This window comes from Nicotiana tabacum, chromosome 11 (assembly GCF_000715075.1).
Source record: "Nicotiana tabacum cultivar K326 chromosome 11, ASM71507v2, whole genome shotgun sequence".
NCBI lineage: Eukaryota > Viridiplantae > Streptophyta > Magnoliopsida > Solanales > Solanaceae > Nicotiana > Nicotiana tabacum.
This window is the reverse complement of record NC_134090.1, coordinates 142,601,958-142,674,046: the sequence shown is the minus strand read 5'-3', so window position 1 is coordinate 142,674,046 and position 72,089 is coordinate 142,601,958. Positions and strand designations below refer to the sequence as shown.

Below are 72,089 nucleotides of genomic sequence, written 5' to 3'. Positions count from 1 at the left end.
GTACTCGACTCCAAATGACCCAAATCTATTCAATTCAATTGCATAATGTAAATAACACTTCAAGTAATTGATTCTACAAATAAATTCTAAGCTTATACGCGAAATTAGGTAAAAATGACCAAAATGTCCCTTGAGCCCACGTCTCGAAATCGGGTAAAATTTATGTTTTCAGAATCCTCATCCTCTTACGAGTTCATGCATACCAAAATTATCCAAATTCATGGTCAAATTTCCAGTCAAAATTCGAATTCTAGGTCTAAGAACTTTCTTCCATTTTTTCCCCAATTTTCATTTCCAATCCGAAATTAAATGGCAAAACTAACAATAGATTAATGGAATACAACTAGAAAGGGTTAAGGAATTGTTACCCACTGATTTCCTCTTCAAATTCCTCCCAAATCACCCTCTCCCGAGTTCCAAATCAATTTCTAACTTTTGAAACTAAACCCTCGAATTCTGATTATTCTGCCCAGCAAAGTCGCATCTGCGGCTCAACTTTCGCATCTGCGATACCGCTTCTGCAGTCAAGAGAACCGCTTCTGCGGTTCTCGCTTAAAATTCCTCTCCTCACCTGTGACCCATACGCCGTATCTGCGGTCACGCAGGTGCGGTAACACATCCGCTTCTGCAATTCCTGCTCACTTTCCTCTTGGCCGCTTCTGCGGTTTGGTTCCACATCTGCTGGAGTCGCATCTGCGGCCTCTCAACCGCAGATGCGGTTATGACAATAGCCCAAAGACTTCAGCTGCAAACTCCAGCTTTTCAACTTTCCATTAACCACCCGAAATCATCCCGAGGCCTCCGAGACCTCAACCAAAAGCACAAACAAGTCATATACCACTATCCAAACTTATACAAATTTTACAAACACCTCAAACAACATCGAATCAACCAATTCGCATCGGATTCAAGCCTAAGAACTTTAAAAACTCCCAAATATGCTTTCGATCAAAAAGTCAATCAAACCTCGTCCGAATGACCTGAAATTTCGCACACACGTCACATCCAACACTAAGGAGCTACTCCAACTTTCGGAATTCCATTCCGGCCCTCGGATCAAAATCTCACTATCTAACCGGAAACTTCAAAAATTCAACTCTTGGCATTTCAAGCCTAAATTAGCTACGGACCTCCAAAACACAATCCGAACACGCTCCTAAATCCGAAATCACCCAACGGAGCTAACGGAACCATCAGAATTCCATTCCGAGGTCGTCTTCATACCTCCTAAAGTTATTAGTGTTTTATTATTTTAATTATTTTTCTCAATTTTTGTGACTTTAATTGCATATTTCCTATCATAAAATACTAAAAAAAAAATATAGTTCTTTCTTCATTTGTGCATTTTAAGAATTAACTAGCTGTTCAGTTGGTGAATTAATCTAGTTAATTGATCATTAGAATAAGTTATTTAATTAATTTATTTGTGTAAAATTAGTTTAATAAGTAGGATTAAAGAAGAAATTTGGCCAAATTTGAAAGAAAAAGTGTCCAAGAGTGCAAGATAAAGGGCTGCCATTGAAAGGGTCTGAAACTACGTAGTTTTGCCTCAAAACTACGTCGTTTCACTAAGTGAAACAAGATCAAATCATACCCATTCATTCCATCTTGATCCAATGGATCTCATTCACTCTTGGCCTAGGTATTTAAAGCCTCAAAAATCTGAAAATTATCCTCATTTTCACCCATAATTCTTTTCTCCTTCTTCTCTCTTCACTCTCTCTACGCCGCCCCAGCTCCGCCCACCGCCGCCGACCGGAAATCGCCGCCGGCGGCGGACCACCTCCAAACACCTCCAAATTCACACCATGTAATCTCCACAACTTCCTCCTTCCATATATCCAAACCAAATCCTTCAAAAATCCCTCAAACTCCTTGAATCTTAGATCTAGGAAACTGTTCCGTCACTTTTTTGCCCAAATTCTTGAAGCTCCAACCGCTACCACCCCACAATACTTATATCAATGGATAGAGTTCCTCAAGACCTAGCTATTGATGCCAATTTCACCATGAAAATCCTGCGATCAAAATCCGGCCAAATTTCGGCGACCTCCCCGAACACCCTCTTTTGACATACCACCATTTTTTCGGCCACTTGAATTATAAAATGGTAAAAATTCTATTATTTTTCGTGGCTGATTTTTTATTTTATTTTTATTTTTTCAGATCTTATTTTTGTCTATTATTAATTATTTTAGCATTAGTTTTTGAAGTTTGAAATGTCAAATTTTCTGTTTTTGCACTTGTTGAAGTAGTAAAATAGTTTTGTGTTGATAAAAGTGAGGTAGTGAAAAATACTTAAGAGTATATGGTACTTGTTTGATTGTTTATTTACTACTTCAAGACTCTTTGAGTACAACACTCAAAAGTCAAATTGTTTGGTAAGAAAATGTAGACCTTTGGACAGTGTTTAAATAAAAGTTTGTCTTTGAATAGTGGAGAGCAGATTTTGTTTGAAATACTTGACAAGATTTGAACCAGAAAGTCTGGCATTTTGAATTTAAGAGCAGATTTTGTAGAAAATTTTATCAAAAAGATTGATTTTTAATTTTTTTTGAAATAGCTGATTGTTTTGATATAAAAGGAGGACACTCCATCTTACTGAGGGAGCTAGACACACAAAAAAAGTGAAAAAACCAGTAGCTATAATATCCCTTAGCAGCTTTTATGAGTTTATTCTTAAGTGAAAAACTTGTTTAAGGAAAATAGAGTAGTCTTGAAAGATTTTTCTGGAATTACATAATTATACTGTTTTACTGGGGTATTTCTAGTTTATTTTCTTGGATTTGAATCTGCCGGTTGTCGCTGTCTTTTGCTGTTGTTGCTGCCCGTTTAATTGTTTTGTTGTTGATTTTGGAAAGAGCTGACTCTGATGTATTTGTTCTTCTTTCTGCTGTCCAGGTAATTTTCGGACCATGTAAACTCATAAAATCGAGTTGGAATGAAAGATAATGACGCTAGAAAATATTAGTAGCTTTATCCTTCTATTGTAATTCATTTTTATATGCTCTTGAATGTTTGATAATGTTATAACGATATGTTAGTTAATTAAATTGTGTTAAGCATCTTTAATTATTTTTATTTTTGCAAAGCATTAGATATAATTCCAGTGAAATTTGGTTGTTTGAAAGGAACATATATATTAAAATTTGAACCCTTGTAGCCATGTTTGTCCCTTTGTTATCACCAAGCTAAGTTTTTATTATTATTATTATTATTATTATTATTATTATTATTATTATAATAATAATATTTTAGAGTCCCAATAATCTTTTTTTATCTCTTAAAAAATACTTATTTAGTAAGGTAGTTAAGTTGTAGATTAGAAAGACAATCTGTAAACTTATTTTTGTAAATAGTTGGCTACGGATTGCAAATAGCAAGATATGGCCAAATCTGTAACATAGCTTTAAAAGGCCATATCTGCAGATTTAAAGTCCAAAAGCATATGAGCTTTTGGATTTTGTCTTGGACATGAGCCCATTTGACTCCATCAACCCAATAGTGGGCTGCCTCATTCAATGTCAAGACAAGCCCACATCTTACTAGTTTTAAGCAATGTCAATTGATAATTTTCTCTCATTACTCTCATCTTTTAAATTAGTATTCATAACAATAATTTTCTCTCATTAGTTAAGTTGTAGATTATTATTCAAATCTTTTCTTTAATTTTTTTTAAAATAAATAAAAACGGACATAAGAAAAGCATAAAAATCAAATAAACCACAGTTTATCCAAGTTTAATTCAAGCCAAATGTAGTCAATAAAGTGACCGTGCTAGAACCACGGGACTCAGGGAATGCCTTATACCTTCTCCCCCGTCAACAAAATTCCTTACCCGAACTTTGTTTTCGCAGACCAATAATAATAGAGTCAAACCTTCCTTTGAATAGGGATTCAAATAAAAGGTGACTTGGAACACCAGTAAAAATTAATTCCAAGTGGCGACTCTGTAAATAAAATAATCCATACTTCAAATTTGTCACTTTAATTGGAAAAGCTCTTTAACCCACAATTTGTTACATTTTGCACACTTATCTCTTGGAGGGGTAAAAAGGGGTGACACTCATTCGACTCTGCTGGGGAAAACCAGAATTCGAGCTTGTACATGTTGACTTTTATTTGGTTTTATTAATTTTGTATATACTGTGATTTATTTGGATATAATGTGCTACTTGTTTGCTTTTTACCGCTTTGATATTTTTGAACGGTACATATAAACTATCTTCTCACGCACCCCCTCCGAGTCTTCTTGAATTAAAATTGGGCATTTGCTTGACATAGCCCACTTTCTTTGAGATAGCCGAGTTGTTTGTTACCCGGTGAAGGATTTTAGTCACACCTATTTTAGGCGGGGAGCACCACCAGTTAAGCCGGAAAGCAATGTTATCGGTACACTGATCCTCCTCGGCTCGAGTTGTCCGCTCGAGTAAGCCAGTCTAGATACCTATTCCACCAAGATTTAAACCTAGGAGAACACCTCATACCAGATTTTCCTAGTAGGTTAGCTCTATGTGCATCACATGCATTTAACTTAGCGAAACTCGACACAAGGGTCGGATCTGTATAAGACAGGTATCCTATTTGAGTCCATCATGTTCACGTATGTGCTACTTGATACATCATTTGGAAGGCTTACTTGCATTGTCGACCGGCTTTAGAAAATTAGTGTAGCAGAATTATTAAAAAAAAGGTACCCAGTTTTACCGAACTACGCAGGTCTGATTCTCATCGGATGTGAGATACGTAGGCAAACCTAATCGGTTCCGGCCCCCAATTTTCAAAAAAAAAAAAATCAAATATATTTCCCTTTACTTCCTTCTTTAAAAAATAATTTCTAAGAGACCCCAATTTTTGAAAAAAAATTCAAAAATATTTTTTGCTTTTTTATTTTATAAGTCTTTCTTCTACAAAAAAAAAATCAAAATCAGATTTTTTTTCCTCAAATATCACAAAAAATAAATAAATGAAAAAGAAAAAAAAAATCGAAAATTCCAAAAAAAAAATTGTTGAATTCCAAAATATTTTTTTTTCTACTTCAGAAGTTTTTTTTTTTCAAAAATTGAAAAACAAATATTTGAAATTCAAAAATAATTTATTTCTTCTTTAGAAGTGTTTATTTCAAAAAATTCAAAAAAAAGAAACTTTAAAAAAAAAAAATCAATTTTTTTTTAATTCTTTCTTTCAACAATTCCAAAAACAAAATGAAAAAAAAATCGAATTTCAAAAAAAAAATAGCTCTTCTTTAGAAGTCTCACTTACAATTCAATAAAAAAATTGAAATCTAAAAAAAAAATTCTTTCTTCTTTTGAATCCTTTCTTTCTACCAAAAAAAAATCCAAAATTATTTTCCTTGTTAGGAGCTTTCGTGGAGTTATTTGTATATGAGTAAAAAACGAGAGTTAGTTTGTGTACTCTATTCCTGATTTTTTCTGAACTACGTAATGATCTGATTCATACGGCGTCATGATACGTAGGCAATCCCCATCGGATTCGATCATAACCATAGAATTAATTGGGGGGAAAATAAACTAAAAAAAAGAAAGAAAAGAAAAAAAAAAAGAAACAAAAAAGAGAGAGAAAAAAAGAGAGTGACAAAAAATAAAAGAGTGACCAAAAAAAAAGAAGAAAGGAGAATGCCAAAAAAATAAAAAGCGACAGAGACGAAAAATAATCAAGAGTGATTAAATAAAGGTAGAAATAAAAGAAAAGAGGTACATACTTAAAGGGTTAGTTAAGGCCGGGATGAAATATGCAACCGTTCAAACGCATGGTAGAAATGTTTAACTATTAGGTGCATTGCATCCCCAACGTGCGATTTCCTATGTGTTAAATGTCTCAAAACTAACGAGGTTGTGGTGTGAGCAAATTAGTCAGGTTCTGTTCAGGTGGTTGGTTTTGTTGGTATACAGTGATGAACACGCAACCTTGCACGCGGCCACAACATTATACACAAAACCGAGCTCCACCTCCCAGAAATGCACATCCTTACCCAGCTCCATATAATCCTCAACCAAATGATCTCCGATACAATCCTCGCCCAAGAGAGCCTTTCAGAAAGAATCAGTTTACCCCTATTGGTGAATCGTATTCAAGCTTGTTCCAAAAGCTAATCAGGCTAGATCTATTGCAGCCAGTGGCCCCGAAATGGCCGAACCCCGAGTCCCCCTCGCACCGAGCTGATGCTAGATGTGAATATCACTCTCAAGCAGTGGGACACAGTACATAGGACCGTTGGACCCTCAAAAGGGTAGTTGAAGATTTGATTGAAACTGAAAGAATCATTTTTCGGGATGAAGAAGCTTCTGATGTGATGAACAATCTGTTGCCTGCCCACAACATTGGGCCAATGGTCAGAATGATTTGTGAAGCTGAGGAATTTGATCCGGCACCGAAAGCCGTTGCAGCCTTTGCCGAGATAGAAGAAAAGCCAAAAATGATCGCCAAGCATGAAAGTTCTCCATCAAACGGGAGTCTTAGTGGCCAGTCTTGCTATCCTTTCTGCATCCGGATTATCTTAGGGTGTGATCTGGATATTTTACCTTATTGTCTTACTTTCTGATGCAAACCCTTCTATCTTCAAAAATTGAAAAAAAAATCAAATAAAAAAATCAAAAATTAAAAATTCAAATGAAATTAATATTTCATTTTCCAGGAATATCTCTTTTCTTAATCTTGTCATTTTTCTTTCTTATTCTCTTTTTAGTTTTGTTAAATGCAGATTTCAATAACATGACATGCTTGCGTACTTCATGCCCAGATCCTGAAAGCTGTCAGGCCTCGAAATAATGAATCAAGGATTAGATCGAAATGAAGATAAAGTTTAAGGAAATAAAACAAAGAGTTGGAACAACTGAAGCAAAATTGGTTCCCAGATTTGAAAAGTCCATACATTACAACAAGAGTACTGCCAAAAGAGTGTGTTGCACTTGGGACACATCGAAAGAAATGTCCCTGAAATAACTGTCAATGAAAATGCAGTCAAAAGGTACTATGTTGGATCCTCCATATAGTACTAATATTCTCCAATTGGGATGACAAAGTCTTTCATTCTCGCTAACCAAACACTATCAACCCTTTGCAAACCCTTTGAGCCAGCTCCCATTCTTTGATCAGCCTCTTTGGAACCTGAAAGTGTTATTGAAAAATGAAATGAAAAAAAAAAGAAAAAGAAAAAGAAAAAAATGTACAAAAAAAAAGAGGAAGAAAAGACAAAGAAAAAGAAAAACAAAAGAGGAAAAGGAAAGGAAAAAGAAATAGCAAACAAAACAAAACAGAAAAACGAAAGAAAAAAAAGTTCCCTGAACTACGTTCGACTTGATTCCGAAAGGATACGTAGACAACCTCTCTCTGGGGTTCAGTCACACCAAAATAAAAATTCAAATTGTCACACCCCAACCTTGGGAGGTGTGGCTGGCACCCGATGCCCGAAGGCCCGAGCGAACCAACCATGAGATATGATCTGAAATATAATAACCTGCAGGCAGAAGAGCCCAACACGACATAATGTGTGTGTGTATATATATATATAGAAGAGCCCAACACGACATATATATATATATATAAACTAGGCCAACAAGGCTGCAACAACAGTATAACAGCTATCCAGAAGGCCGATAGGGCGATACGAAAAATATATATATATACAATGACCGCTAGTCTGCAAGCCTCTAAGAGTGTAAGACAATCTCAACAGGGCGGGACAAAGCCCCCGACATGCCCAAAACCACACATATACATCTGTAATAGTACCTATGGACTCAAAGTCAGCAACTCCGAAGAAGTGGAGTGCGAAACCCAACGCTGATCATAGGGGTCCTACTGAGGAGGCACACCGCTCTGTCTATCCGAACCTGTGGGCATGAACACAACGCATAAAAATGCGTCAGTACGAAATATGTACTGAATATGTAGGGCAACAAGTGTAACATGAAAAATGTAATTAACAAGAGAAGAGATATAAAGACAATTTGAATTCTGAAACTAGCCTCGATAGGAAACTAAAATTCAACCTGGATATAAATGTATGCTCGTGAAATCGTCGTTCACTATCACTACTTATAATATATCACATTATATAATAATAAATCCTTCTGTGGGGGCTATAATATCCATAACATACCCAGCCATAATAAAGGCTCGGTAGAATCGTACCCGGCCACGTGAAGCTCTGTAATCCCAACTGATTAGTGATTACACAATATGTGTCATACCCGGCCGTCTATAGTGCGGCTCGGTAATAAAAGTAAATACATACATATACTAAATCATGAATTATATAGGTGCAATGCGAAACCAACCTTAAAAGACGTATTCTAAGAAGAGTCAAAGTGGCCTACCATCATTATTCCTCGACTATCATGGTTGTTGCTAAAATATTTAATTTTCAACTACGAGCCAACAAGTACTAAGAACATGAGAGTTATGTATTATGAATACCTTTGAAGTAAGTGTTCCTTATTCATGATTTATATGAATGTCGAAATGAGAACGAGTAAAAAGGCTCTAGTTCTTTTTAAACAAGGAACAAGGAAAACCGAGAATTCATAGATATTCTCTGAAGTAAGCACTCTATGAGAAAGGATCAGGTCTAAGCATCTTTATAAGTTGAAGGTGAAATAACTCGAATCCGATGAAACAATTCGATAAACATTTATTCGAATTCTAGTCATGCCGAAAAGTATAGCGAAAGCCCTACATACCTTGTCGATGGAGTTATATACTGTTTCCGAGACCTCGAAAGCCTTAGGAATGATTTCCTACATAATACGAACCATTCAAAATCAAATTCAAGCTCATAGCTTATATAATTCTTCATTTAGACATTTACGCGAACAACTTGTGGCCATGAATTTGTAGACTCTTTTGTAGATTAATTTCCCCCCAACACACCACCAAATTTTACTTTACTACATCTCCTCATCGACAGGATTCCACCCATGTCTTCACAGATCCAAACAACACAATAAAACCATATAGAACAGCCCCAACAATCAAGCCATATTAAGAGAGGTTTCTTAACAAAATAAAGAACATTTCTATAGAGGTTTCAACTATTTCTTAAGAATTCTTATGGTAGAAGTTTACAAAGATCAAAGAGGAAGTTAAATCATACCTTATGTGACTAGAATTACTCAAAATTCGAAATTACTTCAAGGCGGAGTCTTGATATGAAAAGTGAAACACCGAAGAATTCACGATTCCGAAGCTACCATGGTGTTCTCCATCTTGAGGATGACTAAATTATTGTTATGCTTGGCTATATGGATGGGAGGAGTTTGAGAGGAAATCCCTAGGTTTTTGGTTCTGTTTTGGAGAGGATAAAACGCAGAGGTTCTATTTTAAAAATTGACTTAAATAAAGAAATTTTAACAAACCCGACTAGGCACACTGTTCCCGTAACAGTGTGCACCCCTGTACGAAAATGTTAATATCTCTCTACTTCGAAGTTGTATTAATGAACGGTTTGTTGCGTTGGAAACTAGACTCATAGACCTTCGATTCGGTAGGTAGAACACACCATAGCTCCCAGTATATTGAGATAAAATCTCATCAACATTTTATCCAAATTTCAGTGAAATTTAAACCCGTAACTTGCGCGCGATCTTTGTCGAATTTTTTTTAATCACAACTCAAATGACTTCCAATCTTGAGGTATAACTATCACATCATTTAAATATCTCATAGAAATTATCTTCCTATCGAATTAGCCCCTTTATAACATGATAACGTCGAATACACAAGGTGTAACATTCTCCCTTCTTTAAGAACATTCGTCCTCGAATGTTTGCAGTTAACTTAACTTCTGAACTTTTTTTTAAAAAAAAAATTTCGCCAGAGTTTCCCCTATAAATAGGAATATCCAAAACCTGTCATCAGCCTAAACATACATATCTAAGGCCACACAGGGCTACACATCATAATAATAACATCAACTTGGCCTCACACGACCATTTACTTATACAATAATGATAATAAGAAGGTTAGCCATAACTTAATTACCTCAACTGTCACTGGTTGATATATGTGCAACACCTATCATATTTGTCTCAAGCATATCACCTGAAGACTCAAATAAATGAGGGTACCTGGACTTCATATCCTCCTCGTCCTCCCATGTCATTTCCTCTACATTATTGCTCCTCCAAACTACTTTTACTGAGGCTAACTCTTTAGTCCGTAGCTTACGGATTTGACGGTCAAGAATGGCAACAAGCATTTCTTCATATGAAAAGTTCTCGAAAATTTCAATATCCTCAATAGGGCTGATGCAAGAAGGATCACCTAAGAATTTCCGAAGCATGGAAATGTGAAATACCGGATGGATTGCTTCTAATTCTGGTGGCAGGTCAAGTTTGTAGGCTACTCGCCCAATTCTCTGAACAATCTGATATAGCCCAACATATCTAGGGCTGAGTTTTCCTTTCTTACCAAATCTCATTACACCCTTCATAGGCGACACTTTCAAGAATACCCAGTCTCCCACAGCAAATTCCAAGTCTCGACATCGGTTATCTGAATATAATTTCTTTCGGCTTTGAGCTGTACGCAACCTTTCCTGGATCAACTTTACCTTTTCTACAGCTTGCTGTACCAATTCAGGTCCTAGCAACTTTGTCTCGCCAACATCGAACCAGCCAATAGGAGATCTGCATTTCCTCCCATATAGTGCCTTATAAGGTGCCATCTGAATACCGTCGTGATAACTGTTATTGTAGGCAAACTCAATAAGCGGTAAATGATCTTCCCAACTTCCCTTGAAGTCTAAGACACAAGCTCGCAACATATCTTCGAGTGTCTGAATAGTGCGTTCGGCTTGTCCGCCAGTCTGCGGATGAAATGTTGTACTAAGGTTAACAAGAGTACCCAAACCTTCTTGAAAAGACCTCCATAAATTAGCTGTAAATTGGTCACCTCTGTTAGATATAATAGAAAACGGAACTCCATGTAGCCGAACTATTTCCTTGATATACAGGCTCGCATAGTCTTCAGCTGAATAGGTGGTCCTAACTGGGAGAAAGTGAGCTGATTTCGTCAGCCTATCCACAATGACCCAAATAGAATTGAACTTACGGCGAGAATTGGGCAATCCTGTAATGAAATCCATATTAATCGATTCCCATTTCCAAGCTGGAATCTCAATATTTTGAAGTAGCCCTCCAGGTTTTTGGTGTTCAGCTTTAACCTGCTGGCAGTTGGGACACTGAGCCACAAATGTGGCTATATCTTTCTTCATGTCGTTCCACCAGTATAGCTGATGAAGATCATGATACATTTTGGTTGAACCAGGATGAACTGAGTACCGAGACTGGTGCATCTCTGTCATAATTTGCTTACGAGGCTCCCCAACATAGGTACACACCATCGACCTTTATATTTTAGAATTCCATTATCAGATTGCTCGAACAACTACTTCTTCTGGAAAGGGATGCTCTCTTTAATATTAACTAGCTCTGGATCCTCAAATTGATGCATTTCCACCTCAGCTACCAGTGATGACCCCGCAATATTTTGTACTACTACACCCTGGTCACCTGTATCATGTAGCCGCACACTCAGGTTAGCCAATCGATATATCTCCTTAGTCATTTCTAATTTCCCAACTTCTACATGCTTCAAGCTGCCCATGGATTTGCGACTCAATGCATCAGCTACCACATTCGCTTTGCCCGGATGGTACAAAATATCCACATCATAGTCCTTCAGCAATTCAAGCCATCTCCTTTGTCTCAAGTTCAAGTCTTTCTGCTTAAATATATATTGTAAACTTTTGTGATCTGTATAGATATCCACATGAACACCATAAAGATAATGACACCATATTTTCAAGGCAAATATAACGACGGCTGCTAACTCAATATCATGAGTCGGATAATTATGTTCGTGCTTCCGCAACTGCCTCGAAGCATATGCAATAACTTTTCCATGCTGCATTAGAACACATCCCAATCTAACCCTGGATGCATCACAATATACCACATAACCTTCAGATCCTTCAGGAAGTGCTAGAACAGGTGCTGATGTTAAGCGTTTCTTCAACTCATGAAAGCTCATTTCACATGCATCAGACCATTGGAACTTAACGGCTTTGTGTGTCAATTTTGTCATGGGAGCAGCAATAGAAGAGAAGTTCTCAACAACTCTCCGATAATAACCAGCTAAGCCCAAGAAACTACGAACTTCCGTAGGAGTTGTGGGTCTAGGATAGTTTTGTACTGCTTCAATTTTCTGACCATCTACCTTAATACCTTCATCGGAAACGATATGCCCAAGGAAAGCCACTGAATTCAACCAAAATTCACATTTGGAGAATTTAGCATATAATTTCTGATTTTTCAAAGTTTGCAACACCACACGCAAATGATCCTCATGTTCTGCTTCTGATCGAGAATATACCAGAATATCATCAATGAAAACAATTACAAATATATCTAGAAATGGCTTGAAAACCCGATTCATTAAATCCATAAAAGCTGCTGGCGCATTAGTAAGACCAAAAGACATCACAAGAAATTCATAATGGCCATATCTAGTCAGGAAAGCCGTTTTTGGAATATCTCTCTCCTTAACTCGCAATTGGTGATAGCCAGATCAAAGGTCAATCTTTGAGAAATATTTGGCACCTTGCAACTGATCAAACAAAGCATCAATTCTGGGTAGGGGTACTTGTTCTTGATAGTCACTTTGTTGAGCTGGCGATAGTCAATACACATTCTTAACGAACCATCCTTTTTACGAACAAACAACACTGGTGCACCCCAGGGAGATGTGTTGGGTCTGATAAAGCCCTTATTCAGAAGATCCTTCAACTGGGCTTTCAATTCTTTTAACTCAGCAGGAGCCATTATGTATGGAGGAATAGATATTGGTTGAGTATCTGGAAGCATATCAATAGCAAAGTCGATTTCTTTTTCTGGAGGAAGACCAGGAAGTTCATCAGGAAATACATTAGGAAATTCATTCACGACGGGAACCGATTGAAGAGTTGGAGATTTCACCTCCATATCATGCACTCGTACCAAATGATAGATGTACCCTTTCAAAATCATCCTTCGAGCTTTAAGGTAAGAAATAAACTTTCCCTTAGGCGCTACAGCATCACCTTTCCATTCAATAATAGGCTCACCTGGAAAATTAAAATGAACAATCTTTGTCCAGCAATCTACATTGGCATAACAAGAAGCCAACCATCCATACCCATAATGATATCAAAATCAACCATTTCTAGCTCATGCAAATCAGCTAACGTATGGCGGTTATGAATCTTCACGTCACAACTTCGATATACCCGTCTAACTACAATAGACTCACCCATTGGCGTAGATACCTCAAAGGACTTATGCAACAATTCAGGCTCTCTATCCCATTTACTAGCAACGAAGGGGGAGATATATGACAATGTAGAACCAGGATCTATCAAGGCATACATATCGATAGAAAAGACGGATAGTATACCTGTAACCACGTCCGGAGATGACTCTAAATCCTGACGACTCGATAAAGCATATATGCAATTCTGGTGACCTCCTGAACCAGAAGCTCCAAATCTTCCCCTACCCCTGCCAGCTGATGTCTGCATACTCTACCTAGGAGGACGTATCGAAGAAGAAGAAGAAGCCCATGCAGATGCCGTCGGCTGAGCCATACCCCATCCACCTGTCATCGGACAATATCTCATAATATGACCTGGCTGTCCACATGTATAACATGCATCAGAACCCTGGAGACATGGTCCAAAATGATTTCGGCCACATCGATCACATCTAGGAAATTGAGGCCTCATATGACTGAACTCGCCTCTAAACTGTGGACCTGGGGTCCGTGAACTATGACCTGGACAGAATAAGTGGTCCGATCCTGTCGATGTCCCTGAAACTGTGGTGGTGCACTGGCTGCCGGATAAGACTGACGCCGGGGAAACTGTGGCCTAAATCCACCTCGAAACTCTCCTGTGTTACCTGCGAACCACGCCCTCTTCTGCTGCCCTCTATCATGCTCTCGATTGGCTCGTTGTTGCCTCTTGTGATCCTCTAGACCCTGTGCATATGCTTGAATACGGGCAATATCCATTCCTTGGTTTAGAGAAGCTGTAGTGCACTCATTTATCAAGTGTGCTCCCAAACCACTAACAAACTGGTGTACCCGATCACTCATATAAGCAACAATCGTAGGAGCATACCTAGCCAAAGAGTTGAACTGCATACTATATTCTCGAATGCTCATATTACCCTGTTCTAAGTATAAGAACCTATCTCGTCGGGCTCTTCGAAGCTCGATTGGCAAATATTGCTCTAAAAATGCCTCAGAGAATCCTTCCATGTCACTGGTGGCACATTAGGCCCCCGAGTCTGCTTCCAAGTCTCATACCATGTCACAGCAACATCACGTAGTCTATAAGAAGTAAACTCCACTGACTCAACATCTGTGGCATGTATAATTTGTAAGGTTTGTTGCATATGATCCAGAAAATCCTATGGGTCAGCATTAGGATCAACCCCTGTAAATACTGGAGGATCCAAGTTGATAAAGTCCCGAACTCTCGCACTCACGGACCTATCAGCAATACCGAGGGTCTGGTGTTGGGCCTGGGAGGCCACTATTCGAGTCAGCAATTGTACAACACTCCGCATGTCTAGGTCCTAATAAGGAACAACTGGGAGAGGTACTGGAGGTATGTTAGCTCCTCTGCGCCCTTCCGGGGGTGGTAGGGGTACTGCCCCGGAAGCTTGAGAATCAGCCTCATTCTATGGCTCATGTTGATCTACATTAGCAGGTGGCATCTGACTTGTGCCCTCTCCCGCCTCCTCATCCAACCTCTGAATAAATTTCATAACCACTTGTCGTCTCCTAGTGTTAGGCATCACTGAAAAGGTAAACAAAAAGAGAATTAGGAATGAACACTTATGATTAGGCTCTATTGCACGATCAAGATCAAGAAGAAAGTAATAATCCTAAATGCCCAATAGCCTCAGGTTTATAAGTGTGGTGCACAACACACCATAAACAAGACTCTACTAGACACGGCTTGTAGACTCCCTAGGACTGACCTGCCTGATACCAAGTTTGTCACACCCCAACCTTGGGAGGTGTGGCTGGCACCCGATGCCCGAAGGCCCGAGCGAACCAACCATGAGATATGATCTGAAATATAATAACCTGTAGGCAGAAGAGCCCAACACGACATATATATATATATATAAACTAGGCCAACAAGGCTGCAACAACAGTATAACAGCTATCCAGAAGGCCGATAGGGCGATACAAAAAATATATATATACAATGACCGCTAGTCTGCAAGCCTCTAAGAGTGTAAGACAATCTCAACAGGGCGGGAAAAAGCCCCCGACATGACCAAAACCACACATATACATCTGTAATAGTACCTATGGACTCAAAGTCAGCAACTCCGAAGAAGTGGAATGCGAAACCCAACGCTGATCCTGGGGGTCCTACTGAGGAGGCACGTCGCTCTGTCTATCCGAACCTGTGGGCATGAACACAGTGCATAAAAATGCGTCAGTACTAAATATGTACTGAATATGTAGGGCGACAAGTGTAACATGAAAAATGTAATTAACAAGAGAAGAGATATAAAGACAATTTGAATTCTGAAACTAGCCTCGGTAGGAAACTAAAATTCAACCTGGATATAAATGTATGCTCGTGAAATCGTCGTTCACTATCGCTACTTATAATATATCACATTATATAATAATAAATCCCTCTGTGGGGCTATAATATCCATAACATACCCAGCCATAATAAAGGCTCAGTAGAATCGTACCCGCCCACGTGAAGCTCGGTAATCCCAACTGATCAGTGGTTACACAATATGTGTCATACCCGGTCGTCTATAGTGCGGCTCGGTAATGAAAGTAAATACATACATATACTAAATCATGAATTATATAGGGGCAATGCGAAACCAACCTTAAAAGACATATTCTAAGAAGAGTCAAAGTGGCATACCATCATTATTCCTCGACTATCATGGTTGTTGCTAAAATATTTAATTTTCAACTACGAGCCAACAAGTACTAAGAACATGAAAGTTATGTATTATGAATACTTTTGAAGTAAGTGTTCCTTATTCATGATTTATATGAATGTCGAAATGAGAACGAGTAAAAAGGCTCTAGTTCTTTTTAAACAAGGAACAAGGAAAATAGAGAATTCATAGATATTCTCTGAAGTAAGCACTCTATGAGAAATGATCAGGTCTAAGCATCTTTATAAGTTGAAGGTGAAATAACTCGAATCCGATGAAACAATTCGATAAACATTTATTCGAATTCTAGTCATGCCGAAAAGTATAGCGAAAGCCCTACATACCTTGTCGATGGAGTTATATACTGTTTCCGAGACCTCGAAAGCCTTAGGAATGATTTCCTACATAATACGAACCATTCAAAATCAAATTCAAGCTCATAGCTTATATAATTCTTCATTTAGACATTTACGCGAACAACTTGTGGCCATGAATTTGTAGACTCTTTTGTAGATTAATTTCCCCCCAACACACCACCAAATTTTACTTTACTACATCTCCTCATCGACAGGATTCCATCCATGTCTTCACAAATCCAAACAACACAATAAAACCATATAGAACAGCCCCAACAATCAAGCCATATTAAGAGAGGCTTCTTAACAAAATTAAGAACATTTCTATAGAGGTTTCAACTATTTCTTAAGAATTCTTATGGTAGAAGTTTACAAAGATCAAAGAGGAAGTTAAATCATACCTTATGTGACCAGAATTACTCAAAATTCGAAATTACTTCAAGGCGGAGTCTTGCTATGAAAAGTGAAACACCGAAGAATTCACGATTCCGAAGCTACCATGGTGTTCTCCATCTTGAGGATGACTAAATTGTTGTTATGCTTGGCTAGATGGATGGGAGGAGTTTGAGAGGAAATCCCTAGGTTTTTGGTTCTGTTTTTGAGAGGATAAAACGCAGGGGTTCTGTTTTAAAAATTGACTTAAATAAAGAAATTTTGAACTAAACCCGACTAGGCACACTGTTCCCGTAACAATGTGCACCCCTGTACGAAAAGGTTAATATCTCTCTACTCCGAAGTCTTATTAACGAACGGTTTATTGCGTTGGAAACTAGACTCATAGACCTTCGATTCGGTAGGTAGAACACACCATAACTCCCAGTATATTGAGAGAAAAGCTCATCAATATTTTATCCAAATTCCAGTGAAATTTAAACCCGTAACTTGCGCGCGATCTTTGTCGAATTTTTTTAATCACAACTCAAATGACTTCCAATCTTAACGTATAACTATCGCATCATTTAAATATCTCATAGAAATTATCTTCCTATTGAATTAGCCCCTTTACAACATGATAACGCTGAATACACAAGGTGTAACACAAATTCCCCCAAAAGTGAAACTGGGGCAGATGTTGTAATGGTCCGGCGATGATCCCGCCTGAATGGTTCCAAAGTTGTAATTCGATCCAAATCATTTTTACCCAAATCCTTTCAAGTCCTTCCGATCAATCGGTGAGAATGTTCAAGGATCAGAGAATACAACTACTTGGATCCGATGCAATAAAAATGAGAGAAATAAAATGAGAGAGTCTTATTGGTGAAAACTCACACGGGTATCATGAGGCGATGGTAAGAAGAGAAATGAAAAATAAGAGAGTCTTGTTAGTGAAAACTCGTAAAGAGCACTATAAGGCGAGAAGAAAAATGAGAGAGTTCAGCTTGTGAAAACCCGCAAAGGGCGCCCCTGATCGAAAAGGGGATCCTCACAGCCATCGGCACCGACAGAGTCCTGGCAAGGTTTCTCGATTTTGAGGAAAATATTGTGATGCATTTCTGAGAGTCGGACGGTTTACACAGATTAGGCATCCAGTCCAAAAGGCATGTCATGTTCATTAAAGTCCGCATGTACTCCAGATAAGTCCTTCTTTCCTTTCCCCGAAAGGGACACTTCTTGTTTTAAACTCATTCTCCATTCCATTGTTTGTTTTCTTTGAATCCCTTTCGGTCTAACACTGTTCCGAAACTAAGACAAAGAAAGGATGGCAAGACTGATTTATAGGGTTCTCATTTGGCGCGAGCTAATGTGCAGAAAGGCACCCAGCCTCGTACGGGCATCAAGTCGACCCCGACTAGCCATGGCGGCCGATGCTTCGAAATCAAAATTGTTGGAAAGAGAAAATCAAATGGAGTGCCTATAAAGGCAAATAAAGTTAAAAAGGTTGAGTCCCACGTGGCTAACCGTCTCGGCAAAGAGTTGAAAAAAGCCAAGCCATCCCAAATGCTCTGAATTTGAAGTTGGGAGAAAGAAGTCAGAAAAGAAATGGCAACGAAGGCGAAATAAAATTGGAAAAGGTTAAGTCCCACGCGACTAGCCGTTGCAGCAAAGTTTGAGGAACCGAAAGTTCCCCAATGCTCCGAAGAAAAGAAAAGAAAAAAAATGATGAAAAAAAAGAATATAAAAAAATAAGAAAAAAAAGAGAAATCAGAAGGAAAAGGCCTACGAAGGCAAGATAAAGTCGAAAAGGTTGAGTTCCACCAACCAATCATCATGACAAAGTCTAGATAAGCTAGAGTTTCTCCAGAGTCAAAAAGGCAATCGGTATTCAGGAAGCAACCAGTTTCAGTTGAAAGGGCTGAGATCAAGTGATCAAAACAATCAAGGCCACAAAACCAACCACCACTTTGAAAACTCACAAATTATTCTTTTTGAAGCAGGAATAAAACATGCAGAATGGTGATTCTAAAAGAAGGAATGTCACCAAACGTAAGCTCCTTAAAATCTCCATTTTTCTTTTACTTTCGGCATACATCTCTATTGTTCACACCTCCTATTTTTATGTAGCTTAACCCAGGTAGAACCGTTTTGCCTAGGGGGATCTAGCTCTTAGTTTCCGAGTAGAAGTACTCTCCGCTCAGGTTATTTTTACGTAGCTTAACCCAGGTAGAACCTTTTTCTCCTAGGGGGATCCAACTCATAGTTCCGGGTAGAAGTACTCTTCCCTCAGGTTATTTTTACGTAGCTTAACCCAGTTAGAACCTTTTTCTCCTAGGGGATCCAGCTCATAGTCCCGGGTAGAAGTATTCTTCGCTCTGGTTGTTTTACATAGCTTAACCCAGGTAGAACCTTTTCACCTAGGGGGATCCAGCTCATAGTTCCGGGTAGAAGTACTCTTCGCTCCGGTTGTTTTTACGCAGCTTAACCCAGGTAGAACCTTTTCACCTAGGGGGATCCAGCTCATAGTTCCGGGTAGAAGTACTCTTTGCTCAGGTTGTTTTACATAGCTTAACCCAGGTAGAACCTTTTCACGTAGGGGGATCCAGCTCATATTCCGAGTAGAAGTACTCTTCGCTCAAGGTGTTTTACGTAGCTTAACCCAGGTAGAACCGTTTTTCCTAGGGGGATCCAGCTCATAGTTCCGGGTAGAAGTACTCTTCGCTCAGGTTGTTTTATGCAGCTTAACCTAGGTAGAACCTTTTCGCCTAGGGGGATCAAGCTCATAGTTCCGGGTAGAAGTACTCTTCGCTCAGGTTGTTTTACATTAGCTTAACCCAGGTAGAACATTTTCGCCTAGGGGGATCCAGCTCATAGTTCCGGGTAGAAGTACTCTTCGCTCAGGTTGTTTTTACGTAGCTTAACCCAGGTAGAACCGTTTCACCTAGGGGGATCCAGCTCATAGTTTTCGGTAGAAGTACTCTTCGCTCAAGCTATTTTACGTAGCTTAACCTAAGTAGAACCGTTTCGCCTAGGGGATCCAGCTCCTAGTTTCCTGGTAGAAGTACTTTTCGCTCAGGCTGTTTTACGTAGCTTAACCCAGGTAGAACCGTTTCGCCTAAGGGGATCCAGTTCGTAGTTCCGGGTAGAAGTAATCTTCGCTCAGGTTGTTTAATAAAGTTTAACTCAGATCGAACCTTTTTTCACCTAAAAGGATTCAACACTTTATCAATAATACATGGTGCTAACACTCGATACTATTTCCTTCTAGTAAGAGAAAGTACCAGCCCCTAATTACATTTCCTTTCAGTAGTACGAGATACCGATCCCTGGTTACACAATCATTCGTTACCAAATTTTATCTCTTTTAGCTAGTTTATACTACTATTTCTATCTGTCTTTTAAATAAATTAGACAATTTACAGATTTCTCTAATAACTCACAAAACATTTCTAGTGCCAGACTGAGGCAGAATTTTTTTTTGTTCGTTTTTGATGGTTTTGCAGGCTCGGCCGTATAGCACAAGTGAATATTAAAGCTTGCAGTTTCAGTTTCTCATCAGAAGGAAGAAGTTTTTCGATCACAGGATAGTTGGAGTTAACTTTGAAAATGTGTCAGTAACCTAGCTTCTCAAGATTCATCTTCTCAATTTCAGATCAGGAAAGCAAGCAACTGAAATTGAGTCATAATCGTTTCTTCAAAGAGTATCAAAATCCAATCTAAGGTCAACGCAAGTGAGCAGGTCAAAAATCAAGATTTGACTCCAGAAGACGCATAGATAGGAATTTTGTACTCTTAGTTTGCAGACATATATAGTACTCTTCTCTTTTTCTTTTTTGATGTAAGAAGCGAGTAACAGTAATAGCAACAACGACAGCAACAACAACAACAGTTTTAACTCTAGTGTCCGGTAGTCCCAGCTACCAAATTTTTCCAGAACTACACTGACCTGATTCCTTTGTAGCCAAGGATATGTAGGCAGCCTCAGAAGCAAGGTTCGGTCACCTTTTTTTAAAAAAAAAAATTGCTTCTATTGGAGTGACATGTGAGCAAAAATTAGCTATGACATTCACTTTTCTTTGCACGAAAACTCTTCATGTTCTCGAGCAAAGAGGGGCAGCTGTGAACTATTTTAACACCTCCTAAAGTTATTAGATTTTTATTATTTTAATTATTTTTCTCAATTTTTGTGACTTTAATTGCACATTTCCTATCATAAAATACTAAAAAAAATATATAGTTCTTTCTTCATTTGTGCATTTTAAGAATTAACTAGTTGTTCAGTTGGTGAATTAATCTAGTTAATTGATCATTAGAATAAGTTATTTAATTAATTTATTTGTGTAAAATTAGTTTAATAAGTAGGATTAAGGAAGAAATTTGGCCAAATTTGAAAGAAAAAGTGTCCAAGAGTGCAAGATAAAGGGCTGCCATTGAAAGGGTCTGAAACTACGTAGTTTTGCCTCAAAACTACGTCGTTTCACTAAATGAAACAAGATCAAATCATACCCATCCATTCCATCTTGATCCAATGGATCTCATTCACTCTTGGCTTAGGTATTTAAAGCCTCAAAAATCTGAAAATTGTCCTCATTTTCACCCATAATTCTTTTCTCCTTCTTCTCTCTTCTCTCTCTCTTCACTCTCTCTACGCCGCCCCAGCACCGCCCACCGCCGCCGGCCGGAAATCGCCGCCGCCGGCGGACCACCTCCAAACACCTCCAAATTCAAACCATGTAATCTCCACAACTTCCACCTTCCATATTTCCAAACCAAATCCTTCAAAAATCCCTCAAACTCCTTGAATCTTAGATCTAGGAAACTTTTCCGTCACTTTTTTGCCCAAATTCTTGAAGCTCCAACCGCTACCACCCCACAATACTTACATCACTGGATAAAGCTCCTCAAGACCTAGCTATTGATGCCAATTTCACCATGAAAATTCGGCGATCAAAATCCGGCCAAATTTCGGTGACCTCCCCGAACACCCTCTTTTGGCATACCACCATTTTTTCGGCCACTTGAATTATAAAATGGTAAAAATTCTATTATTTTTCGTGGCTGATTTTTTATTTTATTTTTATTTTTTCAGATCTTATTTTTGTCTATTATTAATTATTTTAGCATTAGTTTTTGAAGTTTGAAATGTCAAATTTTCTGTTTTTGCACTTGTTGAAGTAGTAAAATAGTTTTGTGTTGATAAAAGTGAGGTAGTGAAAAATACTTAAGAGTATATGGTACTTGTTTGATTGTTTATTTACTACTTCAAGACTCTTTGAGTACAACACTCAAAAGTCAAATTGTTTGGTAAGAAAATGTAGACCTTTGGACAGTGTTTGAATAAAAGTCTGTCTTTGAATAGTGGAGAGCAGATTTTGTTTGAAATACTTGACAAGATTTGAACCAGAAAGCCTGACATTTTGAATTTAAGAGCAGATTTTGTAGAAAAATTTGTCAAAAAGATTAATTTTTAATTTTTTTGAAATAGCTGATTGTTTTGATATAAAAGGAGGACACTCCATCTTACTGAGGGAGCTAGACACACAAAAAAGAGAAAAAACCAGTAGCTATAATATCCCTTAGCAGCTTTTGTGAGTTGATTCTTAAGTGAAAAACTTGTTTAAGGAAAATAGAGTAGTCTTGAAAGATTTTTTTGGAGTTACATAATTGTACTGTTTTGCTGGGGTATTTCTAGTTTATTTTCTTGGGTTTGAATCTGCCGGTTGTCGTTGTCTTTTGCTATTGTTGCTGCCCGTTTAATTGTTTTGCTGTTGATTTTGGAAAGAGCTGACTCTGATGTATTTGTTCTTCTTTCTGTTGTCCAGATAATTTTCGGACCATGTAAACTCATAAAATTGAGTTGGAATGAAAGATAATGACGTTGGGAAATATTAGTAGCTTTATCCTTCTTTTGTAATTCATTTTTATATGCTCTTGAATGTTTGATAATGTTATAACGATATGTTAGTTAATTAAATTGTGTTAAGCATCTTTAATTATTTTTATTTTTGCAAAGTATTAGATATAATTCCACTGACATTTGGTTGTCTGAAAGGAGCATATATATTAAAATTTGAACCTTTGTAGCCATGTTTGTCCCTTTGTTATCACCAAGCTAAGTTTTTATTATTATTATATTTTAGAGTCCCAATAATTTTTTTTATCTCTTAAAAAATACTCTCTCTGTTCCAATTTATGTGAACATATTTGACTGAGCACGGAGTTTAAGAAAAAAATGAAGACTTTTGGAATTTGTGGTCCTAAACAAATCCAAATGGGGCCCAGAGTATTTGTGTGGTTATAAAAGCTTCTCATTAAGGGTAGAGTTGTAACTTTAAGCTAAATTGTTACCAAATTTAGAAAGGGTTCATTCTTTTTGGAACGGACCAAAAAGAAAATAGGTTCACATAAACTGGAACAGAGGGAGTGCTTATTTAGTAAGGTAGTTAAGTTGTACATTAGAAAAATAATTTGTAAATTTATTTTTGTAAATAGTTGGCTACGGATTGCAAATAGCAAGATATGACCAAATCTGTAACATAGCTTTAAAAGGCCATATCTGCAGATTTAAAGTCCAAAATCATATGGGCTTTTGGATTTTGTCTTGGACATGAGCCCATTTGACTCCATCAACCCAATAGTGGGTTGCATCATTCAATGTCAAGACAAGTCCACATCTTACTAGTTTTAAGCAATGTCAATTGATAATTTTCTCTCATTACTCTCATCTTTTAAATTAGTATTCATAACAATAATTTTCTCTCATTAGTTAAGTTGTAGATTATTATTCAATTCTTTTCTTTAATTTTTTTTTTAAAATAAATAAAAACGGACATAAGAAAAGCATAAAAATCAAATAAACCTCAGTTTATCCAAGTTTAATTCAAGTCAAATGTAGTCAATAAAGCGACCGTGCTAGAACCACGGGACTCAGGGAATGCCTTACACCTTCTCCCCGGTCAACAGAATTCCTTACCGGAACTTTGTTTTCGCAGACCAATAATAATAGAGTCAAACCTTCCTTTGAATATGGATTCAAATATAAGGTGACTTGGAACACCAGTAAAAATCAATTCCAAGTGGCGACTCTGTAAATAAAATAATCCCTACTTCAAATTTGTCACTTTAATTGGAAAAGCTCTTTAACCCACAATCCGTTACATTTTGCACACTTATCTCTTGGAGGGGTAAAAAAGGGTGTGACACTCATTTAGGGACTAAGTATCCCAAAACTCTCCGAAACTCCAAATAATTCCTCCCGGCAACTCACAATAGCAGAAACAAATACGGAAAAAACAGTTAATAGGGGATCGAGGCGTAAATTCTTAAAACGACCGGTCAGGTCGTTACAAAATCATTGGCAAAGAATATACTCTCTTACTTTCTTGTTCATTGTTCATCAGAATTGTCCTTTAACTTGATTATTCTTACTTTATTGTTCTTAACCCACCTCGAGGCCACCTTAGCTCGAGGTCGAGACTGGCTTGCACACTGGTTTGAATTTACTTATTTCCTTCATTTATAAATTAGCTTTCTTGGTTATTAATTAGTGTTGAATTAAATCACATATCTTTAAAACTATAAATCAAATTTAATTGTTACTCGTATTTTCGTGGTAAACAGCTATGAAAGTTGGGTTCTCAAAAACATGAATAGGTTAACGTGTTTATTATCGGTACCCAACCTTGAGATGTGGATTATCTAAGGCATGCATGCTAACATGGAGTACTCCTCCCTAGTAACTTTGCAACTCAAAAATTATTTGGCAAACTCCAAAATATAATTTATAATTAAAAATATTTCAAATGAGAGACTTTTCTTTTAGATATAGTTATAATACACTGGCATTATATATTCTGTCAATTTCCGAAGTAAGACGTGGCTTAAATTGTTGACCCAGTTGGAAATATATCCTCGTTCCAAGACTCTTGCATCAAACCCTAATTCCTTTCCAAATAGAGCTTTGTATCATAGAAATTAAACCACTAGATAAATCAAGGATGCACAAAAAAGTTCCATTTGATTACAAATCTGTCACATGGGAGAGTTTAATTTTACAAGGGGGAAATTAGGGTATATCACAGTTCAAGGTAAAATGCCTCTAGGGATAATAACATCCCCAATGTTGTTGTGCCATGGATCGGCTAAGTGAGTTGCCAAATTTTCCAATGGTCCTGTTCCTGGGTATGCTGATTGTTGTACACAAAATCCCACGAATGCTAACAACGCAAGCCGACCTAACAAAAAAGTATTTGCATAATCAGATAACATATATAGTAGTTGGATTTATTTACATACATTGATAGTCTAATAAATTTACACCGTTGGTGTATGCTAACATATTGTAGGAAGTAACCTATCTTGTTTTTCAGGTGACAATTTTCACTTAACATAGATGATTACCCGTATTTATCTTTTACATGACCTGATAGTGTAAAAAATTCTTTTTCGTCAGTAATATATAAAAGGTAAACTCACAGTTTACAAGTAAATCACGATAATAAATACTAGTTAATTGATAACAATAATAAGTAAATTGCGATCACATGTTAGGCTATACTAATATTGTGTGTATAATTTGAATTCATAAAAAGAAAAATGTGAAATGCATAATTAGAGGGAAGTCAAGTTCTATACCATTTTTGATTTCCTTGACTTTGAGTTCCTCAAACTTTTTAGGGTCTTTAGAGTAGCCCAATGGGTCAAAAGCCCCACCAGGGTATTTCTTCTTCTCAGGGTCCTTTTCCATACTTCTTTGGTGCTCTACAAAAGCAATGGCTAAGAATTCAATGGCTAAAATTGTAGGAAGAGTGCCCCATGGAACGGGCTGGCCCAAATATGTAGCTTGTCCTCCTGGAATGGCAGCCCATTCTTGGGCCTTGACCCAATTGCCTAAGCCCAATGCCTCTGGAACTAGGATTCCTGGCTGCAAAGTTTTATATGAATATTAGAGAATTCAAAGGAATTTATTTAGAAGAATTAACCCAAATAGTTGTTTATTTAATTTTTTAAATTAAAAATAGCTGGCGGATGTATAATTTATATATAATACGTGTATAACTAATGTATACCGGCCAGAAAAAGTAAACAGTGAAACTAGCCGTCTATTTGTGTAACAACCTATTTATTTATTATTTATTTGTCCTAATCAACTTGAGAAATTTATTAACATGATGTGAAAAAAAATCAAGATTTACGAAAAGAACAACATCTCTTCACAATTTCTTCAGAAGTAAAAGTTACCATAACGTAATAAAACTAAGTTCTACGCCCGATACAAGCTAAGAGGACTAAGAGTTTTATTTAAAGAGAGTAAATGAAATATAACATTAATGTACAAACAGAGGCGGATCCAAAATTTTGATTATATGATTCTAAAAAAGATAGCTTACTGGGTTCTTTTATTTTCCATTTCTTAAAATGTAGCATCTAAAAGAGGGATTGGCGACTAAAAGAACTTACAACAGCAAGCATAGCCCATCTGCAGTGAATGAGTTCAGATTCTTTGTATCTCTCCAAGTTTGATGGTACTTCTCCTAGACCAAGTGGATCAAATCCAAAGTCTCTGCATTCATTCCCAACTCAATATTTATGTTCATAAAGTTAATGTTTCAAATTATATGACCAAAAAAAAAAGGTTTCAAAATATATACTTCCTCAGCCCAAAAAAGAATAATGGGGTTCACTGTGCGATATCAATGCATCTAATTTTCGTATAAAATTGGACAGCTATATCTTAATCTTCTTTAAACAAAATTTGCATACTTACAACTCGCATATAAAACAATGCAAATTAAATACAGTTAAAAATATTTAACAAATAGTCATTACAAAAATTGTTTGTCACCTAAAATAGCAATAAGTTTTATTCTTTCGAGAGAAGAAAAGGCTCCCTTCAACGCAATTTATATGACGATTTTTCTCTTTTGGTACGTCTCAGAAAATTTCATGCTTCCAGAATTTAAATCTATTAAACTATATTTTAAACCTTAATGCCTATCAAACTTACTTTTACTTTAGTATTTTCCATTCAGTCAAATTAACGTCTTATACCTCGTGTCAGATCAAATGTCATCATGTCAATAAATTAAATTAAAGGTATACAATTTCATTTTCAAGTGATGAGCTTACCCGGGGGCTGAACCGTCGAGGTAGGAAGGGCGGGGTTGGCCGGGCATCCACTCGGCGGACATGGTGAACCTAGATGTAGCATTGGTGGCTCCGGCAGAAAACGGCACGGCGGCAGCGAATTTAGACTTGGAAGAAGAGAGGACAGAGGGGCAAACAGCTGCTATTCCGCAGCTCATCAATGCTTTAGAAGCCATATCTTCTTCCTTTTTTTGACTAAATGAGTAGAGAAAATAGAAAATGTATGTGGTGATGAAGAGAGTGAACAATAATAATGGGGAGTATAAGGAAGGAGTTTGGGATATAAGAGAATCTGAATGTAGATTGTTACTGGCTAAGGCGACTGGTTTCTGTTTTGTCATTGGACCACGTGGTAGATGAAGTGGATATATGTGATTGTGATTTTGTGGAGGTGGTTTTCCTAGTTGGAGACACGTGGGGTTTCACTATGGCTTAGATTCTTGTCTACGTGGAAAATCTGGCATTTCTTCTAAAGTGAGATGATGAGAGAACTTAAGTGACATTAATCATTGATTCGTTATCCAACTAAACAAATCGTTCAACACAACAATTGGAATTTCCAACTTTCCTAGATGTAATCCTACTGACTTGCTAACCACTAATGGTTAGTTGGCCCGCCCTTATTCTTTTTCTATAATGGTGTTGTTCAAATTAATTTAACAATATTACTCCTTATGTTTCAATTTTGATGACACACTTTCTTATTAGTCTATTTAAAAATAATGACACACTTCTATAATTGGAAATAATTCAACTCTAAACTCTTCATTTTACCCATTTTAGCCTTAGTGAGAATCTTTTATAACTACATAAATTGTCACGACCCAATTTAGGATCACGAGCGACACTTAGGAGCAAGCGCTCCCAAGTAAACCTCATCGGTAATTTACAGAAAATCGGACATAATTTTTCCCATTTTTGGACTATCAAAAAAATTTTCCTGTCTCAAAATCAACATCCTAATATCAAACCAACCAACAACAACTTATCAACTAACCAAAACAAGTCTCAACCATTAATAATCCACCCACTAACAGCCAGAAATACTAATTTATCTCCAAATCATATTTGAAAGTGCAATACTCATCATAAGTCTAAAAAAACGAAATAATATTCATGACACTAAAAGAATAACTATGGAGCAACTCTAAGAGTTCAAAGAAAAGACCATAACAATTAACTAAACTCCTTGCCCATTTGAACAAATACGGGGCTCACCAAGACCTATCAACCTGTGTGTTCTAACTAACGAAATACTCGCATGCGTCAACTACTATCTCGGTAAGAAAAATAGCAAGGAGTGATTGGGTGACCGGCCATGATGGAAGCCACAAGAACTGCCCGGGCAAGAGGAAGGTGAGTCTCATTCTGGCATAGATCCAACCTACTACAAATAAAGGTCTGCCACCTTTTGCCTCAAAGCTCAAAGTGTTTCGCTGAATGGGAACTCTAACGGTAATCCATGGTGGTGGTGGCCCTGGTGGTGCCAAATAGTGCCAGAATCTCAGCTAGTCAAGGATGAACTTCCTCTTTCAGTGCACACTTCTCCAAGTACTCTGTTGGCTCAACATCCCCAATAAGTACGTGTTTAATGTATGCTGACCAAACCTTACCTTGAGTTTGCGTACTTTGGTCACCTTCATCCCTTTCATTATATGAGCCATATTAGCATATAATACACGGACGAGGTATTCTTTGGCATCCTCCACACTCTGGGTGAACCACATCCACCCCTTTCGTGCCCTGAACTATCTCAATATAGCTAGGTTGTACTTTTCCAAATCTTTCAATAGAAATTGTCGCTCAAGAGTTAACGACCTTATTGGCCATCATATACGGAAGCTGGTGAAGTTGGCCAGGCTGACAAAGCGATCCTCCCAAACCTCTTTCTTTTTTGATCTTTCAAGCCCTGAAGTTGTAGCATCACCCCCTCTGCCATCATCGGGGATATCATGTGTAACCTGTGCCTTAGGGACTGGTGTAGCCGATGGCTCAGAAGCCTGACTAGCACTCTCCGATCCCTTGGAAGTGCTGTGAGATGAAGACGGCTCGTCCTTGAGCTGGTGTCACACCTCCCTTTTTACTACACCCCGTAAAGGGGTATATGGGGAGTTTTTTCAATTTAAGTGACATTATTCGAAATGAGATTATTTTATTTATTTTCAGAGTCGCCACTTGGGATAATTTTATGGTGTCCCAAGTCACCGGTTTAAAATCTCGAAGCGAGGAAGTTTGACTTTCCTTTTGAAGTCTGCGAACCAGAAATTCTGAATAAGGAATTCTGTTAACCTGAGGGAAGGTGTTAGGCACCCCCGGATTCCGTGGTTCTAGCACGGTCGCTTAACAATTTATACTTAGCTTAAATTGTTTAACTACTCATTTTTAAGACCTATGTGCAATTATCTTTTTACCGTTTTTAAATTACTTGAATTATTCATAATCAAAGAATTGAGTTACGCGTACGTATACTCTTTTATTTTGGCGCATTAAAAAATCATGTCACGTGAACGTGTCCACAATTAATTAACGCTTTATTAATTATTAAAGAAAATTTCGATCAAAGTTGTGCGAACGCATACCTCGATTTTGTTTTAGAACATAATTCGTAATTATGGTACGCGAATGTATACATAATCACAATAATATATTAAATCGCCTTTTCATTGTTGTCGTAGGACCAATTCAATCCTAATACAAAATGCTATTCTAAAATAAGGAAAGAATTGCCTAAATTTCCGGGTAATCAAAAGTTGTGCACACGGAATGAAGTATGTTATATTATACCACGAAAAGGACATGTAACAAACAAACAAAAAAAGAAACACGACTCTAATATGATTCAACAATTGTACCATATCATAAAATGGTTAGGCACTAAGAAAATAAGGCATTATTCGGTGTTTTAACTAACACAATAAAACGATATAAATGTTAGTACGATAAATTTGCTTTCTTCTTTTTTATTCTAAAAAAAAATCAAAACTAAAAGCAGAAACCCACTTTCAAAAGTAGGAGCAATCAATGAATAAAAATAAATAAAAAATACTGTGTACTGATCAGCAAATCATATTACAAATATAACAAGATGAAATGAAAGCATTATGTGTATATGACCACAAACATGGAGTATAATAGTCAAAAGCAAAAGCAAAAGGTGCTATTGTTTTAGCCGCTTTTAATATTTCAGGAAAAATTTCAAGTTATTTAAAATACATCGTAAGTCACGCTACATAAATGCATCCGCGGTTCGCAACATATTTTTATTTAACGTTGTTGAGATTTGGATTTGGGTTACATGAAATGCACACCCGAATTTAAGGAAGTTAATTTAAATTACGCGCCTAAAGCAACTACGCACTTTCAAGTTTGCGAGGACCATGGAAAATTCAACTAAATGGCACGCCTCGATTGATAAGGATTAAAATTAATTAAATGAGGGCCATGAGTTTTGGGATTTTATTTGGCACGGCACGCCTCAATTTTTTTTTTTTAAAATTTAAAATATTCGAAGTTGTTAGGATCGGGTTACATGAAGTGCACCCCCCGATTTTGGGAACTATGTATCATAACTATGTCACGGGAGCCGTACCCATAGTCACGATAATTAAGAAAATAAAAATAAAATTAACTAAAGTAAATAAAACTCGTTTCATGCTCATCTTCTTTTAATTTTTCATTTCATGTTTTTGGCCGAGCCCAATTACTAAACATAGAAATAAATTAATCATCAAATGGGCTGATTATGCCCCCAATCCCCATGACCCCGCATTTTATTTAAAAGCACATATCAAACGAAACAAAGCATGGCAGATAATTCAGATAAAGAAATAGCGAAAATGCGGGCGACTAGCCAAGAGAAGTAAACTAAAACACGGTAAAAGTTGTTCTTTAATCCCATTCTACACACTCCTCTCCACCGCAATTAAGACCACACCATGTGATTTTATATCCATGTGCTATAACTTTACAATTTTATTCAAATACCACTTAAAAAATATCAAATCCACATCCATATGGACACTACATTTAAATATGCAAATTCTATTATGAAACCCATTTTTACCATAGAAATATGCCAAGCATCCAAATTCAAAAGCAAAAGCTCTTTTATGTTACTGAGGTAGTTTACCAATATTAATTAAATGAACCAAGTGTTGAATCATATGACAAGTGCTTTCACAGATTCAACGGTGGGAATAAATTTCCAAACAAGCAACCAATTCCAATTCCTACTTAGCAACTTGGGATCTAATAGTGAGAACTTTTTAAATAAAAAAATCATGATCACTCGAACAAACTCATGATCACGTAGGCATATATACACACTGTGTTGTATCATGTACCTAAACAAATCATAAAAGTAACGTAACAGAAAGAGCTAAAATCAATCTTAAAATCATAATTAATCAAACACAACTAATAAAAGAGATGAGTGAGAGAATGGACCTTTTATATTGTCGAATTTTTGCTTTAAATATTACATCGGCGTTTCCCCAAGTCGAATATGTCGCACCTCCTTTTTACCGCGCCCGCGGGGCGCGTGGGGAGTTTTCTCCAATTGAAGGACAATCGAAACGGGATTTATTTAATTATTTCAGAGTCGCCACCTGGGAATTTTAAGGCGTCCCAAGTCACCGGTTTTAATCCCTGAATCGAGGAGAATATGACTCTGTTTATTATTCTGCGAACCAGAAATCCTGAGTAAGGAATTCTGTTAATCCGGAAGAAGGTGTTAGGCATTTCCGAATTCCGTGGTTCTAGCACGGCCGCTCAACTGTTTTCATTATTGGCTTAATTATCTTGATTTTTACTAAATACGTTTTTATTGCATGATTTTACTACCGCTTTTACTTATTGTTTACAATTATATAAACGAATTACGCGTACGTATATTCGTATTATATACCTTTCATAATTACGGGGATCATGTCACGCATACGTGTACACAATATAATTGATCATATTATATCCTTTATTACAAATTCATATGTTCGTGATTTAAAATAGAATTAAGAACGTCACCACCCTTATATTTAAACAGTGAACTGCACATCCCGGGTTATATGAAATTATTTTTTACATCCTCGAAGAAATCCCTTTTATTAAATATTCGCTCGAAATTGCGCGTACGCATAATTCGAATTGCTTTTATCAATATAATCAGGTTACGCAAATGTATCCCTAATTACGCCAAATATTCTTAATGGTATTATAGGTTTTCCACGAATTGTTTATTATATCTACACATTTTGTATGAAATTCCTGCGAAATTCACATTTAAGGGATGCCTTCAAATTCTTTTAAAAGAGTTCACAATTTATTAAATGTTGTCCGTTGATTGTAATTTCCGCGTATAAATTATATTCTTCCAGACTATTCAAATTCAAAGAAAAGAATAAAAATATGATTAATACTATTTTTAGCAAATACAACATATGTATATATATACCAAAGAATGAATTGCATATAAAACTAAAAAAAATGATTTATAAAGGGAAGAGATATTTTTTGAAGAATTTTTATTATTTTATTTAATGCAAACTATATTTCTACGTATCATTGATATAAAATGTTGCAACTCTCGCTTATACATCCCATCTTATTCTCACATGCTTGTTTTTAATCCAAAATTATAATTGCTTAGTTTATTTATAACGATAAATAATCAAATTGATGAGAAAGGAGTTATTATTCGAATTGATTCAATAAAATTGTATTACATGCAACATAGTTGTGCGCCTAAACATTCATAATATTCTTAACATCGTAACGAGCTATACCAACTCACCTTACTCATATGATTATAAATATACCTGTCATCATATCATATAATAACTTATATCAATCTAAACAAAATCATATTTTTTACAAGATATACTAATAATGTAACTTCTTAATACTTCCATTCTACTTTACATTTAGCTAAAGGTATTGCGGGATGTAATCAATGGCCCATTTTTATGTCATACTCCCTGTTTTGACAACTCAAATATAACTATACTAATGAGAAATTCTGGTATAGATAATACTATTACAGCACTTATATAAGTTTTAAAAGAGAATGATCAACTACTAATTATCATGTCAAACATACTACTATATTAACCAAACATGAAACAAGACTGAACTTTTAAAATAATGAACTTAGACGAAATAAAAATAGAATTGCAATTCAAGCTTCATTGATTTGTCATGCTGAATCTCTTTCCAACATAGAATTTAAGAGATAAGTACCTGGAAATGAAGGTAGAAGAAGTAAATTTCAGCAGTTGCAGCAGTAACAAAATACTGGCAGAATATCAGTACTTCCACAGATTTGAGCAATAATAAGACCCGAGGAACCCAGATGCACAGTAACAGTATTTTTAAAGAAACTTCAGATTTAACTGAACAATGGAATCAAATAAATCCGAACAGATTTAACGAAAGAACAATATTTCAGATTTCAGTTTCTTTTCTGTTTCTTCTTCCTTTTCAGAAAATCATTTCTGATTTTCTGCTTGATTCTCTTTCTTTTTATCTCACTCTAGGTGTATTTTTTCTTAAAATCTCTCTCAAAATCTGATCTAAATCTCCTTAAATCCCTCTGAAAACTGATCTCTAAACTCTCTGCCTGAAAAAACTGATTTCTTTCTCTCCAAATTCCCTCTTAAAATCTGATCACAATCTTTCTTCAAAATCTGCATTTCAAAATCTGACCCCTTAAAATTGTTGGCTTCCTGTATTTATACAGGTCTGTCCCTTTCTTTTTAAGTGCTGGCTGGACCCTTTTCTTCTTTTAAAATCAGAAAGTTCCATTAAAAACTGCGTTTGAATACTTTAAATGATCTTATCCTGATTTTAAGCAGCCCCATTACCCTTTGTTCCCCATTATTATCTTAAACTATAGCCACTAACATTCCACTTTCAGCTCACTATTATTATCAGATTACCTTCACTGTTTTACCCCAGAAATGCCCCTGAAATCTTGCTGTAATCACTGTTATTACTGCCCTTAAATTCAGAATCTATTACAAAACAGATTTTAAAATCTGTCCAGGCTTAATTATCCTTCTGATTTAAACAGCTAGAACCAATCCTAGACAAATTCTTAAGATAATTGTATCTACCTAACCCTTGTAAACTTGAATTCAAACTTAACATCACAACAACATTACACTGAATTCAGTATAATAATTCAAACTGAACTTTAACTTTGAACAAAAATCAAACAAACACAGGAGCATTGTCAATATACTGACAATGCCCTGAAACTCAATGTTCAGAAATCAACATATACACACAATTGGCAAACTTTCTGACTTATTAAACGAGAATAAATTAATTGGGAAGAACTAATTGACTGATTTCAATGATAATAATCAATTCCAAACAGATAAACAGGGTATTACAAACAGCATTAATGGCAATAAGAATTTACAAAACAACTAATCGACGAACTTAATCGAGTCGATTACACATATTATAAACACTCATAAACAACAGAAACAATAGTATAATTCTGATCAAATAGACGAGTATGAGACAGTATAACAGAATTGACTAGAAAATTATGAAAAATTAATTCAGACTAATGAAACAAACATAGAATACATGTAGAATACACATAAGAAACAGAAAAATTACCTCTGAACCTTCAAATTCAAACGGACTCAAACTCAACTTGGGTTCGGGCTTTTTGAAATCAAACAGACCTTAGTCGAAGTATTTTCAACTGAAAATACTTTGACTAAGGTCGATTAAACCTCAATCTTTCGTCTGAAGTGAAAAAGATTCCAATCTTGGAAAATTTAGGGTTTCAGATCTTGGATTTTAAATCCGAACACTTCTGGGTAGATTCGAATCAAACCAACGATGACACAAGGGTGAGGGAAGCCTAGGGGTGATTTGGTGTTAATTTGAACGGGATCTGAGTGAATTCATTTTTGATTCGAACCTTCAAAAGAAGATTCGAAGAGTTCTGAGGGGATTCAAACCAAACCAACACTAGATCCATAACGAGGCATGCTAGGGGGTGCTATGGTGTTAACTAGGGGCTGTTTGGTTTAGATCTGAGCTTGGCTCGAATCTTCAAATAAAGATTCGAGAACCTTCAGGGAGATTCGAGCCAAGCGGATAACATATTCGGATAGAGGGTGTTTAGGGGGTTCTGGGGTGTTAAGGTGGTGACCGGCGACGTTGATGCCGCCGGGTTTCAGGCGATGGGATGCTAGGGCGGCTAGGGTTAGGGGTGGGTTTGAGGACGATGATGAACAGGGAAGGAGGGGAGTGTTTGGCTAGGGGGCCGGGGTAAGGATTTGAGGTTTATATAGGGGGAATGTGGATTAATCTTGACCGTTGGATCAAGGAGAATAGATGGCCAGGATTAGTTCATTTAGCCAAACGATGTCGTTTGGTTTACTGCTGGGGTCGGGCTGAATCGGGGCATTGGGTCGGGTAAGGGCTATGGGTTAAGGTTCGTGGGATCTCAGCCGTTGGTTGGCTTTGATCCAACGGTCACTGATAAACTACGACCAAACGCTGTCGTTTTGACTCGTTTGAATAAGACCGGATCTTGACTCGTTTGGATTGGGCTGTGGGGGGGTAACTTGACTTGGGCCTGGATTTTAATCCAGGTCCGAGTTTCATTTTACAACTTATATATTTTTTTAAAATTTATTCCTAATTATAAAAAATCCTAATAAAATTTATAAAACAATTTTTTAACCTTACACAAAATATTAATTACTTTATAACAACTATTTAACACATAGTCAAAACATTAATCACACAGTGACATATTTAAAAATAGAATGAATGCATATTTTTTGTGATTTTATTTAAATTATCTTTTAAATGCATGATTAAATCCTATATGCATGCAACATGTATTTTATTTTATTTTTCATTTTATTATGACAACGTAAACATTTACGTACATAAGACAAATATTTAACAAACACCACGCAAATTCAAAAATTACACAGTAAAAGAAATTTTTTTTATTTTTATTTTTTGGAGTAGTTTTCGTAAGGCAAAAATCACGTGCTCAAAGCTGCCCCTCTTTGTGCGGAAACTCGAAGAGTTTTCGTGCAAAGATAAAGTGAGCGGATACGAGCGATTTTTGCCCGTTCAAATACTCCGTGGGAAGCATTTTTTTGAAAGATTTGACCGAACCCCCGCTTCAAAGGTTTCCTACATATCCTTGGTTATAAAGGAATCAGGTCAATGTAGTTCGGGAAGTTTTGGGTAGCTGGGACTACCGTGGGACTGTGATGTTACTGCTGCTTCGTGCTATTTTTACTGCTTGTTGACCTCCTTATTACACCTTACTTCAAAGGTAATACAAAAAGCTAAACTAGACTATGGTACATGAATTATAAAATCTTATCTAGATCATGCCCTTGCGTTTCTTGTTGTCTTGATATCTTGGTGACTCTTGGGCATTTGGCTTATTCCGTATTCCTTTTCATTGTGTCCCGTATTTTCTTCATCTGTTTGGGACTCTTGTCGTTTCCTGCTGGGGACTTTGTTGGATCACTCTGCTTTATTGATTCTAAGTGTACTCCTTTCTCATATGAGCGGGCTTTTGACTTCAATACTTCAATTGTATTCCCTTGTTCTCCAGGTGGGTGCCTGACTTCTGTTTGCTTTAATTGTATTCCCTTGTTCTCCAGGTGGGCGCCTGACTACTTCTTTTCTTTGTCCTCATTCTCCAGGTGGACGCCTGACTTCTTCAATTCTTTGTCCTCATTCTCCAGGTGGACGCCTGATTTCTTCAATTCTTTGTCCTCATTCTCCAGGTGGACGCCTGACTTCTTCAATTCTTCATCCTCATTCTCCAGGTGGACGTCTGACTTCTTTAATTCTTCATCCTCGTTCTCCAGGTGGACGCCTGATTTCTTCAATTCTCATCCTCATTCTCCAGGTGGACGCCTGATTTCTTTAATTCTCATCCTCATTCTCCAGGTGGACGCCTGACTTCTTTAATTCTTATCCTCATTCTCTAGGTGGACGCCTGACTTCTTTAATTCTTCATCCTCATTCTCCAGGTGGACGCCTGATTTCTTCAATTCTCATCCTCATTCTCCAGGTGGACGCCTGATTTCTTCAATTCTCATCCTCATTCTCCAGGTGGACGCCTGACTTCTTCAATTCTTCATCCTCATTCTCCAGGTGGACGCCTGACTTCTTTAATTCTTCATCCTCGTTCTCCAGGTGGACGCCTGATTTCTTCAATTCTCATCCTCATTTCTCCAGGTGGACGCCTGATTTCTTTAATTCTCATCCTCATTCTCCAGGTGGACGCCTGATTTCTTCAATTCTCATCCTCATTCTCCAGGTGGACGCCTGATTTCTTTAATTCTCATCCTCATTCTCCAGGTGGACGCCTGATTTCTTCAATTCTCATCCTCATTCTCCAGGTGGACGCCTGACTTCTTCAATTCTTATCCTCATTCTCCAGGTGGACGCCTGACTTCTTTAATTCTCATCCTCGTTCTCTAGGTGGACGCCTGATTTCTTTAATTCTCATCCTCATTCTCCAGGTGGACGCCTGATTTCTTCAATTCTCATCCTAATTCTCCAGGTGGACGCCTGACTTCTTCAATTCTTCATCCTCATTCTCCAGGTGGACGCCTGACTTCTTTAATTCTTCATCCTCGTTCTCCAGGTGGACGCCTGACTTCTTCAATTCTTATCCTCATTCTCCAGGTGGACGCCTGATTTCTTTAATTCTCATCCTCATTCTCCAGGTGGACGCCTGATTTCTTCAATTCTCATCCTCATTCTCCAGGTGCACGCCTGACTTCTTTAATTCTCATTCTCATTCTCCAGGTGGACGCCTGACTCCTTCTTTAATTCTTCATCCTCGTTCTCCAGGTGGACGCCTGATTTCTTCTTCTTTAATTCTTCATCCTCGTTCTCCAAGTGGACGCCTGACTTCTTCAATTCTTATCCTCATTCTCCAGGTGGATGCATGACTTCTTTAATTCTTCATCCTCGTTCTCCAGGTGGACGCCTGATTTCTTTAATTCTCATCCTCATTCTCCAGGTGGACGCCTGATTTCTTCAATTCTCATCCTAATTCTCCAAGTGGATGCCTAACTTCTTCAATTCTTCATCCTCTACCAAGTGTTTCCTGACACAGATGTTTTTTTTGCCCCTGTTTTAAATCAAAGAAAACTTCGTTAGTTTAAAGCAGGGTGGTTAACTGGGGTATTCTTGCCGATGGTGGGGCTTCTTCTTCGTCTTGTTTTATTGCCTTGGAATGGTTGAAAAAGACTGTTTTGTCTTTGTAATTGATCCTTGACTATAGGATTCTCATCTGTATGTTTTCCTTCAAACCCTTTTAACTGTAATCATATGTCCCTCCTGACATTGCTGATCCACTTTTGATTTCACTTTTCTTCCTCCCATATCTTATTATTTTTATCTCCCGCCTTTCATGGCCGTATTTTGCATCATGTAACCTTGAATCTTGGTAGTATACCTTGACATTCCTTCTTATTTGTTTGGAATAAAACTTATCTCAAAGCTTTAGAAAAGTAAGATTATTAGTGACGAAACACGCTGATTTCGACAATTATAGAATGAAAAGAAAAATCCAAGTTTGGATGACTGTTGGAGAAAGAATAAAAACTTATCTGATTGGAGTTACTGGCGCCAATGATCAGGGTATGCATTTCGGATTAATCAACCCAGTCTTTTAATCAATCTCCTTTCAATTGTCTCATTTTTGTTTTCCCCCAAAATTTCCATAATCCAACTTCATTTTACAGACCTGTTGGACTTGCAATATCTCAAAGAGTTTTCACCGATAAACCTTCCTCATTTGTTCATTTCTTCCTTCTTTTTCGCCTTACGGTGCCTACGAAGGTTTTCACCAATAAGACTCTCTCATTTTACTTTCTCTCAACTTTCATCGCCTTATGGTGCCCGTGTGGGTTTTCACCTATAAGACTCTCTCATTTTTACTTTCTTTTCTTGTTTGTACCAGAGTGTTATGAACCATCTTCATTTGTTTGTCTCAGCATTTTTCTAAGATTGATCGAAAGGTCTTTTTGGTATATGGTTAGAAATGGAAAAGGTATTAAAAGCTTAATAGCTTTGGTATGGGTTTAAAATTACAACTCTTGGAATCTTTTTCTTATTTCCAATACAATTCTTTGCCCCAGTTTCTTGATTTGGGGTCTCTTGATGTTTCTCTTTGTGCACATTATGCATATTGTGCACCCTATGACCGATCCGTGAGGCGCATACGTATCCTTCTTTGAGGAATCAGGTCAAACGTAGTTCACTAAATAATAGTGATTTTCTTTTCTTTTCTTAATTTTTTTATTTTGTCACTCTTTCTTTTTTTTCTTTTTTACTTCATATTTGATTTTCATTGATTCCAAGAGAGGGTAAGAAAGAAACAAATATGGCTCGAAGGGGAAGCAAATGGTATAGTGTTTGGATAGCAGAATAAATTGTCTTTGTCATTCCAATCTTCGAAATAATGCTAAATACAAACATTCAAAAAGTTATGCATAATATCTCTTTACCGCATCAGAATTGATCGCCATGTCTATGCATTTGCCTTCAATATCTGTTAAGCATAGTGCACCATTCGATAATACTCTGGTCACAATGAATGGTCCTTGCCAATTCGGGGCAAATTTGCCTTTTGCCTCAACCTGATGTGGAAGAATACGTTTCAGCACATGTTGACCCACTTCGAACTTCCGTGGACGCACCTTTTTATTGTATGCTCTTGCTATTCTTCTTTGATATAATTGACCATGACATACTGCGGCCAATCGTTTTTCATCAATCAAGTTTAACTGTTCTAGACGGGTTTTGACCCATTCATCATCATCAATCTTTGCTTCGGCGATGATCCGAAGGGAAGGAATCTCAACTTCTGCAGGAATTACTGCTTCAGTGCCATATACCAACAAATAAGGAGTTGCTCCTACTGAAGTGCGAATAGTAGTGCGATATCCCAATAACGCAAATGGTAATTTTTCATGCCATTGTCTTGAACCTTCTACCATTTTCTGGAGTATCTTCTTTATGTTTTTGTTGGCTGCCTCGACTGCTCCATTCGCCTTGGGCCGATATGGGGTAGAGTTGCGATGTGTAATCTTAAACTGTTGACATGCTTCCTTCATTAAGTTGTTGTTAAGATTAGCACCGTTATCTGTGATGATCACCTTTGGGATTCCGAATCGACATATGATATTTGAGTGGATAAAATCGACCACAGCTTTCTTGGTCACCGATTTAAATGTCTTGGCCTCAACCCATTTGGTAAAATAATCAATGGTTACCAGAATGAACCTGTGCCCATTGGATGCTGCCAACTCAATTGGTCCAATCACATCCATGCCCCAGGCAACGAAAGGCCATGGTGCCGACATTGTGTGCAACTCGGATGGTGGAGAATGAATCAAATCTCCGTGTATCTGGCATTGATGACACTTGCGCACAAAACTGATACAATCTCGCTCCATGGTAAGCCAATAGTAACCAGCTCGGAGGATTTTCTTTGCCAACACATATCCACTCATGTGGGGTCCGCAAACTCCAGAATGTACTTCAGACATGACAGTTGTAGCTTGTCTGGCATCTATGCATCTTAATAATCCAAGATCTGGTGTTCTTTTATACAAAACTCCTCCGCTTAAGAAGAATCCATTTGCCAATCGCCTAATGGTCCTCTTTTGATCTCCTGTGGCTTGTGCGGGATATATCCCCATCCTGATATACTCCTTGATGTCGTGGAACCATGGTTCACCATCAAATTCCTCTTCAACCATATTGCAATAAGCGTGCTGATCATGGACTCGAATATGTAGTGGATCCACATAAGCTTTGTCTGGATGGTGCAACATTGATGCCAAGGTAGCCAATGCATCGGCGACCTCATTATGGATCCTTGGGATATGCCGGAACTCCACTGATTGAAACCGCTGACAAAGATCATGTAGACATTGTCGGTATGGTATGAGCTTCAAATCTCGGGTTTCCCATTCTCCTTGAATTTGATGTACCAAAAGATCCGAATCTCCCATGACTAAGATTTCTCGGATACCCATGTCTGCGGCTAGCCTTAACCCCAAAATGCAAGCTTCATATTCAGCCATATTATTGGTGCAATAAAATCACAATTGAGCCGTAACAGGATAGTGATGCCCTGTTTCAGAGATGATTACAGCTCCTATCCCGACTCCTTTCATGTTAGCATCCCCATCGAAGAAAAGTTTCCAACCAGATTTTTCAATTTGCTCCACCTCGTCGATATGCATTATTTCTTCATCAGGAAAATAGGTTTTCAACGGCTCGTATTCCTCATCGACCGGGTTTTCGGCTAAATGATCGGCTAGTGCTTGGGCTTTCATTGCAGTCTGAGTCACATAGATGATGTCAAACTCTGTGAGCAAAATTTGCCACTTTGAAAGTCTTCCCGTTGGCATAGGCTTTTGAAAAATGTATTTCAATGGATCCAAATGCGAAATGAGGTAAGTAGTGTAGGACGACAAATAGTGTTTCAACTTCTGAGCCACCCATGTTAGGGCGCAACATGTCTTTTCCAGATGAGTATACTTAACCTCATAAGCTGTGAACTTTTTGCTAAGGTAGTAGATGGCCTGTTCTTTTCTGCCGGTGAGGTCATGTTGCCCCAATACACAACCAAATGAATTTTCCAAGACCTTCAAGTAAAGAATCAAAGGTCTTCCTGGCTCTGGCGGGACCAACATGGGTGGGTTCGACAAGTACCCTTTTATCTTATCGAACGCTTCTTGACACTCATCGGTCCATTTGACCGCAGCATCCTTTTTCAACAATTTGAAAATTGGCTCACAGGTTGTTGTGAGCTGAGCAATAAACCTGCTGATGTAATTTAACCTTCCCAACAAACTCATTACTTCAGTTTTGTTCCTTCGAGGTGGCAATTCTTGGATGGCTTTGATTTTTGATGGGTCTAGCTCGATACCTCGTCGACTGACTATGAATCCCAGCAACTTTCCAGATGGAACTCCAAATGTGCATTTGGGAGGGTTAAGCTTGAGGTTGTACCTGCGAAGTCTTAAGAAGAATTTCCTCAAGTCCCCAACGTGGTCGGACTGATGCTTTGATTTTATGATCACATCGTCCACGTATACCTCAATCTCCTTGTGTATCATATCATGAAACACTGTGGTCATCGCTCTCATATAGGTTGCTCCGGCGTTCTTCAAACCGAATGGCATTACCCGGTAGCAATAAGTTCCCCATGGTATGATGAATGTCGTCTTTTCTGCGTCTTCTTCATCCATTAGAATTTGATGATACCCGGCATAACAATCCACGAAAGATCCTATATCATGCTTGGCACAATTATCGATCAAAATATGGATATTGGGTAATGGGAAATTATCCTTCGGACTTGCTTTGTTGAGATTGCGGTAGTCAACGCATACTCTAATTTTGCCATCTTTCTTTGGCACATGAACGATATTAGCTAACCAAACAGGATATCGAGTGACTCGAATGACCTTTGCTTCCAACTGTTTGGTGATTTCTTCCTTAATTCTCACACTCATATCAGGCTTGAATTTTCTCAGCCTCTGCTTGACAGGAGGCACCGTTGGATCGGTGGGAAATTTGTGAACCACTAAATTAGTGCTCAGGCCCGGCATGTCGTCATATGACCATACAAAAACATCTTTGAATTCTATGAGTGCTTTAATTAACTCTTCTCGGATCTTTGATTCGAGATGGACACTTATTTTAGTTTCCCGGATATTACTCGTGTCCCCTATATTGATGTCCTCGGTATCACTCAAGTTAGGTTTGATTTTTTCCTCAAAGTGAATTAACTCTTTACTAATCTCTTCAAAAACCTCATCTTCATCATATTCTAATTCATAATCACAATATATTTCTTGAATTAATATTTTGGAACCAGATTGATTTTTAAGACTGGGCTGAGGATTCCTCATGCATGCCATATTACTAGAGCCAGCGTAAAAAGAACTGTACAGGAAAGAAGAAAAAGAAAAGAAAACTATCAGGAATGATAATAAAAAGGAAACTGCTTTTTATTGGATGATGAAAGATAACAAGGTTTTGCACATTTCAAACAAACTGTAAGATAAGCTTTGGGATTACAACCCTGAAGTAACCCAAACAAACTGAAAGAAAATCAAAATAAACTACCAAGACTCCTTTCGAATTGGGAGAGGAGTGGCTTTCCAATTATTAAGCTTTGTTTCTGGCCCAACGAATTGAACTTCTGCGTTGCTACACCCTTCTCCGCTTTCCAACATATTCACATCATTAAACAATTTCTCGAATCTTTCAATTAATTCCTCCTCAGGATTGACCCGGGATTTAGGAATTGTTGTTATCGGGCGATTTTTAGCACCGGTCTTGACAAAAGACTTTGATAGAGGTGGGACTGGTTTTGGAAGATCCCATGCCTTGTGTTTCAGCTTTCTGGCCTTTTTCACATCGGTAATAGTGGGTATAAATCCCAAACCAAATGTTCCCCAGTTCTCGGGGAGAGATACTGGTTGTATAATTCCTTGCAAAGATGAGCCCAGACCTTTGCCGGGTATAAAACCGTTTTTTAACATTTCATAGGCTACCATGACTGATGTAGAGGATATCTTTGGATTCGGAAGGTATTTCCCCTATGAAATTTTCTCTACCGACACTGTGTCGGACACTTGGTATACCCATGGTCCCTGGTCATTTTCTATCCCCTCGACCGGTACAATGGCACTGCTGCGAGCATTTAAACTTTCTTCCCCATGTACAACTATTTCTTGATGATCCCATTCAAACTTGACAGCCTGATGTAGTGTTGACGGGACTGCTTTAGCAGCATGGATCCATGGTCGACCCAACAACAAGTTGTAAGAAACAGTTATGTCCAACACTTGAAATTCCATTGTGAATTCAACTGGCCCTATTGTTAGTTACAACACTATGTCGCAAAATGAATCTCTGCTTCCACCGTCAAACCCCCGTACGCAGATACTATTCTTCTGGACCCTCTCCTCTTTAATTTTTAATTTGCTTAGAGTAGAGAGAGGGCAGATGTTTGCACTTGACCCATTGTCAACCAATACCCGAGTTACTACGGAGTTTTCACATTTCACGGTGAGGTAAAGAGCTCTGTTGTGCTCGGTACCTTCCACAAGCAATTCATTATCAGCAAATGTAATTCTGTTTGTCTCAAAGATTCTGTTGGCTATTCTTCCCAAATGATTTACAGAGATTTTTTCAGGAACATGAGCCTCATTCAGGATTTTCATCAAAGCCAGACGGTGCTCCTCTGAATGGATCAGTAATGACAACAATGAAATTTGAGCGGGCGTCTTCTTCAATTGATCCACAACAGAATAATCATGGAGTTTCATTTTTCTTAAAAACTCTTCCGCCTCTTCTTCCGTCACAACTCTCTTTATTGGTGTTGGATTATTTTTAGTTTTTCTTAACTCTTCGGGCGTAAAACATCTTCCCGAACGAGTCAAGCCTTGCACCTCACACACTTCTTCCTTAACTTCTTTTCCCTTGTATATTACAGTCACCCGTTCATAGTTCCATGAGATGGCTTTGTTGTTGATGACTGGCAGCTGGGTTACAGGTGTGATAATAACCCGATCTGTACGGGCTCCTTCCACGAATACAATAGGTTTGTTAGCAACCCCTGGTATTATCACTTTCGGCCTTTCTTGTTTTGTGGCAACCTTGCTTGAAGATCCCTTCTCGACTATCATAGATGGTTCATCACCATTTCTGTTCTACTTAGGTACCGACTTCTCCTCTGTTAACTGCTTATCTGGCTTGGCTTCATGAGACTTGATCATCATGACAGTTTGTGACGGCTTCTTTGTCTCCCCATCAGCTTGTATGATTTCTATCATATTGGCCTCTTGATGGGCTGGCATTGGATTTCTATTGATATTGGGAGCTTCGGGGGTTTGGACCTCGATTTTATTAGTATCAATCAGCTCTTGTATTGCATTTTTCAAATGCCAGCATTTCTCCGTATCATGGCCTGGTGCACCAGAGCAATACTCACAGCTAATGGTGTAATCCAGATTCTTTGGAGGAGGATTGGGTAGCTTGGATTGTATTAGTCTTAGCATGTCTAGCTGTCTCAGCCTGTGGAACAGACTAGTGTAAGACTCTCCCAATGGAGTGTAAGTTTTCTTTTTTTGTTCCCTTTCTCCCCTGAATGCTGGCCTAGGCCTGAAACCTGGTCCGGGATAGGCTCGTGGGTAAGTACTTGGTATGGAAGGAGCACGCCAATTGGCGTGAATAGGTGGCTGATTGTATGCTTGAGCATGGTTAATGGAAAAATGAGGCTCCGAAGGGTGATAGTAATGTTGGGATGAATCGTGGTGGTAAGTTGATTGGCGAGGTCGTTGTTGATTATAGTAAAGCGGTGAACCTCTGGGTCCTGACCAAATTCCTGAATCAACTACCGCTGCTTCCTCCCTCTTCTTTCTTCTGATTCCTCCTACCCCGCCTTGAATAGCTTGAGTAGTCGCCTTAATCGCTGAATAGCTCATGATTTTATTTGTCTTGAGGCATTCTTCCACCATACCTCCCATCTTCACCACTTCGTTGAATGATTTCCCCACCGCTGAAACCAAGTGGGCATAGTAAGTTGGTTCCAAGGCTTGGAGGAAGTAGTCTACCATTTCACTCTCCTTCATAGGAGGATCCACTCTTGCTGCCTGTTCTCTCCACCGGAAACCATACTCTCTGAAACTTTCATTGTGTTTCTTCTCAAATTTTGTCAAAGATAGTCGATCTGGGATGATTTCCAAATTGTATTGGAAATGGTATGCGAATGCCTGTGCCAGGTCATCCCAGGTGTACCATCTCCCATGGTCCTGGCGTGTATACCACTCCAAAGCTGATCCGCTTAAACTTTGACTGAAGTAAGCCATCAATAATTCATCCTTTCCCCCAGCTCCTCGCATCTTGCTATAGAAACCCCTTAAGTGGGCTACTAGGTCACCGTGCCCGTTGTATAGGTCAAATTTGGGCATCTTGAAGCCAACTGGTAATTGTACATTGGGGAATAAGCACAAATCTTTGTATGCTACACTGACTTGCCCACCTAATCCTCGCATGTCTCTGAACGATTGTTCTAGACTCTTGACCTTCCTGAACATCTCTTCTTGTTCAGCATTTTTGGCTGGCTTGTCAATTTCGGTTGGGAGATCAAAACGAGGAGCAGTTGAATGGATTTCGGAGGCTTTGAGGGTGGGCTCCGGGGGTAATATTGGTTGTCCTGGGCCTGGAATGTAGGCTCACTAGGAGATTTGTGGAATGTAGACGGGGGAAGGTGCTACGAAAACAGGAGTCATAGGTGGAGGAAAGTATGGAACTGGTTTCGGGGGTGGAGACTGCGGTGTCTGAGAGGTGGTGCCTCGGTAGTGCTGGTAAATGGGGAAATTTGGGGATAATTCAGTGGTAATATTATCCTGAGTTTGGGTCATTGATGGAGCAGGGTTAGTTGAGTAAGACGGGGGTAACTGTCCTGTAGACCAGGCTTGGTACATCTCAGCCATTTGCTGCTTGAGTTTAAACATCTCTTCTTTCATTTTCCCGACATCCATCTCCTCTAGCTCCATACCTGTGTCAACATCTGGGATAGACATACTTTCGGGTAGTGGTCCTTTTGATCTCGTGTGATAATGATAATATGCCAGTATACTCTTTAGAGAAACTAACTGCTTGAATTCTGGAAATGAACAAACTTGTTAGTTTTGAGAGTTTAACACATATATAATTACAAGTTGAGATGCAATGTTCCTAGACAAATATCCCCTTTCTATTTTGCATTTGCTCGGTTTCTTGTGTCGTCCCAGCTTTTTTATTGTTATTCACTTTTAATTTTATTTATTATATATCTTTTATTGTGGTGGTCGAATCTTATAGAGATTGCCTACGTATCATGCCCCCGCATGAATCAGACCTTGCGTAGTTCGGACATGAGGCAAACACTTTTATTCATTATACAAAGATGAACAGACATTACATTTGAAAACTTTGTAAGAAAATGGCTTGAAACACACACACTTAAATCAAAATAAAAGATACAATTCTTTAACATCTCACAACGTGCCCCACTTTCCACTTGTGTTGTAAATAAATAGATTATTTGCTCAATGTGGGGCTTGACCTGGATGACCTCCCAGCGTACGATACATCCTTTCCAACTCCATTGCCAGATGACGAGCAAAAATGGGTGCATGCTCTGTAAACCTTTCATAATCCATTCCTTGGCAGTTTACGTAACTTTGAGAGGTGTAGACCGCCAGGTCGTGGATTTGTGCCCTAAAATCTTGGAGACGTTGGTCTTGGTCCTGCAATTGCTGCTGGCGAGTGGTGGCTATATCTCTGACACGGTTTTCACGATCTAGAGCTGACTCTAATAGAGCTCGGAGTCTGGCCTGCTTTAATCTTGCATGCGCTCTTTCCCTGTCGATATCTGCTTGTTGATGTTCTCTGTTGCATCTTCTTGCCTCTTCTATTTGTGCACGAAGCTGATCTTCTGATCGTATCCAATGGTCTTTTTCCTTCTTGAATTGTGCCCTGTCTTCTTCGGATTGCCTTACTTGGTGTTCCTTATTAGATCTGGCCTCTTCGTTTAATTGTTGGATCCTTTCTTTTGCTTTGCTCAACGCCCTTTCGTTTTCCGCAAGAATGAAATCATAATCTTGCATTCTTTCAAAAAGATTGGCGATGGTTTTTTGATCCTTCCAGCTCCTCTTTGGTGTCTCAGAATCTCTTTTCATTTTTGGAATCGAGCATGAAGATTTTCATTCTCACAAGCTAGACTCTTCTTCTCGCCTTCGGCTTCTTGTGCTTGCAAATCTTTCTCCAAACTGAGGCTTCTCAGATTTTCTTTTAGGGCATGGATAGTTGCTTTGTACCCTTTTTCCTTTTCTCCCCATATCAACCGCTCTCGGATTTTATCATTGAAGTTTTGAACATAGGATCTTTTTGTTGGCCTTCTTAGCTCAGGCTCTGGTACATCATCCACACGAGACCGTTTTTCAAACCACCTTGCATATCCAGGATTTATCTCACCCTTTGTAGTGTCTGGGACTTGAGTATCACTTTTCAAGTATCGACATCCATTCCACATCTGCTGAAGTAGAGCCTTGGGAATAGTGGCTTCTGCGTGTAATTCGATTACTTGCATACTCAAATCTTCATCATCAGGAACTACTTGATATCTCACTAGTTATCTTAGGACTCTTAGTGGCGCATACGGCTGGATGCTTCTCAATCCCAATAGTAGCAGATAACTATTTGAGGTTGACATGTGTATCACTTCCCTCATCGGGAGCCATCCCAAAGTCCATTCAATCTGATTTGCTGTTAAAGCCTTTAGATGAGATACCCATGCTTCTATCCCTTCTGGAGCCTGATAATTTTTTATTCTTTCCTCATAACTCTCGATGCAATTATCATTGTTTGACCCATACTGTATGATCTTGGGCTGTTGTTGGAGATGTTCAATCACCCACATTTGCAACAAAATTTTGCATCCTTCGAAGACTTTTGCTCCTGATTTACATAAAGTCAAAGCCCGATAAATGTCTGAGAGAATGATGGGGACAAGGGTGTGATTTTCTTTGGTGGTGAAGATTTGCACAACTTTCGCGGTGCGAATATCAATTGTTCGCTCTTTGTTTGGGAAGATCATGATTCCTAGAAAAGCCACCATGAAGGCAAAGCGACGGTGAATCTGCCAAGTGTCTTTGTTTTGCTTGTTAGTAAGGCCTTTCTCATGAATTTCGAACCCATCTGTCTTTCCGAACCTTGAATACAAAAAGTTGAAGGAACAACATCTATTGATGACATTGCTTTTCCTGATTTGACTGTTGATGTTCAGAAGACCGAAGAATCGATGTACCGAAGGAGCCTTTGTGAATATCAGGCTTTGATTTCTTAGACTTCCGTCAAAACCAGCATATCCAGCTATCTCCTCTAATGTAGGAGTAAGCTCGAAGTCAGAGAAACGAAAGACATTGTGAACAGGGTCCCAAAAAGTTACTAACGCCGCAATCAGATCATCACGGGGTTTAACTTTCATAATATCCGTGAGATTTCCCAAATGCTTGACAACCCATTTTTGACCATCTTCTCCTAAATCATACCACCACATTTGAAGCTGAAATAGAAACTCTTCTGTATTCGTGGATGTGAGGTTTTGCGTGGTGCTCATTTTGTATCTGAAATTTAATTCAATAAAGTCAAGACTCATTTTAAAAATATACACTAAAAAATCATTTTCAATTTTTTATTTATTTATTAAACACCTTTATTTCAAGATTTAAAACTATTTTTTGGAAATTTTTAAAACAACCCATTTTATTCCTCGGTTCTCACCATGATTTCATTTAAGCTGGTCAACAAGCATGTTCGAGGCAAATGAATGCACAAGTAGCAAGTAGGATGCATCAGGATGGTCTTTTTGTTTCGGGTTCACCTGTCCTAGACAGACCCAACCCCTGTGTTGAGTCTCCAAGGCCAAATGTACATGATGCAGATAGACGTTCCTACTAGGGATCCGGTACATGGCTGAGTTATTCTAGGTGAAAAACCTGAGGTTGATTGTTCTAAACCTGGCTTACCCAAACGGACAGTTTGAGCTGAAGCGGGGGCAACGTACCGGGAGCACGAAAGTCTACCCGGCCTAGTTACTTGTCCCAACTTCGTCTTATTTGGTATGACCTTTAACAGAAAGGTGGGCCACGCGCACGTGTGCACCATAAATTCAGAAGACTCAGAAAGAAGGGGGTTTTGTAGAAATTGTATATGCGCAATTCAAATAATATTAAAGCAGTAAAAAGCAACATTTAGCATATTAGCATATAAACAGGTGAAAATCATATAGTAAATAAAGCCAATTAACACAGATATTTTAAGCTCGAATTCTTTAAACCCTGAACCAATGGTTCTGGGTTACAGTTTACACTGTAGCCCTATTGTCCCCAGCAGAGTCGCCAGAGCTGTCGCACCTCCTTTTTACCGCGCCCGCGGGGCGCGTGGGGAGTTTTCTCCAATTGAAGGACAGTCGAAACAGGATTTATTTAATTATTTCAGAGTCGCCACCTGGGAATTTTAAGGCGTCCCAAGTCACCGGTTTTAATCCCTGAATCGAGGAGAATATGACTCTGTTTATTATTCTGCGAACCAGAAATCCTGAGTAAGGAATTCTGTTAATCCGGAAGAAGGTGTTAGGCATTTCCGAATTCCGTGGTTCTAGCACGGTCGCTTAACTGTTTTCATTATTGGCTTAATTATCTTGATTTTTACTAAATACGTTTTTATTGCATGATTTTACTACCACTTTTACTTATTGTTTACAATTATATAAACGAATTACGCGTACGTATATTCGTATTATATACCTTTCATAATTACGGGGATCATGTCACGCATACGTGTACACAATATAATTGATCATATTATATCCTTTATTACAAATTCATATGTTCGTGATTTAAAATAGAATTAAGAACGTCACCACCCTTATATTTAAACAGTGAACTGCACATCCCGGGTTATATGAAATTATTTTTTACATCCTCGAAGAAATCCCTTTTATTAAATATTCTCTCGAAATTGCGCGTACGCATAATTCGAATTGCTTTTATCAATATAATCAGGTTACGCGAACGTATCCCTAATTACGCCAAATATTCTTAGTGGTATTATAGGTTTTCCACGAATTGTTTATTATATCTACACATTTTGTATGAAATTCCTGCGAAATTCACATTTAAGGGATGCCTTCAAATTTTTTTAAAAGAGTTCACAATTTATTAAATGTTGTCCGTTGATTGTAATTTCCGCGTATAAATTATATTCTTCCATACTATTCAAATTCAAAGAAAAGAATAAAAATATGATTAATACTATTTTTAGCAAATACAACATATGTATATATATACCAAAGAATGAATTGCATATGAAACTAAAAAAAATGATTTATAAAGGGAAGAGATATTTTTTGAAGAATTTTTATTATTTTATTTAATGCAAACTATATTTCTACGTATCATTGATATAAAATGTTGCAACTCTCGCTTATACATCCCATCTTATTCTCACATGCTTGTTTTTAATCCAAAATTATAATTGCTTAGTTTATTTATAACGATAAATAATCAAATTGATGAGAAAGGAGTTATTATTCGAATTGATTCAATAAAATTGTATTACATGCAACATAGTTGTGTGCCTAAACATTCATAATATTCTTAACATCATAACGAGCTATACCAACTCACCTTACTCATATGATTATAAATATACCTGTCATCATGTCATATAATAACTTATATCAATCTAAACAAAATCATATTTTTTACAAGATATACTAATAATGTAACTTCTTAATACTTCCATTCTACTTTACATTTAGCTAAAGGTATTACGGGATGTAATCAATGGCCCATTTTTATGTCATACTCCCTGTTTTGACAACTCAAATATAACTATACTAATGAGAAATTCTGGTATAGATAATACTATTACAGCACTTATATGAGTTTTAAAAGAGAATGATCAACTACTAATTATCATGTCAAACATACTACTATATTAACCAAACATGAAACAAGACTGAACTTTTAAAATAATGAACTTAGACAAAATAAAAATATAATTACAATTCAAGCTTCATTGATTTGTCATGCTGAATCTCTTTCCAACATAGAATTTAAGAGATAAGTACCTGGAAATGAAGGTAGAAGAAGTAAATTTCAGCAGTTGCATCAGTAACAAAATACTGGCAGAATATCAGTACTTCCACAGATTTGAGCAATAATAAGACCCGAGGAACCCAGATGCACAGTAACAGTATTTTTAAAGAAACTTCAGATTTAACTGAACAATAGAATCAAATAAATCCGAACAGATTTAACGAAAGAACAATATTTCAGATTTCAGTTTCTTTTCTGTTTCTTCTTCCTTTTCAGAAAATCATTTCTGATTTTCTGCTTGATTCTCTTTCTTTTTATCTCACTCTAGGTGTATTTTTTCTTAAAATCTCTCTCAAAATCTGATCTAAATCTCCTTAAATCCCTCTGAAAACTGATCTCTAAACTCTCTGCCTGAAAAAACTGATTTCTTTCTCTCCAAATTCCCTCTTAAAATCTGATCTCAATCTTTCTTCAAAATCTGTATTTCAAAATCTGACCCCTTAAAATTGTTGGCTTCCTGTATTTATACAGGTCTGTCCCTTTCTTTTTAAGTGCTGGCTGGACCCTTTTCTTCTTTTAAAATCAGAAAGTTCCATTAAAAACTGCGTTTGAATACTTTAAATGATCTTATCCTGATTTTAAGCAGCCCCATTACCCTTTGTTCCCCATTATTATCTTAAACTATAGCCACTAACATTCCACTTTCAGCTCACTATTATTATCAGATTACCTTCACTGTTTTACCCCAGAAATGCCCCTGAAATCTTGCTGTAATCACTGTTATTACTGCCCTTAAATTCAGAATCTATTACAAAACAGATTTTAAAATCTGTCCAGGCTTAATTATCCTTCTGATTTAAACAGCTAGAACCAATCCTAGACAAATTCTTAAGATAATTGTATCTACCTAACCCTTGTAAACTTGAATTCAAACTTAACATCACAACAACATTACACTGAATTCAGTATAATAATTCAAACTGAACTTTAACTTTGAACAAAAATCAAACAAACACAGGAGCATTGTCAATATACTGACAATGCCCTGAAACCCAATGTTCAGAAATCAACATATACACACAATTGACAAACTTTCTGACTTATTAAACGAGAATCAATTAATTGGGAAGAACTAATTGACTGATTTCAATGATAATAATCAATTCTAAACAGATAAACAGGGTATTACAAACAGCATTAATGGCAATAAGAATTTACAAAACAACTAATCGACGAACTTAATCGAGTCGATTACACATATTATAAACACTCATAAACAACAGAAACAATAGTATAATTCTGATCAAATAGACGAGTATGAGACAGTATAACAGAATTGACTAGAAAATTATGAAAAATTAATCAGACTAATGAAACAAACATAGAATACATGTAGAATACACATAAGAAACAGAAAAATTACCTCTGAACCTTCAAATTCAAACGGACTCAAACTCAACTTGGGTTCGGGCTTTTTGAAATCAAACAGACCTTAGTCGAAGTATTTTCAACTGAAAATACTTTGACTAAGGTCGATTAAACCTCAATCTTTCGTCTGAAGTGAAAAAGATTCCAATCTTGGAAAATTTAGGGTTTCAGATCTTGGGTTTTAAATCCGAACACTTCTGGGTAGATTCGAATCAAACCAACGATGACACAAGGGTGAGGGAAGCCTAGGGGTGATTTGGTGTTAATTTGAACGGGATCTGAGTGAATTCATTTTTGATTCGAACCTTCAAAAGAAGATTCGAAGAGTTCTGAGGGGATTCGAACCAAACCAACACTAGATCCATAACGAGGCATGCTAGGGGGTGCTATGGTATTAACTAGGGGCTGTTTGGTTTAGATCTGAGCTTGGCTCGAATCTTCAAATGAAGATTCGAGAACCTTCATGGAGATTCAAGCCAAGCGGATAACATATTCGGATAGAGGGTGTTCAGGGGGTTCTGGGGTGTTAAGGTGGTGACCGGCGGCGTTGATGCCGCCGGGTTTCAGGCGATGGGATGCTAGGGCGGCTAGGGTTAGGGGTGGGTTTGAGGACGATGATGAACAGGGAAGGAGGGGGGTGTTTGGCTAGGGGGTCGGGGTAAGGATTTGGGGTTTATATAGGGGGAAGGTGGATTAATCTTGACCGTTAGATCAAGGAGAATAGATGGCCAGGATTAGTTCATTTAGCCAAACGATGTCGTTTGGTTTACTGCTGGGGTCGGGCTGAATCGGGGCATTGGGTCGGGTAAGGGCTATGGGTTAAGGTTCGTGGGATCTCAGCCGTTGGTTGGCTTTGATCCAACGGTCACTGATAAACTACGACCAAACGCTGTCGTTTTGACTCGTTTGAATAAGACCGGATCTGGGCTGTTTGGATTGGGCTGTGGGGGGGGGGGGGTAACTTGACTTGGGCCTGGATTTTAATCCAGGTCCGAGTTTCATTTTACAACTTATATATTTTTTTAAAATTTATTCCTAATTATAAAAAATCCTAATAAAATTTATAAAACAATTTTTTAACCTTACACAAAATATTAATTACTTTATAACAACTATTTAACACATAGTCAAAACATTAATCACACAGTGACATATTTAAAAATAGAATGAATGCATATTTTTTGTGATTTTATTTAAATTATCTTTTAAATGCATGATTAAATCCTATATGCATGCAACATGTATTTTATTTTATTTTTCATTTTATTATGACAACGTAAACATTTACGTACATAAGACAAATATTTAACAAACACCACGCAAATTCAAAAATTACACAGTAAAAGAAATTTTTTTTATTTTTTTTGGAGTAGTTTTCGTAAGGCAAAAATCACGTGCTCACAGAATAAACAACAGACACTTGAAACCAAACTTCAACGTCAAGATCGACGGATCGGAGCTGTGAGCGAGAGCCTCGAATGACTTCGAACTTGCCAGAAAAAGAACTCGAACTTCGGGGTAGAAAGAGCTGCTGTTTCGGAGTGGTTTGGTGCTGGTTTTTACGGTGTTTTTTTTGGATCTTTGGTGCTGATTCTGGGATGGCTTTTCTGAGATTTTCGGACTGGGTTTTCAGCTCGCGTTTCATTGAACCTTCAGCTGGTTTCTCGCAGATGTTGCTGCTGCGTTTTAGCTGGTTTATGGATGATTTTCGGGGATGATTTGCTGAGTTTCTAGGACTGTTTTGGGATGAGAAAGGGGTGGTTTTCGAGCTGGATTTTGGGGAGCTGCTAGTGGTTGTGCTGAAGGAGAAAGAGGTCGTTGGCTTGGTTAGGAATCAACCATGGAAATGGCTGCTTGAAGAAGATGATCCTAGGGGTCGTTTCTTGGTTAGGAATCAACCATGGAAATGACTGCTTGAAGAAGATGATCCTAGGGGTCGTTTCTGCGTGCAGGGGTCATCGGAGATGATGGAATCGGGGTGGGGTGGGGTCGTTTTCTGTCAAAGCTGCGCAACCTTCAGCTTTTTCCTCCTCCTTTGTTTTTCAGCTCTTCAATCTCTAAATAGGCAGCAATTTAGTGCATTTTTCATTACAAATCACCTTTTCCATTTTTAATTATTTCCACTTAAACATTCAGTGTATTTCTAACCCTACCACTTATTAAAAGCTTCTTAAGTAGGTACAAACCTCCTTTTTTTTATTTTATTTTATTTTAAAATAAAGCCTAAATTAATTCCTAACCCCAAATTATCTTAGAAAATTAAATAAATTAACACTAATAATTATTACAACTAATTAAATACCAAATTAAAGGAAAACCAACAAAATTCAAATCTAAAAATTGAATAATACAAACTATTTTTTTGTGATTTTTCCATTTTTTGTAAAGCAGATAAATTACTAACTCATTTAAAAATTCAAAATTAAATCCTAAATGCAAATGCAACATATTTTTTTGTATTTTCAAGATTATGTAAAAATAAAATAAGGTACTATTTTTGTATATTTTTATTTAAATTTAGGAAAGATACGTAAGCTAAAAATATTTTTTTTGTAATTTTCTATTTTTATGACAAAAATAAAGTAAAGAAGTCAAAAATAATTGAAATAGCTATATTAGGCCTACATTAAATATTTACATGCTAAAATATAAAAATCTTGGGGAGGGTCAAAAATCACATGTCTACAGTTGCCCCTCTTTGACTGGAAATACGAAGTGTTTTCAGACAAAGAACGACTAGACAGGTTTTTTGACCCGACCCTTATTTGAGGAGACAGAAAAAACTAAGAGGAAGGAGAATGTGACCGAGCCCTGGTATCTGAGCTGCCGACATATCCTTGGCTATAAAGGAATCAAGTCACGTGTAGTTCAGACGTGAATGAGATGATGGAGTACCGAGGTGGAGAGCCAGTCGAGGTGCCGTTCCGCCGAGGCTCCGGTCCGCAGTCTTGTTATTACATCAAAATCAAAAGAAATGAAAAAGACTAACTAAGCCTGTCAACTATGAGTTACAAGATTCCTATCTATAAGTCTTCTGAATCTTGATCTTGAGTCTTGAATGGTTATTCATGCAGACTTTAGATTTGAACCTTAGCGCTTGTTAGCTGCATGTGCTAGTTCATTCTTCTTCAGCCTTTCGGATCAAAACTGGACATGTAGTGCTTGTGACCTCAACCATGTCTTGAGAAGCTCATATCTTTCATCAACTTCTATATTTGGATTAACTTCTTGACTTTCTTTTTTTTTTTATTGTGACTAACTTTTGTTGATCACCTCGAACTGTTGACTCGCATTCTTACCACGAACTTCTTTTGTTGATGACTTGAATTGTAATCTGAGATGTTTTCCCTTTCCTTTAAGTAGATGCCTGGCCGCTGAACTTGAATTATACTCCCATGCTCTCCAGGTGGGCTCCTGATTGCTGAAACTTGAATTGTATTCCCTTGCTCTCCAGGTGGGCGCCTGACTTCAAATAAACAAAACAAAGAATTTGAAAGCTAAAACTTAAATTGTACTCCCTTGTTCTCCAGGTGGGCTCCTGACTGCTACGCTTGAAAGTATTCCCTGCTCTCCAGGCGGGCTCCTGACTGCTGACTTGAAATGTATTCCCTGCTCTCCAGGTGGGCTCCTGACTTCAACATAGACAAAACAAAGAATTGGAAAGCTAAAATTTAAATTGTACTCCCTTGTTCTCCAGGCGGGCTCCTGACTGCTGCGCTTGAATGTATTCCCTACTCTCCAGGCGGGCTCCTGACTGCCGACTTGATATGTATTCCCTGCTCTCTAGGCGGGCTCCTGACTGCCGACTTGAAATGTATTCCCTGCTCTCCAGGAGGGCTCCTGACTGCAACTTAGACAAAACAAGGAAAACTTTTCTGCCCCAGTTTGGTGGCTGGGCATAGATGTAATTGTAAAACTAAATCATATTACCAAGTATTACTAAGGATTTGAAAGCTATGTCCCATTATTCAGAGGGGTCCTGACAACTCTTAACTAAACACCAATTTAAAATCTAAGTTATATCTTCTAAAGGTGTGACTTCTGCTAAATCTTGTTATCTAAGAGGGTCTTCAAACTACTCCCCATTATCCAGGAGGGTCCTGAAAATCAAATGTCAATTTTTATCTTAAGGGTGACAACTTTCATGGCTGAATTACTGCCCTACAGTAGAGTTTAAGCTAAATTGTTGTTATCTAATCGAAATCTTAAAGCTAAGTCCCATTATTCAGGAGGGTCCTGGAAACTCCTAATTGAATTCTATCTCGGACATGCAAACTTCTAAGCTAACTTATATTCTTTTTGGATACATTTATGCTAGATTATGCTATTTCTGAACATTTAAACTAGGTCCCATTTTCCAGGAGGGTCCTGAAAGTTTACGATCAAACCTGTCTGGTGCTTGCTTTTCCTTGCGGAGGGTTTCTCCGAAACAAACGAAATTTTCTGCCCCTGTTTCAATCAAAGAAAAATATTGTCAGTTTAAAATGTGGTGGTTGGTTTGTGGCCTTGACTTTGAGGGCGATTGCTCCTTCACTTCCCATGATAACTGATTTCCAGTCGAGGACCTTGCTTGCTTATGGACTAACCACTTTCTCTGCATCCTTATCACAGAAAATACCTCTTCTCCGTTCAGACCCAAATACCCTTCATCTATTGCATTGTGCTCTTGCATTTACATGTACTAAACCTTTGTGTTTCTCATGAATCTCAAAGCACGACAATTGCCACCCACTCATCGCGCATGTTGTTTTTTCTTGACTTAAACCACTAGCCCTGGTCTTGAGGTCTGTTGCTCCTTCACTTGCCCCGATAATTTTGATTTTTGCTCGGATGACCTCTCTTGTCACTGATTAAACACCTTTTGTCGATCTTACCACAGAAAATACCTTTGATCCGTTCACCAAACCCATCCATCTTGTTGCATGGTTTATGAATTGATATGTACCAAACCGTCGTGTTTCACCGAAAATACCTTTGATTCATTCACCTAACACCCTCCATCTGTTGCATTGTTCTTGTATTGATGTGTACCAAACCTTTGTATTTCATAAGGATCCCAAAGCATGTTGACTATTACCATCTCAATGCGCTTTGTTGTTCTTTCCTAACTTATTACACTTTGATGTACTGGCCAAATCCCGTTTTGTGCAATTGAAAAGCTGGTGGCAAATTTTGAAGTCATTTCTCACTTATTTTGACCAAACAGACTCAGGAAGAGGAAGTAAACAAGACAAAAGGTACAGAGTAAAGGGCAAAGGAAAGAGATGATTCCTAACAAGAAAACTAAAAAGTATAAACCTATTAGATGTGGATACCAACTCTAATGACCATGACATACACCTGTAGCCTATTCTGTTGAGCAAGTCTGATGTTCAACCCCTGTTATACCTCTGAACTATGAAACTGGGTTTCAATGCTCCGATCATCCAATCTGATTCACAATCCTTATTCGACTTGTTGTGCCCGAAGGGTTTTCACCATCAAGCCTCTCTCATTTTGTTCCTTCTCTCAACTTACCGTCGCCTTATAGTGCCTGCGAGGGTTTTCACCAATAAGACTCTCTCATTTTTGGATTTCTCTCAGCTCCCGTCGCCCTACAATGCCCATGAGGGTTTTCACCAATAAGACTCTCTCATTTTCATTATTTTCTGCTTGGACCAGAGTGTTGCCCCTGATATGAATTACCTCTCCTTGCTTGACTTGGCATTCCTCGAAGACTGATCGGAAGGTCTTTCTTTGGACCGTAACGTGGGCTTTTGGATAGGGTTAAAAAAGAAAGGATATCAAAGGCTCAAAACAATTCACATGGGTTCAACATTACAACTTTCAGAATCAGATTTCTTACAACAACCACAACTTCTGCCCCAGTTTCTTGCTTGGGGACTTTTGGATTTTTATTTTGATGAGACCGAACCGTGAGGCTGCCTACGTATCCTTAAAAGGAATCAGGTCGAACGTAGTTCATGACATAGGAATTGCTCTGTTGTTGTGATTTTTCTTTTCTTTTCCTTTCTTTTCTTTCTTCTTTTTTCTCTTTTTGTTGTTTTGTTGTTTTTTCTTTCTTCTTTTTCTCTTTTTGTTGTTTTTGTTACTTTTTTTTCCTTTTCTTCTTCTTCCTTTTTTTTCTTCTTCTTTTCTTCTCTCTCTTTTCATTCTTTTTCTTTTCTCTTTTTCCTTTACTTATCTTTCATGCTTGTGTTTCTGATCTTTGTTACTGATTCCAAAATAGGGGTATGAAAGAAAATAAATAAGGCTCAAAAGGGGTAACAAAGGATAAGGTGTTTATATAGTAGAACAAATCGCCTTCGTCATCTCGATCTTCAAAACATGTCAAATACAAACAAACACATTTAACCAAGGAAATCATACATAATATCTTTTTATTGCATCGGAATTGATAGCCATATTTGCACATTTTCCTTCTACATCTGTTAAATACAAAGCACCATTGGACAACACTCCCACTACCACAAACTACCCCAATCAATTTGGGCAAACTTGCCTTTAGCTGCATTTCAATAGGGTTTCTTTATGTTCTATCTGCCCCAGTTTCACGCAATTCGGGCTTGAAGTGATCTCAAAATGCTTTTACTTATTTCCCTCAAATGTCCCTATCATTTATAAAATTGTTTCATTGCTTCATGACTAAACTGACTTTTTTTTAAGACCAGGCTGAGAATTAAGCATGCATGTCATGTCGCTAGAGTCAACAAGAAAAGGACCATAAAAGGAAAAGAGAACTAAACAAAAATGTCTGGAAATAACAGAAAACAGAAACTTGCATTAGATAGATGGTGAAAGGGTTTGGATAACAAAATAGACAAACTAGACTGGGGTTACAAACCTAGAACAAACCTAGAAAACACTAAGCATTCTACTAGACTAAACAAACTAGGCAAAATAAGAGGACAGAAGGGTTTGAGTCACAAGACAATATCTGGATTACAACCCTGAAATAACCCGGACAACAGAAATGACAACAAAATAAACCACCAAAACTCCCCTGGCTAACCAAGACAGGAGCGTCTTTCCAATTTCCAAGCTCGACATCTTAGCCACTGAATTCTGCATCAACATTATTAGGACCTTCACAAACTTCCATCACATTGTTCTTAACAAATTGCTTTTGGGTTCCCTTTGCTGGCTCGTTCTTAAGATCAGCCTCTGATAGCACTGAAAACTTTGCAGTGCGTGGACCTTCGAGGATATCAGAAGAATTTTCATATTCCTTTTCAAAACAAATCATACTCACCATATGTGTCTTATTGCGAGCAGGTGATGGACTTTGGCTAGTGTCTGCTGCATCTGGATTTTGCACGACAATGTCACCTGCATCAATAAGCTTCTGAATTGCTTTCTTCAGATTCCAACACTTCTCTATGTCATTCCCCGGGGCATTTGAGCAATATGCGCACCTTTGAGAAAAATCAAACTTCTTTGGAAGAGGATTTGGCATTTTTGTCTGGATCGGCTTCAACATGTCCAATTGCTTCAACTTTTGGAACAAACTGGCGTATGACACTCCCAATGGGGTGAAAGCCTTTTCTTTTTTCAGCAACCTCTCATTCTTAAATGCTTGATTGGGTCGAAAACCTGATCCAGGGGGTTTTCGGTAGGCTCGTGGGGGTGGATAGGCATTTCGTGGAGCTGGGTACTGAGAGAGTGATGTACTACTTTGGGAGTTCCGTGGAGAGAAGTGGCATTGGGGAGGATCATCTGGTGCATCAGGATATCACCGGGGACGATGTCGAGGCTGGAAGTGTTGATTGGGAAAGCCCATCGGATTATCTTTTCTGTTTCTCTTTCTTCCACCCAAGCTTACTGGGATGTTTTGAATGTCTTTCGAACAACTCATGATTTTGCCTGACTTGATTCCCTCTTCTACTAGCTCCCCCATTTTTAACACATCTTTGAAAGACTTTCCCAAGGCCGGGATCAAATGACTGAAGTAGGTGGGGCCCTGGGCTTGTAGGAAAAGCTCAACCATTTTTCTTCTTCACCAATCGGGGTATTGACTCGAGCAGTCTGCTCCCTCCATCTAAGTCCAAATTCTCTAAAGCTTTCCTCCGGCTTCTTTTCCATTCTGGATAGGGAGGAGCAGTCCAGGGTAACGCCCGATCTATATTGAAAGTATCGAACAAAATCTTGCGCCATGCCACCCAATGTAGGCCAATAACCAACATCTTGATGATTATGCCATTCCAAAGCTGCCCCAGTCAGGCTCTCACTGAAGTACGCCATCAACAAATCATCTTTCTCACCAACACTTCTTATTTTACTGCAATAATCCCTCAAATGGGCTTCCGGATCTCCACACCCATCATACAAGTTAAACTTTGGCACTTTAAACCCCGGGGGCAGGCGAACGTCAGGGGACACAGACAGTTCTTTGTAGGACATGCTGCCCTGATCTTCCCTTCCTTGTTTGTTCTTTGAGGATTGTTTTATGCCTTTCAGCCTCCTGGGTATCCCCTCTTTCCTTTTTCTTCCCGTGAACCTTTCATTTACAACATGCAACTTATCCTGAGGGCTCTGTTTGTATGAGTTGGGAACTTTGTGGGCAACCTCTGAGGGGTAATATCGGGCATCGTGAGCTTTGAGTGGGTGTTCATTGTTGGGGATGGTGGAAAAGACAGGAGGGCAATTTTTAGGAAAGGTAATTGGAAGATGAGTGACAGAGCTACTAGGGTGGTTGGGAAAGTCATGGTAAGCGGGTGAATCTGGAGAGTATGGGGGATCATCTGGCACTGTGACCGGTGTTTGGGTAAGGGTAGCATTTAGGAAGCTAGGTGGTGGCGGGGGTGGTGCCTTCCCAGTCATCCAAGTCTGATACAAGTCCTCCATGTTGTCACACCTCCTTTTTCACTACACCCCGCAAAGGGCATGAAGGAGTTTTTCCATTTAAAGGACAATCGGAACGGGATTCAATTATTAATTATTTCAGAGTCGCCACTTGAGAGATTAGTGGTGCCCAAGTCACCGGTTGTATCCCGAACCGAGGAAACATATGACTCTGTTAACAGTCTGCGAACCAGAAATCCGAGTAAGGAATTCTGTTAACCCGGGAGAAGGTGTTAGGCATTCCCGAGTTCCGTGGTTCTAGCACGGTCACTTAACTGTTGTATTTAATTTTATTTGATCTTAATACATGCTAGCTTATGTGCCTTTTATTTGTAAACCACTTTTTATCATTATTTATTTTAAAAGAATTGCGACGTCGTGAAAACGCGTTACGAACCACGTCGCAATCGATGCACCCGTGATTGTCAACCCATTTCGACTTCGTCGAGATTTAGATTTGGGTCGCATCAATGCGCACCCGAGTTTAAGGAAGTAATTTTATGAAAATCGCGCCTAAAGATTCTAACGTAATATTATTTTGGGGAAATCCGTGAAGTTCGCTAAATGGCCCTCCCAAATTCTAATCATTTTTAATAACCATTTATTGAGGGCCCCGCAAGTTTATATTTTAGTGGGCGAGGCTCGTCTCATTTAATTTTAGAAAAGGGCAAACCTAAAAGCAACTATATTGTCCTATTTTTATTTGTCTCTAAAACGCAACAAAAGGGAAAACTTAATTGACTAGCCCGTGAGAAAGGTCTAAAATTCTATAATTCGATCTTGACCGATTAAGCCCATGAGCTGAAATAAAGAATTTAAAATAGGCCAAGTTCTGTTTATAAAACAACTCGAGCCCAGCAATACCAAGACTGTTTCAATGCCCAAACACTTTCACATCCAATAGTATGCCAATTCATTTAACAAGCAGTTACTGAACTTACCTCTCTTTATGTCCAGTGTTCAACGATTGTTTACAGGATATTGATCATTTGGATTCTAATTTTAACTCGAATTGTCCTTATCTATTTATCTATTAGTGAGTTCCTGAATACCTTGTGAATACACACGTTGGTAATTGGGTTGGTATTTGGCCCAGTTTGTTTAACAACTTAAATGGAAACGGACAAAACACTGCCTAAACTATGAACAACAGAACTAATGGAACGTTTAGAATTAAGTTGCTACCTATAAGTCAACAATTTACATCCTTCATGTTCGTCAACATATTCATTTAAAGATCCACACAGATGTACTATTGATTGAACACCAAGCAACTCAACTAGCATTTAACTCTTTACTTCTATACAAATCTGAGGGAAGAAATAGTCCTCATACAGTCCGGATACAAATCCAAACAATTCAGCTCAACAGAAATAAGTCTAATTAAACGTTTCCCAATCAATATTCAATATATGAATTACTTTCTCAAATTTCCACTATTGTTATTATGTAATTGACATTTAGATTAACACAATATCAAGCAGACTAACAACAGATTAGCACAAACTATGTCTTCTTCTTTCAATCGACCATGTACATATTGATTAGCTCAAGCCTTCACGTGTCAATTATAGTGGGAGAAAATACCTGGAAATTGGAATGGAATAGGAAGAAGGAGATATTAGAAACAGCAGTATACAACATATATCAACCACAGTGCAATCCCACAAGGACCCAGAAATCTACCCAGAAAGAATTCGAAACCAACAGGGACCAAAATATCAGTCACAAACTACTTGACTGCACTCAAACAGATTCTAAACTGAACTCAAAACTTCTGAAATTTCAGCAATGCAAAACTCAACCAAAAACCACCTAGAATCACTTGAAATCATCCTCTGAACTTCAGCAACCAGGGATTTAACTCAGACGCAAACAATCCACACAGAATTACTACCAGAACTCATAATTACTCAATGTAATAGTGCTTTTTTTGGGTGTTTTTCTGTAGCTTTAGTAATTTTTTTTTTGATTTTTTCTAGGATGAAAAGGAATTTCAGACTTACAGATCTTATTTTTGAATCTGAGACTATAGAGTGCTTTTGGGGATTTTTTGGGGCTCCCCGCTAAAGGAAGAAGAAGACCCCTTCCCTAAGGCATTTCATGCCCTTTTATAGGCAACAAGAGAGAGTAGATCAGATTTTAGGCCTTCTTTTTTAGTCCCTCCCTTATTTTCAGTTTAGTCCCTCTATTCTTGACTTGCTAAACAAGTAAATCCCTCTATTGTGCTAGCATCTACACTAAAGTACCCTTCTAGAAGACCCTAGGATGCTCTTCTACCCCTAAAATACCTATACTACCCTTACTCCTACTTTGAAATTACTATTCCTAAAGAAACTGCCCTTTTCTATGCCTAAAATGCCCTTCTAAACTTTTCAAAGTTACTGATTCTACCTACATTCTCAACAACTATAACCAATCCCCTAAATTAATTCAAAACTAACTAGGACTGATTAATTAAAACTCAGAAATTACCCAATTGAACTAACCAATCCCAATTATTCAATCACCCAAACCCAAACAATTTAGAAAAACCAGGAGAACAGGATCAGTCAACATTAAATGAAATTAAACTAACTTTTAACCAATAAGCTCACAACTGACCATTTGAACATTAAATTCAGAACTAAAAAGCAATTGAAATCAACCTAAACATCTAGCTAACATTAATGGACAAAATGGTATTGAATCCAAACTAATTAATTATGCCGATTCTACAATTAAAATTATGATTAACTAATAAATGACACATGCATCAAACTAAACTAAAAATGCGAAGATGCTTTACTGATTGAAACAGATGGAACAAGGAATAATGAACAAAGAAGATTTAAACTATACTAATACACAAAAATAAATCGTAAAATTAACAGAACACTTTAATGAAATCAAAACTATAACTAAAACTTCAACTATGCAAGTAAGAAGAAACAAGAAAGCTCACTGAAGCACGAGAAACTCCGGCCAGCTGCTATCATCCGAATCTTTCCAGATTTTTGACACATAACATCCCTAACCATGTGTTTTTTTACAAGAGAACACATGGTTAAGGATATTACGGTCCAAAATCACAAAGATTTTGGGTTAGGGTTTTGGCTAGAAATTCTTAGATCTGAAATTCGAGCCGTTTCACCGAGATTTGAAGGAAGATGGGCATGGATTTGGGTTGAGGGAAGTCTGGGGATGGTGTGGTATGATTTTGGGCCGGTTTGGATGATTTTGCGACTTGGCCGGAAAACTTCAATCGGAGATTCGACGAGTTCCACCAATATTCGAGGGAAACCAATGGTAGGAATGGAAAGAGGAGAGTGAGGAGGACGAGGGGTGTAAATTTGGGGGGTGATTAGCATCGGCGCCGCCACCGGCGATCTAGGGGTTTCAGGACGGAGCGACTAGGGTTTGTGGGGGGTGAGGAAGACGATGGGGAATGGGGTGGGGGGGACCTTCGGACAGTTTTATAGTACGCCTACCCCGCCTCTGAGCCGTTGATCTTGTTAACCTCGACGGTTTGGATTGATCGACGCCAAACGGTGTCGTTTTGATTTTAGCGTATTGGACCGGATGGGGAGAGGGTTCTGGGCTTGGGTCGGAACACTGATTTGGGCTGAGGTTTGGGTTAAATTGAGATGAGCCCAATTTTGTTCTTGTTATTTTTTCTCTTTTATTTCTTTTATCTATTTTTGTATTTTGTTTTCCACTTTGTAATTTTGTATTTATTTTTCTGATTTTATAAAATTGCAACAATTAAAATAAAGTCCTAATATATTTCAAAACTAAACTAATTAAATTCTAAAATTATTTAAAACCTATTTTACGCCAAATTTATGATTAAAACAACTAAAATGCGAAAGTGAGCTATTTTGTAATTTTTCATGTTTGGTTCTAAAACAAACTAACCCCTAATTGATCCTAAACATATAAAATTATATCCTAAATTCAAATGCATATTTGTTATTTTATATGAATTAACATGCACAAATAAAATGCAACCATTATCAGAAAATGATACCAAAATGCACAAAAAATTGTAAAAATAAAGAAAAATTATTTTGTTGGAATTTTTGGGAATTATTCATATATAGGGCAAAAATCACGTGCTCACAGCTGCCCCTCTTTGCTTGGAAACATGAAATGTTTTCGGACAAAGATAAGTGAGCAAATACGAGCGATTTTTGCCCGTTTGGAAATTCCGTGTGAAGCATTTTTTTGAAAAGCTTGACTGCACCCTGCTTCAGAGGTTGCCTACATATCCTGGGCTAAACAGGAATCAGGTCAGTGTAGTTCGGGAATGTCTGGTAGCTGGGACTACCAGGAGTTATGATTTCACTGCGATTGTTGTTGCTGCTGCTTGCTGACTTCCCTTATTACACCACGTCAAAGATAAAAGAAGCTGAACTAACTATGCTCTATGAATTACAAAAGTCCTATCTAGATTCTTCAAACTTTGCTCTTGTACTTCCTTGTTGTCTTGTGTTTTCTTGTTGCCTCATTGTCTTGTGTTTTCTCGATAAAATTCCTTGTTGCTACTTCAACTGGTCAACTGAGATGCTGTTCCCTCTCTCCAAACTGCTGAACTTGAGTAAACTTGAACTCGAATGTATTCCTCTGTTATCCAGGTGGGCTCCTGACTGCTGAACTTGAAATTGAAAATACTCCTCTATTATCCAGGCGGGCTCCTGACTTCACAAAAATAGACAAAACGAAGAAAACTTTCTGCCCCAGTTTGGAAACTAGGCACATGTTATCGGATATTAATAGGAATTTGACTAAAGCTAGACTTGAAATACCTCTGCTGTACATGTGGGCTCCTAATTTTCGAAACTTGAATTGTATACCTCTGTTCTCCAGGCGGGCTCCTGACTGCGACTACCTAAAAATTTAGCACTTCCATTCTCCCTGCGGGCTCCTGACTTCGCCTACTTAAAAATTTAACACCTCCATTCTCCAGGCGGGCTCCTGACTTCAACTACTTAAAAATTTAACACCTCCATTCTTCAGGCGGGCTCCTGACTTCGACTACTTAAAAAAATTAACACCTCCATTCTCCAGGCGGGCTCCTGCCTTCGACTACTTAAAAAATTTAACACCTCCATTCTCCAAGCGGGCTCCTGACTTCGACTACTTAAAAATTTAACACCTCCATTCTTCAGGCGGGCTCCTGACTTCAACTACTTAAAAGTTTAACACATCCATTCTTCAGGCGGGTTCCTGACTCCAAAATGAACAAAGAAATTGATTGAAAACTAAAATTAGAATTGTGTCACCTATGTTCTTCAGGCGGGCTCCTGATTGCTAAAAAATTGAATTGTATGTCTCTATTCTCCAGGCGGACTCCTGATTGCTAAAATTTGAAATGCATGTCTCTGTTCTCCAAGGACTCCTGACTTTTAAAATTTAAACTGTATGTCTCCGTTCTTCAGGCGGACTCCTGACATCAAACTTGAAAAGTATGTCTCTGTTCTCCAGGCGGACTCCTGACTTCAACAGAATAATTAGTCAACGACAATTTTTCTGCCCCAGTTTGGAATCTGGGTGTATGGGTGAGTGTTAAACTGAATCACATATTACTAAGAATTGAAAGCTAAATCCTATTATCCAGGGGGGTTCTGACAACTCCTCATAATTACAAACCTAAGGTATTATTCTCACTACATCATGTTATCTTATCCGGGTATTTGAATTATGTCCTATTATCCAGGAAGGTCCTGACAACTTGCATTTTATCCTAAACATGCAAACTTTGCAACCAAATTATATTCCCCTAGGCTATTCATGATTATCTTGTATTTAATCAAACCGCACTTTGCGGTCAAACCTGATTACTGCTTGCTTTCCTTTTATGGAGAATTCCTCCTGAACAACTAACTTTCTGCTCCTATTCCAATCAAAGAAAATTCCGTTAATTTAAAATGGTGGTTAGTTGATGGCATTCTTGCTGAAAAATCCTTCCCATGTATTGCTTTGTGTTGACTGACTTCCACGCACTGACCCTGAACCGTTTGATTTTCTGACCAACTTTTAAATTCCCCAACCTCTGGCGACCTAAATATTTTACACCCATGCTGTTATTTCACTTTTCTGCCCCTTTTTTTTGAACCTTTGCATTTTCCATGACATTTCTCAATCATTCCACCGATGAAATTTCCATTAATTCCCTGTATTCCACTTGACATCAGGTTGTTTTTTACATGCTCTGACCACGTTGTGCTTTACAATTTCGGAAGCTGGTAGCGAGCCTTGAAATCCCTTCCCACTTGCTTTTAAACATAACTGACATTAGAACATTTAGACAAACAAAAACCCCCAAAAGAGAATGAAATGCAATGGTTTTACGGGTTAAGGATAAGAAGAATCCAAAACCGGATGACTACTAAAAATGAAGTAAAGAAAAGAAACTTATCTAACCGGAACAGCTGGCACCAATGGTCATGACATGCATTTCGGACTAATCGGCCCAACCGATCCAATTAAACAACTCTCAGTTGCCATACCTCATTGCTCAGAACTTCCATCAATTGTTTGAATTACCCAGACCTTAACCTTGTTTTCCTGCAGTACTACGAAACGGTTTCCATCAACAAACCTTTCTCAGTTTGCCATCTCTCAACTCACTTTCGCCTTGAGGTGCCCGTGGAGGTTTTCACCACTAAGACTCTCTCATTTTATTTTCTCTCAGCTCCCATCGCCTTACGGTGCCCGTGAAGGCTTTCACCAATAAGACTCTCTCATTTTATTTTCTCTCAGCTCCCATCGCCTTACGGTGCCCGTGAAGGTTTTCACCAATAAGACTCTCTCATTTTTACTTTTGTTCTTCTTGATTGAACCAGAGTGTTGCCACTACTACGAATTACCGCTACCTGCTCGACCTAGCATTTCTTAGAAATTGATCAGAAGGTCTTTCTTTGGACCGTAATGTAGGCTTTCAGATTGGGTTAGAAAGAAAGGTATAAAAGGCTCAAAACAATTCAAATGGGTTTAAATTACAACTTTCAGAATCCAATTTTTCACAACAATCACAACTTCTGCCCCAGTTTCTTGCTTGGGGATTTTTTTTTGGATTTTATTTTGGTATGACTGAACCTCAGAGTAAGGCTGCCTACGTACCCTTTCGGGATCAAGTCAAACGTAGTTCACTGTATCATAGTTACTTTGGTTGTTGTGTGTTTTTTCTTTTCTTTTCTTCTTCTTTTCCTTCTCTTTCTCTTTTCCTTCACTTTTCATTTTTCTTCTTTTTGTTTTTTTTCTTCTTTTTCCTTCTTCTTTCTTTTTTTTTTTCTTTTCTTTTCTTTTTACTTTGCTTTTCTCTTTTTTTTTTCTTTTATGTTCGGCACCTGTGTTCCTTGATAGTGTCATTGATTCCGAAAGAGGGGTATAAAAAATAAGTAAGGCTCAAAGGGGATGACAAGAGATAAAAGTGTTTGGATAGTAGGACAAAACACCTTCGTCATTTCAATCTTTATGATATGCCAAATACAAATAGATACATTCAGAAATAAAGAAATCATACATAATATCTCTTGACTGCATCGAAATTGATGGCCATTTCTATACATTTTCCTTCTACATCTGTCAAATACAATGCCCCGTTAGACAATACTCTGGTTACTACAAATGGTCCCTGCCAGTTTTGGGCAAATTTTCCTTTTGCTTCAGCCCAATGAGGCAAAATCCGCCTCAGTACTAACTGTCTGACTTCGAATTTCCTTGGACGCACTTTATTGTTGTATGCTCTTGCCATTCTTCGTTGGTACAGTTGACCATGACACACTGATGCCAATCTCTTCTCGTCAATCAAACTCAACTGCTCAAGGTGGCTTTTCACCCATTCATCATCATCGATCTCAACCTCCGCAATGATTCGCAGAGATGGGATTTCCACTTCTGCAGGTATTACCACCTCGGTGCCATACACCAATGAATAAGGAGTCGCCCCCACCGAGGTACGAACGGTGGTGCGGTACCCTAACAATGCAAAAGGTAATTTCTCATGCCACTGTCTAGACCCTTCAACCATCTTCCGGAGTATTTTCTTTATATTCTTATTGGCTGCTTCAACCGCACCATTTGCCTTGGGACGGTATGGAGTAGAATGCCTATGGGTAATCTTAAACTGCTCACATGTCTCTTTCATCAAATGGCTATTAAGATTAGCCCCATTATCCGTGATGATTACCTTCGGAATCCCAAACCGACAGATGATATTTGAGTGCACGAAGTCGACCACAGCTTTCTTAGTCACAAACTTGAACGTCTTAGCTTCCACCCATTTGGTAAAATAGTCTATAGCTACCAGAATAAACATGTGCCCATTTGACGCTGCTGGATTAATTGGCCCAATAACATCCATGCCCCACGCGACAAAAGGCCATGGTGCGGACATCGTATGTAGTTCTGATGGTGGAGAGTGAATCAAATCTCCATGCACCTGGCACTGATGACATTTACGCACAAAACTGATACAATACCGCTCCATAGTGAGCCAATAATAACCTGCTCGGAGAATAATTTTTGCTAGAACGTACCCACTCATATGCGGTCCACAAACTCTGGAATGTACCTCAGTCATGATTGATGTGGCCTGTCTTGCGTCCATGCATCTCAACAACCCGAGGTCTGGAGTTCTTTTGTACAACACTCCTCCACTAAAAAAAACCCCGCTTGCCAATCGCCGAATCATTCTTTTCTGATCACCGGTGGCTTGTACCGGATATACTCCCGTCCTGATGTACTCTTTGATATCATGGAACCACGGCTCACCATCGATTTCCTCTTCTATAATATTACAATAAGCATGCTGATCACGGACCTGAATCTACAACGGATCAACATAAGCCTTGTCTGGATGATGCAACATCGACGCCAAAGTAGCCAAAGCATCGGCAACCTCATTATGAATCCTTGGAATGTGCCTGAATTCTATAGCCTGAAACCGCTGACAAAGCTCATGCAGGCACTGCCGGTACGGTATAAGCTTTAAATCCCGTGTTTACCATTCTCCTTGAATTTGGTGTACTAGTAGGTCCGAGTCACCCATGACCAAGACTTCCCGTACACCCATATCTACAGCTAATCTCAATCCCAATATACACGCCTCATATTCTGCCATGTTGTTCGTACAGTAGAAACGAAGCCGAGCTGTAACAGGGTAATGCTGACCTGTCTCAGAAATAAGTACCGCTCCTATTCCCACGCCTTTCATATTTGCAGCCCCATCAAAGAAAAGTTTCCATCCCGGCTTCTCAGCTTGTTCCAATTCATCAATATGCATCACCTCTTCATCAGGGAAATAAGTTTTCAAAGGTTCGTAATCTTCATCGACGGGGTTCTCAGCCAAATGATCGGCTAGTGCCTATGCTTTCATCGCAGTCCGTGTCACATAGATAATGTCGAACTTTGTAAGCAGGATCTGCCACTTTGCAAGCCTCCCTGTAGGCATAGGCTTCTGAAAAATATACTTCAACGGGTCCAAGCGAGATATGAGGTAAGTAGTGTAGGATGACAAATAATGTTTCAACTTCTATGCTACCCAAGTTAGGGCACAACATGTCCTCTCCAGATGAGTATACTTAACCTCATAAGATGTGAACTTCTTGCTGAGATAGTAGATAGCCTGCTCCTTTCTACCCGTAACATCATGCTGCCCCAGTACACAGCCGAATGAATTATCCAAAACCGTCAGATATAGAATCAAAGGCCTCCCTGGTTCTGGCGGGACCAACACGGGTGGGTTCGACAAATACCCCTTTATCTTATCAAAAGCCTCCTGACATTCATCAGTCCATTTGACCGCAGCGTCTTTCTTCAACAATCTGAAAATTGGCTCACAAGTTGTCGTGAGCTGAGCAATGAACCTACTTATATAGTTCAATCTTCCTAACAAACTCATCACCTCAATTTTGTTTCTTGGAGGTGGCAATTCCTGAATAGCTTTGATCTTTGACGGGTCTAATTCAATACCCCGCCGGCTGACTATAAATCCCAACAACTTCCCAGATGGCACCCCGAAAGCTCACTTTGCAGGATTGAGCTTAAGATTGTACCCGCGAAGCCTTTGAAAGAACTTTCTCAAATCTCTGACATGGTCGGATTGCTGTCAAGACTTCACGATCACATCATCCACATACACCTCGATTTCCTTGTGTATCATATCATGGAATATTGTTGTCATGGCCCTCATATAAGTTGCCCCAGCATTTTTTAAACCGAACGGCATGACCCGATAACAATACGTTCCCCACGGCGTGATGAATGCCATCTTT

General features: G+C 38.2%; 1 protein-coding gene and 2 long non-coding RNA genes across 3 annotated transcripts; 2 read left to right on the top strand and 1 right to left on the bottom strand.

Annotated features, from left to right (window-relative positions):
- Positions 1-1,694: 1,694 nt before the first annotated feature.
- Positions 1,695-3,081, top strand: LOC142166571 (uncharacterized). The gene is made up of 2 exons (XR_012696984.1): positions 1,695-2,110; positions 2,902-3,081. It is a non-coding gene; the product is annotated as an uncharacterized LOC142166571 (long non-coding RNA).
- Positions 3,082-21,309: 18,228 nt separating this feature from the next.
- On the top strand, positions 21,310-22,807 carry LOC142166570 (uncharacterized). The gene is made up of 2 exons (XR_012696983.1): positions 21,310-21,753; positions 22,543-22,807. It is a non-coding gene; the product is annotated as an uncharacterized LOC142166570 (long non-coding RNA).
- Positions 22,808-24,718: 1,911 nt separating this feature from the next.
- LOC107815759 (chlorophyll a-b binding protein 6A, chloroplastic) lies at positions 24,719-27,125 on the bottom strand. Its single transcript, XM_016641392.2, has 4 exons — positions 26,849-27,125; positions 26,180-26,282; positions 25,355-25,643; positions 24,719-24,954 (listed from the first exon to the last, which is right to left on the bottom strand). The coding sequence occupies exons 1-4, from the start codon at positions 27,040-27,042 to the stop codon at positions 24,803-24,805; spliced, it is 738 nt and encodes a 245-aa protein (XP_016496878.1). The 5' UTR covers positions 27,043-27,125; the 3' UTR covers positions 24,719-24,802.
- Positions 27,126-72,089: the final 44,964 nt, after the last annotated feature.

What these genes read in the sequence shown, in the direction of transcription:
- LOC107815759 (XM_016641392.2), bottom strand. Translation starts at nt 27,042, where the DNA reads ATGGCTTCTAAAGCATTGATGAGCTGCGGAATAGCAGCTGTTTGCCCC. An exon ending in CTCGACGGTTCAGCCCCCGG is followed by an intron (nt 26,283 to 26,848) that starts GTAAGCTCATCA and finishes GAATGAATGCAG; the next exon opens with AGACTTTGGATTTGATCCAC. An exon ending in GATGGGCTATGCTTGCTGTT is followed by an intron (nt 25,644 to 26,179) that starts GTAAGTTCTTTT and finishes AAAACTTTGCAG; the next exon opens with CCAGGAATCCTAGTTCCAGA.